The sequence below is a fragment of the Mytilus trossulus genome, chromosome 3 (genome assembly GCF_036588685.1).
Source record: "Mytilus trossulus isolate FHL-02 chromosome 3, PNRI_Mtr1.1.1.hap1, whole genome shotgun sequence".
Taxonomy (NCBI): Eukaryota; Metazoa; Mollusca; class Bivalvia; order Mytilida; family Mytilidae; genus Mytilus; species Mytilus trossulus.
In genome coordinates, this window is record NC_086375.1 from 52306542 (window position 1) to 52372192 (window position 65651).

Below are 65651 nucleotides of genomic sequence, written 5' to 3' on the forward strand. Positions count from 1 at the left end.
GTCTTTTCTCCTTAAAGACCGTATGTTGAGATGTCTTTCCTCCTTAAAGACCATATGTTGAGATGTCTTTCCTCCTTAAAGACCATATGTTGAGATGCCCTTTCTCCTTAAAGACCATATGTTGAGATGTCTTTCATCCTTAAAGACCATATGTTGAGATGCCCTTTCTCCTTAAAGACCATATGTTGAGATGTCTTTCCTCCTTAAAGACCATATGTTGAGATGCCCTTTCTCCTTAAAGACCATATGTTGAGATGTCTTTTCTCCTTAAAGACCGTATGTTGAGATGTCTTTCCTCCTTAAAGACCATATGTTGAGATGTCTTTCCTCCTTAAAGACCATATGTTGAGATGTCTTACCTCCTTAAAGACCATATGTTGAGATGCCCTTTCTCCTTAAAGACCATATGTTGAGATGCCCTTTCAACTGAAAGACCATATGTTGAGATGTCTTTCCTCCTTAAAGACCATATGTTGAGATGCCCTTTCTCCTTAAAGACCATATGTTGAGATGTCTTTCCTCCTTAAAGACTATATGTTGAGATGCCCTTTCTCCTTAAAGACCATATGTTGAGATGTCTTTCCTCCTTAAAGACCATATGTTGAGATGCCCTTTCCTCCTTAAAGACCATATGTTGAGATGTCTTTCCTCCTTAAAGACCATATGTTGAGATGCCCTTTCTCATTAAAGACCATATGTTGAGATGTCTTTCCTCCTTAAAGACCATATGTTGAGATCTCTTTCCTCCTTAAAGACCATATGTTGAGATGTCTTTCCTCCTTAAAGACCGTATGTTGAGATGCCCTTTCTCCCTAAATGAACGTATACTGAGATGCCTTTCCTCCTTAAAGACTGTAAAATGGGATGCCCTTTCTCAATAAAGACCGTATGTTGAGAGGCCTTTCCTCCTTAAAGACCATATGTTGAGATGCCCTTTCTCCTTAAAGACCGTATGTTGAGATGTCTTTCCTCCTTAAAGACCATATGTTGAGATGCCCTTTCTCCTTAAAGACCATATGTTGAGATGTCCTTTCCTCCTTAAAGACCATATGTTGAGATGTCTTTCCTCCTTAAAGACCATATGTTGAGATGCCCTTTCTCCTTAAAGACCATATGTTGAGATGTCTTTCCTCCTTAAAGACCATATGTTGAGATGTCTTTCCTCCTTAAAGACCATATGTTGAGATGCCCTTTCTCCTTAAAGACCATATGTTGAGATATCTTTCCTCCTTAAAGACCATATGTTGAGATGCCCTTTCTCCTTAAAGACCATATGTTGAGATGTCTTTCCTCCTTAAAGACCGTATGTTGAGATGTCTTTCCTCCTTAAAGACCATATGTTGAGATGCCCTTTCTCCTTAAAGACCATATGTTGAGATGCCCTTTCTCCTTAAAGACCATATGTTGAGATGTCTTTCCTCCTTAAAGACCATATGTTGAGATGCCCTTTCTCCTTAAAGACCATATGTTGAGATGTCTTTCCTCCTTAAAGACCATATGTTGAGATGCCCTTTCTCCTTAAAGACCATATGTTGAGATGTCTTTCCTCCTTAAAGACCGTATGTTGAGATGTCTTTTCTTCTTAAAGACCATATGTTGAGATGTCTTTCCTCCTTAAAGACCGTATGTTGAGATGTCTTTTCTTCTTAAAGACCATATGTTGAGATGTCTCTCCTCCTTAAAGACCATATGTTGAGATGTCTTTCCTCCTTAAAGACCGTATGTTGAGATGCCCTTTCTCCTTAAAGACCGTATGTTGAGATGCCCTTTCTCCTTAAAGACCATATGTTGAGATGTCTTTCCTCCTTAAAGACCATATGTTGAGATGTCTTTCCTCCTTAAAGACCGTTTGTTGATATGCCCTTTCTCATTAAAGACCGTAGTCTGAGATACCTTTCCTCCTTATAGACCGTATGCTGAGATGTGTATTGTAATTTGTTTTATATTCGTTAAGGTTTATTTGTGTCTTTTAAGAAGCTGTCTCATATATCTTTTTGAAAATTTATGTTTTCTTATTTATTTCAAATATATAAAGTCGTACGATCTTAACTGTATTAATATGAAGTTGAGATTGTTTTCACCGATAAAGATCTTACTGTGCATTCTTTACTTTATTTTCCATAGTTATTACTTTATTGTACTATTGTGCGAGGTTTTCAATTTTTTATATTGATCGCCATAGCTCCACAAAGAGCGTAGAAAAGAATTTGTAATATCTCGCACAAAAAGTACGATTAAAATTAGATATACTTCTATCATTTTTGTTTTTCAAGTATGTATCAACAGATTGGTCCATTCATTGAAGATATAGCTTAAAGAAGAATAATTGCGTTCACAATTTATAAAAAGATTAAAAAAATATATCTTTCTGAAGAATCATATTCGGAAAAAAATTCCTATGGATGAATAAAGTGTATTATATATAGTTTTAGCGCAGGCCCGTGTATAATGATGAATACTTGTATAGTTATTTTGTATTCGCATTAAAATTTATATGTGAACAACTTCTTTTCTCTTATAATACTACAAATAAGCAGATGACCCGATTGTAATTTTCATTCATGACTTCCTTATACGTTATTTAAAATGTATCTCGTGCTGTTGGTATTGATAAGGGGTTTTGTCTGATGATTGGTCTGTTTCTGTGTGTGTTGCGTTTCGGTGTTGTGTCGTTGTTCTCCTCTTATATTTAATGCGTTTCGCTCGGTTTTGGTTTGTTACCCCGATTTTATTTTTTGTCCATGGATTTATGAGTTTTGAACAGCGGTATACTACTGTTGCCTTTATTTACATGGTCAATTATCAGTTACTGTTAATTAATTACTTGTCTTTAGTTTTCTATGTTGTGTCTTGTGTACTATTATTTGACTGGTTTTATTTTGAATTTGTAGCCATGGCGTTGTCAGTTAATTTTCAATCTATGAGTTTGACTCTCCCTCTGGTATCTTTTCGACCCCATTGGAGACGAAATCTTAAAAGGCGAAATCGCATACTTCAAATTGTCTAACACACTATGTGTATAGTATATGAATTTATAATATGTATGTTGTCAAAGTAACGTGATGGTAACCAAAAGATTGATCTTCGTTATTTGAGTATCACAAATATAGCCTAAAGTATAAAAAAAGGATACAGACACAAGTTTTTGAACACAACAAGTGATATCTGTTTTCTTCGATTTTTTAAATGAAATTATTTCCTTGAAAAAGGAGGGAAGGAGTCATATTTTTGTATTGTGTCGTGTAATGTAACTACGTTACAAAAATGTTTTCTGTTTAATATCTTATTACCACTCACATAAGTAATATAACACATTTATTTATTAGCTATGTCGTTTCTCATTATAACTTTTCATTTCACGCTACGGAGTTTTGACTTTAAATATTAAAATATGTAAATAATATGCAACACATTTTACTGTAGTTGGTCATATGTAGATGATAGTAAATTTTAACTGCTATTAAATTAGTCATAAACATAATTTTACTTCTACCTTAAAATTTACACTCAAATGAGTATATATCAAGTTTTTCTATACATAAAATTTAAGAAAAAAGGTTTTACAGGGAAATATCGTATCATACGGATGCCACTTGTGGAGCAGGATCTGCTCACCCTTCCGGAGCACCTGAGATCACCCCTAGTTTTTGATGGGGTTCGTGTTGTTTATTCTTTGGTTTTCTATGTTGTGTCATGTGTACTATTGTTTGTCTGTTTGTCCTTTTCATTTTTAGACATGGGGTTGTCAGTTTGTTTTAGATATATGAGTTTGACTGTCCCTTTGGTATCTTTCGTCCCTCTTTTATCCTATGCCTCTGTTATAATTCACGTTGTCATTGCTGTTATTTTCACATTAGAGTGTTTGTGATCGTCGTGGTGTACTAGTAAGTCAATGAAGGAACTATAAACCAAGACATTTAGCTCTAAGAAAATTGGCAGGAAAAACCCCGAAGTCGAAAAAGGAAAAATAATACCAGTCCCAACAAGGAGAAAATCAGAAGAAATAACCAACCAGATTTCACGGAATGCCGCTCAGAAAATGAGAAATCTACCATGATTTCCGTGAAGGTAGATTGAGGTAGAACGTATCTTCATGTGTGCATGAGTCACGTATGTCATCAGAATGAACAAAGTTCACCTTCGATTGATTTGGTAAATTTGTTAAGTCCTATTTGGTAATAAAGCTGCAAAATTGTTTATGTCTTGTACATTTGTGATAAATAGTTTTGTTTGAGCGTAACTGATAACGAAAATGCATTTTATTCTTAAAATGGGTTGTACCAAGTCAGAAAAATTAAAGTTGTTATCTTATATAGATATAGGAAGATGTGGTGTGAGTGCCAATGAGACAACTCTCCATCTAAATAACTATTTAAAAAGTAAACCATTATAAGTTGAAGTTCGGACTTCAACATGTAGCCTTGGCTCACACCGAACAACAAGCTATAAAGGGCCCAAAAATTACTAGTGTAAAACCATTCAAACGGGAAAACCAACGGTCTAATCTATATAAACAAAACGAGAAACGAGAAACACGTATATATTACATAAACAAACGACAACTACTGTACATCAGATTCCTGACTTAGGACAGGTGCAAACATTTGCAGCGGGATTAAACGTTTTAATGGATCCAAACCTTCTCCCTTTTCTTTTTTTATAGTTCGTTTCTGAATGTGTTACACTGTTGTTTAATTTATGTTGCACTTAGTGTTTCTGCTGTTTTATTTGTTTTCCCCTAATAGGTGTTGTGTTTCCCTCGATTTAAGTTTGTAATCCAGATTTGTTTTTATCGCAATAGATTGATGACTTTCAAACACCGGTATACTACTGTTGTTTTTATTTCGGACACCAACACAGAACAAAGTGATATTTTTTATTTTGTATCACGCAAGCAATGATGATAACAACAAACACAATGGAACATATATCTTCATTATAAATTTGTGTATAAATACTATAATAAGAAAAACACAAAGTTTATAATATTCCCCTATTAAAGATGTACTTGAAGAAACAAAAGTGCATTTCAAGTGATTGTGGCACTAAAAGACGCCGATTTATTCACTGCTAAAAGAATTGTTACATCTTTTGTTAATCGGCTGTCATTATGAATAGAGTATCATAGAATTTTTATTTCGGCAAGTTTTTGTTGATGGATAGAAACATAGACATTCGGGAGCAAATTCCCTACATTCTTCGATGATCAGCTAACATGTGCATGAACTCAAAAGTTACATTCTAATTCGAATAATAGCTTTAATAAAAGTTATAAATACAACATTTAATACGACCACCAGATCTGCGGTATTCAATTATTTATCGTCTAAAGCGCGATAACAAAAACAAAATAGGGAATATTTTTTTGACACAGAGTTACTACTCTTGGATAATATTTTATAATAGCAACATACGGGTTATATGGTACCACGAAATTCATATACAAGTTATGTCAAATTCATATAATAACTTATGATAAATAAAATAAAAATAATGAAATTAACATGAATAACAGTGGCTTCGTTTCTGTATCCCGTAATATATGTTTCATGCTATATGGTATGAAAACATACAAATTGCTTCCCTATATTTATAAGCACCATCTCCATTACGGGTTCCAAATGTCGGTATACACTATTTATACCGCTTTCCAAGAAACGTCAATTATTACGATTGGAAAACAGTCAGGTATAATACACATTGTCTATAGGTATCATAATAAGAGTTCATTAGCTTTTGATTTACAAATATTTTGACTTAAACATCACTAAAATGTTCTTTATTTTCTAAATGCACATTTGATGTATAAAAAAATGGTTCCATCTATGGTCTTGATTAAGAATGAATTCTTCTTTCTTAAATCCTGAATTATAAATGATTTTAAATCGTATAAATAAAGGCAACAGTAGTATACCGCTGTTCAAAACTCATAAATCCATGGCCAAAAAACACAGAGTTACTACTCTTGGAAAATGTTTTATAATAGCAACATACCGGTTATATGGTACCACGAAATTCATATACCAGTTATGTTAAATTCATATAATAACTTATGATAAATAAAATTAAAATAATGAAATCAACATGAATAACAGTGGCTTCGTTTCTGTATCCCGTAACATATGTTTCAGGTTATATGATATAAAAACATTTACATTGCTTCCCTATATTTATAAGCACCATCTCCATTACGGGTTCCAAATGTCGGTATACACTATTTATACCGCTTTCTAAGAAACGTCAATTATTACGATTGGAAAACAGCAGGTATAATACACATTGTCTATAGGTTTCATAATAAGAGTTAATTAGCTTTTGATTTACAAATATTTTGACTTAAAAATCACTAGAGAGTTATTTATTTTTTAAATGCGCATCTGATGCACAAAAATTGGTTCCATCTATGGTCTTGATTAAGAATGAATTCTTCTTTCTTAAATCCCGAATTATAAATGATTTTAAATCGTATCATTGCAAATGTTGTATAAAAGCAACTCATTCACGCGGCTGGCGTATACTAAATTTAGTCCTGGTATCTATGATGAGTTTATTTAGATATGTTGACTACTTATTTGAACGTTACATACTTCAGATAATGTATCAATGGTATACAAGTATATGAACAGTAAACGAATTTATTATCATATTGTAGTATCGTGATACATATACATGTCCCTGGACGTTAAGTAAAAGACAATTATCAATAACTCCTGATTTTAGTTTTATTTACGAATATTAGTACAAGCATTAATTATAATGATATTTGTTTGTCAATGCGTATAATTTTTGCAACGTTTCATTCAAATATTTTTGAAAACAGTAAAGTATTAACCAACTATAAAATTTAGAATGGAAATGGGGAATGTGTCAAAGAGACAACAACCCGACCATAGAAAAAAAACAAAAGCAGAAGGTCACCAACAGGTCTTCAATGTAGCGAGAAATTCCCGCACCCGGAGTCGTCCTTCAGCTGGCCCCTAAACAAATATATACTAGTTCAGTGATAATGAACGCCATGCTAATTTCCAAATTGTACACAAGAAACTAAAATTAAAATAATTACAAGACTAACAAAGGCCAGAGACTCCTGACTTGGGACAGGCGCAAAAATGTGGCGGGGTTAAACATGATTGTGAGATCTCAATCCTCCCCCTATACCTCTAGCCAATGTAGAAAAGTAAACGAATAACAATACATACATTAAAATTCAGTTCAAAAGAAGTCCGAGTCTGATGTCAGAAGATGAAACCAAAGAAAATAAACAAAATGACAATAATACATAAATAACAACAGACTACTAGCAGTTAACTGACATGCCAGCTCCAGACTTCAATTAAACTGACTGAAAGATTATGATTTCATCATATGTACATCAGGCACAATCCTTCCCGTTAGGGATTTAGTATCATACCATCATAACATATATGAGAAGAACATAACCCGTGTCATGACAACAACTGTTTTTTGAATAAATGTTTTTTATACTATGCATTCGTCAGAACTACAGAAATAGAAAACACATTAAATGCCTAAATCCGATGAAAACGTGTTTTCACGAAGAATATTTTAAATAAACTCATTTCATAATTACTCACACTGACAATAACATCCAGCATGGTTTAGTGTACTTTTAAATTTATTGTTGACACAATAACCATTGATTCTACATAAATTGTACTGTACATTTTATTACTGGAAATAAACCTTAAATGATGACTAACAATGTAATTGTCCAATAGTCTTTAACTTTAAAACAAAACCAAATTGAAATATAATGGAAGTTTTGTGTGTTTGTTTTAAGCTTACAGTCGATATAAATAATAGAAAATACAAAAACAATATTTTTGCTACTATCCTGTTGCAGTTCAAACAAAACCAACAAATCTATGGTAAATTTTTATTTTGCTGACACTACAACGGTATTGTTAAAATGAAATTTGAAGGTCTAAGTTACCCTGGTCATTCGACAAAGGATACAACAGATCCATTTAAGTGTGTCTTATGCCTTGACTCATACATAAAAATTGAAAATAAAGGTCAGCTGAAAATATTACTTTACTAACTGTGAACTTTCAATTTCGGCATGTATGTAATGACGTTGAGACGCTTGCATAAGGAGTTTATAATAACAAGTTATAAGATGTTCCATAACTTTGTTTTCGTGTCATAATTTCCTTGGTAGAGAGTGTTGCTTACCGGGTAGCTTCTACATCAAGAGTTCACAGGGACAAAACTTAAATAATATTTTCTAAAATTTTACAGTCGAAATCAACGACTGGTTGACTGTTATAGAATATATGTTTTGAAGAAGACGAATTAAATGTTCCAATACCGTCCTCTTTTTATATACTTTCCGAAAAGTCACTTTTTGTACATACCTGAGAAATACTACAGATGCCACATCCGGAGAAAGATCTTTCTATGTTGTGTTTGTTTGCTGAAATTTGTCTTTTGATCATGTTTTGGTTTTGACAAGTTATTGCCAGTTCGTTTTTGATTTGTGATTATGCCTTTGATTATTTTCGCTTTTCGTTCAGAGAAATGGAGCAATATTATCCTGATTGATTTAAAATTTAGGTGTACCATTACCATCGCAGAAAGAATTCCATCAGTTCAGAAAACAAAAGGTTATATGAATATGCAACCATCTTTGACCTGGACCGACACACAGAGCAAGTTAGTTTATAGTTTTTTTTTATTCAAGATGTCTGCCCAATCTTTTGTGTGTATTCTTGTTAATAAAGGCAATGAAATAGATCAAGATCGTGTCAGTAGGATATATGTATTTTAAAAGACATGTATATATGTTTGTAAAAGTCGTACACCATTTAAATCATACATGTATATACTACATTTGGGGTATCGACTAAAACAGAGAGATTTTATATGCAGAAAGAGAGTGTCAATGTTCAACTTATTACCCACTCTATAGCCCTTACAATTTAATTATTAATCCGTTTTGTACTTTGCTTATCGTACACATGTCCTGATTATTTCTGTATTAATCTTTTAAAAGAAGGAAACAGTTGGAACCTACGATAGATGACATGATGTCAAAGCAGTTTGAATACAATCTTCATTTTTTTTATTGTACCCTACAACTTGACAATATCAGCGTTGTTGTTTATCATAACTCTTCATCGTATTCATTATGTCTTACTTACTGGTCTGATTTCAAAGCCATGGATGTATCTCATGAAGACGCATTGCACGTCTGGTATATCAATGTTTCGCCTTCTTTGTTTGACGAGTTTCAATGCTAGAATTGTGAAACCAAACTAAGGCTAGAAATAAAAAAGAAACCTGATCGAAACAAAATGGATGATTTGGTAATATGCTGACTCATCATCTTGCTGTACTACCAATTGTGAAAAGGTGTGTTAGGAACTTTTGCAGGCCTGAACCGTATGTTATTTGAGTATACCAAAATTTTTAGGGTCCAAGTGGTAATTTTGAAGAAGGTGATAAAAACATTGTGTTTCTTTTTATCTCAATTTCCAACAAGGAGCAGGATCTGAACACACAACTTCAGAGATGAAAGACGAGTGATCACTGTAAATACTAATACATACACTATTCGACCGAACAAAACGTAGAAGATGGACGAGATAGCGAACGGTTTATGGAGAAATATGGACACATTTGAAGACTAAATTCAATAAAAACTCATCAAAGACACCAGGCATTGCGGTCATAAAACTTTCCTCAGTATTTGGAGTACAAGATATGTTCTCCAAATTCAAATTCACGGTAATTGTGTACTCCACATTTCATGCGGTCATAAAACTTTGAAGTACGATAATCGTGCTTAAGACTGCTAAGTTTAATAAAAAAAAAAAGAGAGTTGCAAGCACCTATCTCAAATCTTTTGTAATTGCGCCAGACGCGCGTTTCGTCTACAAAAGACTCATCAGTGACGCTCGAATAAAAAAAATTAAAAGAATAAAGAACACACTTGTATATCTCCCTCATGCAAAGCCCTGATTCCTTTCACGGATTTGGCTATACTTTTTGAACCTTTTAGATTATAGCTTATATTTTATACAAGCTTTGGATTTTAAATATTTTAGCCACGAGCATCACCGAAGAGACTTGCATTGTCGGAATGCGTATCTGGTGAAAGAAAATTGGCCCGTTAATGTGATTACTATCACTGGGTTGATGCCTCTGCTGGTGGACTGTTATTCCCCGAGGGTATCACACGCCCAGTAGCCAGTACTTCTGTACTGGTATGAAAATAAGGATTTTTTTTGTGTTATTTACATTTGCTGTTACCAAATGTTAGAAATTATTATGAATTAAGGAATATGTCTCCCTCATGCAAAGCTCTTATTCCTTTCACGGATTTGGCTATACTTTTTTGACCTTTTGGATTATAGCTGTTCATCTTTTATATAAACTTTGGATTTCAAATATTTTTGCCATGAGCATTAATAAAGAGACATTTATTGTCGAAATGCGCATCTGGTTCAGGATAATTGGTACCGTTAATGTTATAACTACCACTGGGTCGATGCCTCTGCTGGTGGACTGTTATTCCCCGAGGGTATCACCATCCCAGTTACCACTAATGCCGTACTGGCATAAAAATACGAGTTTTTATGTTATTTAAATTTGCTGTTACCAAATGTTAGAAATTATTATAGATTAAGGAATGTACCTCCCTAATGCAAAGCTATGATTCCTTTCACAGATTTGGCTATACTTTTTGGACTTTTTGGTACTGACTTCTGGGCTGGGGATACCATAGGAAAATAAATACACCACCAGCAGTGGTTGAAAATAAACTCATCATAAATACCAGGATTGAAATTTTAAATTAACTCACATTTATCTTTTCAAACTAATTATAACTATTCGTAATGTGAATGTGAAACAGCTGACTGTCCATAAAATTGACACATACACAAAACATTTTACGGTTCTTAAGGAAGCGAGGACGAGGTATGTATACTTCTACATCCAATTAACAAACCACAGGGAACTCTTTTTTGTCTGCTCAATTTTTGAGAATTGGTCTGAATCGAAGAATTTTACTCTTGATTCAAAAGATTTTTTTTAACATTTATATTCATCTGTTTTGTGAAAACACAGGCCTTGACATATTTTCACAAAGGATTGCTTTCGATATGATCAATGTTCCAACAGTTTTTATGATAACCTCTACGGATAAACAACTTGTCTAAAATCCTCTTGACTCGACCCAATTGAGACCTTGCGTTATCGTATAGAGAAATATCTTTTGTTGAAAGCCTTGCCCTAACCTCATGTATCTCAAAGTTGATGCGGTTTTCTAAGAACTTTTTTTTTTTTATCATAATAGAATGCTCCTGATTATCATGAGACTATGGAAACGATTATGATGTACCCACTCTCCTCCTCTCGGTGCATCTATTATATTGATGAATTGTTTGTCCTACCGCTTTGCGTAAAATGATCGTAGTGAGAACATCAAATTATTCAGGAAGACCTCTGGTTTTGAAGTGTCTTTGTAGATCTAGAGAGCTACAACATCTGAATGGTAAATGTCATTGATTAGAATGATTGTTGGAAACGTTGTGTAACAGGCCTCACCAAGGACCTTAAAAAAAAATCAATAAGAAGAATTTATATCTCATACATGTGTATATAGACTAATGTTTTTCGTCATGACTACAACTAAGTCATTGTGCTTATTAAAGGATCTAACAGATTGCAGGATAAATCCTTAGTATTCAATTTTGAAATATAAGATCATGGTACCACATTTTAGTCTTTTCTGACAATTTGGAGGGTTCAGATGTCAATACTTTTTGTTTGTGATATAATATGATTAATTTGTTTTGTATAAAACGACACGTAACATCCACGTATTCCAACATCAATCCGAATTCCGATAGCAAGCAATCTAGTTCAGAAGACTCCGTATACATATTATAAGTACTTTACTGTAATTATACTACAAAATATTGATAAAATACTAATGCTGCTAGTATTACTAGACTTGCAATTGCTTAACATCAATCCGACACATATATATAGTGTTTCGGCGGTTTTTGTATTATAATTACATTATAATTATTGTATAACATTTATGAAAGGATTTAAGCATTTTAGGCCCGCCATCATCAGGGATTTACCTTTATCAATTTATTCTAATTTTGTCGTTGTCAATAGATCTGCTATATTTTTAGGCTTTTTATATGCTATTATTGGTTTGCTCGAAAATATTTCGTTTCAAACTGCATCCTGTTTTAATAGATCCCAATGTTTACTAATGCATTGTTTTAATTTATGAATGCATGGATTATATTTCGTTCTCAATACTTAATTGAAGTTGAAATCATCCCTTCGTAAATTTTATGGACGCCATCACGAGTTGGTTGACCGTTATGGAATAACCGTTTCAAAAATGATATCGGATATGTTCCTTACGTCGTAACTACAATCCCCTTCCCTTTCATGAATGTGACCTACCGAATTAGACTATTTACCGGATTTGTTATCACATAAGCAACACGACGGATGCCTCATGTGGAACAGGATCTGCTTATCATTCCGGAGCACCTGAGATCAACCCTAGTTTTTGGTGTTGTTCGTGTTGTTTATTCTACAGTTTTTTATATTGTGTCATGTGTAATATTATTTGTCTTTTTGTCTTTTTCATTTTTAGCCATGGCGTTGTCAGTTTGTTTTAAATTTATGAGTTTGGCTGTCCCTCTGGTATCTTTTGACCCTCTTTTAAGGAATTTCCTTCGTGTTTAGTTTGGCATTTTTCTGATTAAATCAGGTCTATTACATGATAGTGCCTCAGTTATGTACTTCTCGGTTTCAATCTCCTTATATCCTCTCTTTATAAATTTCATTCTGAACTGTTACAAAATATATTGTAAATTAACATCATTATTTGTTGTTTTTATGTATCTGATTACTTCGTCCTTGATAAACTCTGCAAACACATGTCTACTGTGACAGCTCTTACGATTTAAATTAGACCTTCATACCAGACTCGATCGAAAGCACAACTTATATACATAAAAAAAAGACCACACGAATCTCTTTTTTTCTGGGTCAAGAGCTTTGCCAAATAAATCTGTTACGTGTACAAAATGTTCAAGGCATGAAACCTGACTTTGCACTTGCTATCATATTATATTTTTATTATAACACAACGTTCTATACTTTTACCAATGATAGACAAAAGTGATATCTGTCAATAGTACAAGCGGCTAACTAGTACATTGTAATATACAATGAAGTCCATATATAACTTCAATCAAAATTTAAAGCAATACAATAACCAATAGTACAGGTACCTAATAAAAATATTGTGAACAAATCTAGCTAAATCTTTATATTCATCAATATATGTCCATACTTTATGGTACACAGACATTGCTATTGATCCACAACATTTTTACATGTATGTGTTCATACTATATGGTATATAGACAATGCTTGTGCTCCTCCACAAATATAAGCATTGTCACCATTACAGGCGACGTTACATCCATTCACTGAATCCTGCAAAAAGCCAGATATATCCGATCCACACGTACACTCGTGACCAATCTAAAATATTAAAAACCGAAAGATCAATATATTCTGCACAAATTTTTAAAATTCATGTGCACAGTTTTACAATTACTCTAATAATTCTAAAATCATATACAACTACTTTCATAATTCTACAATCATATACAATTACTTTCCTTATTCTTGTATTACTTAATCCACGTACACAATTTTATATTTATTTTCATATTTCTGCCAAGATCCAAGTCACGTTTACAGTTTTAAATTTAATTGCATAATTTTGCAATGATTTCTTTTAAGTTCACAGTTTTAAAGCTATATGCATATTTTTGCAATTATTTGAACATTTATGCAACAATTTACGTACGTCGAATGCACAGTATTCATATAATTCTGAAAGTAAGACATATCAAATATTTTAGCACAATTTTACAAAATCATTTTTTTTTTAATTAACACCATTGATTGGAAATTCCAATTATTTATATTAAATCTACAAAACTGATAAAGTATTTCAACCTCAAATTGAGGACGAAAATTTTGCAAACCATATAGTAAAGTAAAACTGGTTTAGGTTTATGCATGTCTTTCCGAGCAATTTCAATCGATTTTTAAGTTTGAAACGTATCCAAGTCATATAGAAACCAGATGAACAGATAATGTTTTTGCATTTACGAATTTTCAAAGAAAACTTATATTAAGACGGTTTGTTTAAACGTTTTCCCATTTATATACAAAAATGCTATATATACAGGCATGCAAATAGATAAGTATATCAAATCACAGTACTCATTACCCGAAGTGCAGCGTATTCATAAGACTCTTTGATGCATGCGTCCACACAAATCAGTGGAGTGATGGAAGGGAAGTTAAGTTCAACGGAGAAATGTCCCCAGTAACATCCACTAAATGAATACGCTTCTGTAAACAATAAATGTATATATATACGATAAATTTAGTAACATTTATGATGGTGTATAAATTACGGAAACCTTTTACTTTATATTTATATTTTTTTTAAATGAACAACGGTTTATTGTTAACACTTATATGTAACGTTATAAACACTAGCATTGGAATTTTCGTCCGGTCATTTAATAGAATGATGCAAGGTGTATATACATGTAGACCATGTGATGCTTTTCGTCATGATGCTTTGGTAAAGAAATGTCTTTTCTGGGTTCCTGTATCTCGTTATAACCTAATATTGATCGCAAACACTAGTAAACTTTGTATTCCTCGTCCAAATATAATATAATGTATACATGTATTGGTAAAAAAGCGTTGAGTCGTCATAGTTTACCACACATTATTATGACACATACCTGGATTATTCCCTAAAATTTGAAATAAGATCGACGCATATTGAGTGTTGCACTAGTCAAACCATTACATTTATAAAAGTATCAATATGGATGTTCAAAATACCGGATTCATAAGTATATGACGATATCAAATTCGGAGAAATAAATGAAAATTTCCCTGTTCCTTGCTTGTATTCAAATAATTGACTAAAATCACAATGGACCGACCCTATTTCACAATGGACGATGACAGAAAGCAATAAGATGATTTTTCAATAGGCGCAAAGGATACTTTGAGTCTTTGAAATGAAGTGGCGCAGAAGTACCATTGGCCTAAATGAGTTCATTTTTGGCGCAAAAAAATATGCCCGTAAAACGTATATAAAAACAAATAAGTATAACGCATATCTTAAATTATTCTCACTCGAATGCAAATGAAAATTGGATATTCAACTCACTACGAGTCTTATAATAACAAACACGATATACCTTTTATTTTATTTATGAATTAAAAATACATGTTTATGTACAGGCATTTTCTATATATAGGCATTTTCTTGAAAAACAAAAATTTTAACACATTTTCTAAAATAGTTGCCTATGCAATTAAGACATTTTAAAATTTGACGTTTTTTTATGGCAATCTAAAAAGACCTGAAATCTTTTAAAGGCTAATACTATACAACATGACTGAAAATATAGAAAAAAAAAATGAAATGTACAAACAATATAAAACAAATGGAAAAAACAAACAGATCAGTTAATTTTATAAGGGAATAGCATGCAAATGTTAACAGATAAAGTTATTTAAATTGAATTTATGAGTTTAAAACACAATAACTGAGATAAAATTTGGTGCAAAAAAAATAAATCATCTCAATGCATTACCGATTGATTGTGTCACGCTACACGTCAAGTCACAAGTATTTTATGAATATATTTAGTACGGTCTATACGGGGACATAACAAACGATTCGCTATGCAAGATTATACAAAAGTTGTAAAGTAATTTGTTATGTGTAATCATATCATTTATTTGATTTCACCTTTTCTACACCTTCTTATTCGGTGTGCATTGACATATATCGTTAACACAGCCGCCATGATACTTACTCTGACATGCAATAATCTCTAGCATAGTTCGGAGTACAGTGACATTTATCGTTAACAAGGTCGCCATGATACTTACTCTGACAATAATCTCCAGCATAGTTCGGTGTACATTGACGTATATCGTTAACACAGTCGCCATGATACTTACTCTGACAATAATCTCCAGCATAGTTAGGTGTACATTGACATATATTGTTAACACAGTCGCCATTATACTTACTCTGACAATAATCTCCAGCATAGTTCGGTGTACATTGACATATATCGTTAACACAGTTGCCATGATACTTACTCGGACAATAATCTCCAGCTTAGTTCGGTGTACATTGACATATATCGTTAACACAGTCGCCATGATACTTACTCTGACAATAATCTCCAGCATAGTTCGTTGTACATTGACATATATCGTTAACACAGTCGCCATGATACTTACTCTGACAATAATCTCCAGCATAGTTCGGTGTACATTGACATATATTGTTAACACAGTCGATATGATACTTACTCTGACAATAATCTCTAGCATAGTTCGGTGTACATTGACATATATCGTTAACACAGTACCCATGATACTTACTCTGACAATAATCTCAAGCATAGTTCGGTGTGCATTGACATATATCGTTAACACAGTCGCCATGATACTTACTCTGACAATAATCTCCAGCATAGTTCGGTGTACATTGACATATATTGTTAACACAGTTGCCATGATACTTACTCTGAAAATAATCTCCAGCATGGTTCGGTGTACATTGACATATATCGTTAACACAGCCGCCATTATACTTACTCTGACAATAATCTCTAGCATAGTTCGGTGTACATTGGCATATATCGTTAACACAGTCGCCATGATACTTACTCTGACAATAATCTCTAGCATAATTCGGTGTACATTGACATATATCGTTAACACAGTCGCCATGATACTTACTCTGACAATACTCTCCAGCATAGTTCGGTGTGCATTGACATATATCGTTAACACAGTCGCCATGATACTTACTCTGACAATAATCTCCAGCATAGTTCGGTGTACATTGACATATATCGTTTACACAGTCGCCATGATACTTACTCTGACAATGATCTCTAGCATAATTCGGTGTACATTGACATATATCGTTAACACAGTCGCCATGATACTTACTCTGACAATAATCTCCAGCATGGTTCGTTGTACATTGACATATATCGTTAACACAGTCGCCATGATACTTACTCCGACAATAATCTCCAACATAGTTCGGTGTACATTGACATATCTCGTTAACACAGTCGCCATGATACTTACTCTGACAATAATCTCCAGCATAGTTCGGTGTACATTGACATATATCGTTAACACAGTTGCCATGATACTTACTCTGACAATAATTTCCAGCATAGTTCGGTGTACATTGACATATATCGTTAACACAGTCGCCATGATACTTACTCTGACAATAATCTCCAGCATAGTTCGGTGTACATTGACATATATCGTTAACACAGTCGCCATGATACTTACTCTGACAATAATCTCCAGCATAGTTCGGTGTACATTGACAAATATCGTTAACACAGTCGCCATGATACTTACTCTGACAATAATCTCCAGCATAGTTCGGTGTACATTGACATATATCGTTAACACAGTCACCATGATACTTACTCTGACAATAATTTCCAGCATAGTTCGGTGTACATTGACATATATCGTTAACACAGTCGCCATGATACTTACTCTGACAATAATCTCCAGCATAGTTCGGTGTACATTGACATATATCGTTAACACAGTCGCCATGATACTTACTCTGACAATAATCTCCAGCATAGTTCGGTGTACATTGACAAATATCGTTAACACAGTCGCCATGATACTTACTCTGACAATAATCTCCAGCATAGTTCGGTGTACATTGACATATATCGTTAACACAGTCGCCATGATACTTACTCTGACAATAATCTCCAGCATGGTTCGGTGTACATTGACATATATTTTTAACACAGTCGCCATGATACTTACTCTGACAATAATCTCTAGCATAGTTCGGTGTACATTGACATATATCGTTAACACAGTCGTCATGATACTTACTCTGACAATAATCACCAGCATAGTTCGGTGTACATTGACATATATCGTAAACACAGTCGCCACGATACTTACTCTGACAATAATCTCCAGCATGGTTCGGTGTACATTGACATATATCGTTAACACAGTTGCCATGATTTTGGCATGACTTGATAAGACACGACAATGCTGAAAATAAATAAAGATATGATGACTAACGACGTACAATATTAAACTTTATTCTTAAACAAAACCTAATTGAACAGGGTTAGTAAGTGTTATTAACTCTCAAACAATATGTAAAAACAGTAGAGAATAACAAGTTATTAAAACAATTATAGTCAGGAGTTTGCTGTTCAGTGGTTATCATTACAGGTTAAATCCTATGCCACAATGAAACTGTATATAACGCCACATGCGGGGTGTCAGCTCTGTTTGACACGGGGTGGCGTTTTGGAAGCGAAGAAAAACTGTCAAAGTAAGTTCAAGTATCAACATTTCTTTATTTAGAATTCTTAGTACGATATAATGTACTGTATGGAAGGAACTAGCACACAATCTATCTCCTGCAAGCAAACTGAGAAAACAAATTGCCACCCCGTGTCAAACATAGCCGACACCCCGCATATGGCGTTCTACACGGTGAATGATATAAAAAAGGATTAAGGCCCTGATGGCTTATTTAAAGATCCTGTTTATCTTATCAATTTTAATTGTTTACGTTTTTTAAGATCATAAACAACTCCAGAATGTAATATATTGGTCACAATCCAAGGCCAATAACTTTGATATGAGTTGGCTAGTGATTTCGGTTGTGTCGACAAATTTGAAAATCTTGTATTTTTGACCAATTTTGGTCATTAAGGTGGTACCCAACACTTTTACTTAAGTTAATTTGACTCGTTTAATTTTCATAACATTTTGTCAAAGTAGTAACTTTGACCTTTTAACAAAAATATAAAAATTTCAAAAACTTTCAACCAACCGTTTTGTCAGAGAAATTACACTGGTTATTATATAATATAGCAGTTTGACAAACACCAATTTTGATCATTGAGAAGTTTGATATTCCCTTTACAACACAATGTAATTAAAACGTTTAGCTGATTTTACAGAGTTATCTCCCTGTAGTGTTACAGTAGGTACCACCTTAATTAAATATTATTAAGGCGAAATGAGAATAAGCCTCTCTTACTATTTTTTTCCCTACATTATGTGTAAAACTAATATAAGGAAGAGAATCAACACCACAGGACAATGCCTTCAATAGTAGATCGAATATTCTTATATGACAACCTATTATCGTCAACCAGTATGATCACGATTTATCTACCTTCAGCTCAAACGCAGTAATACACAAAAAACGGCCAACTTATTAAAACTGCCAGATATTCTCAATTTTCGACATCAAAATCCCCAGTTTACGAAGGCTAAGATTCAGATACAACATATTTGACTCTATAGCAAAATATACAAATCAAGCCATTTCAATTTATTATTCATGGTACTTGTCTTGGCATGGCAACAAAACAAGGTAACATTACAAATATGTTTCCGTAATCAAAAAATGTAAGTACCAGGCGTTTTAATACTTCTTGTTAGCATCATAACAAATCAAATTACATTGAAGGAAAATATATGATTAAAAAATGCGATTAAAAAAAATGAAATATATAATATTAGTTATCTAATCAAAATTTGGTAAAACGGAACAGCCAAAACAGTATCGTATATATAAGGCTTTTACGGTTAACAAAATAACCGAATTGTCCCATTAGTATCGAAATATTCATGGCAGCCGTAGATTTATTTTCATTTAACCATGGGTTGGGCATTTATATTCGATTATTTCACCCTTAAACGATTTGGGGCATTTGTCATGTTTGTGGACCGTGTCTTTCTGATCATTTATTGTATTCATAAATTCAATCTATATATAAAACTTTAAGCATTAAAAGCAAACATTTCAAAAACTGGGAAAACTGGGGTCATCAGAAGGTCACCAAGGTTGTGACAGGATTTTGGTTATCGTGACTTATTTTTATATATATTATAATACCGATCGTTTGTGATTGATTCTGTTTCAAACCATTTTTAAGTTCAACTTTTGATATATTTGTGAGGGGGAGGACAGGGGGGTAACCTTCTCTCTTCCCGCACCCCTCTTCTCCTTATTTTATTATTTTTAATTTACCGGAAAAAAGAGATATTTTATTTTTTCATATTTTATTTTTTTCTCCTAATTTTTCTCCTTTCTCCCAGCCTTCCTCTCCTTTCTCCTACCCCCTTTCTCCCTGTCTCCCTTACCCCTGTCCTCCCCCTCATTTGTCGTGAAGGCCAGTTTTCATTAGTGAAAGCAGCCTGACTGACAGGAGAAAATCATCTGGACCTTTGATATGAAGCCTGAAAATCCTATTCAATTAAGATTAAAGTCAAGTGCAACCGCATGATCGGGGTCGACAGTAGTAGAACTACTTAACCCACTTGGCCATCGAGGTCCCTGACTGTTTGTGACAGTTGCCGTCTATCTAATATTTATTTCAAAATATAAAGAAAATGGAGAAACACTAAAACTTGTCGTTTCAAGGCAATAACTATTATAAGAAAGTAAAATCACAAATAATACAGAACACTGATAAACTATAAACTGACATTTTTTATGTCAATAATCAAAAGGTATACTATTTCACCACTCCTAACATTTTAGCCTCTGTCTAATTTCCAGTATCTAAAGAGGTTTCAAAATAGAAGACAAAAAAAAACACATTTTACCCCATGTGTTCTACTTACGTGTTCGGCCATGTTTGTTGGTAGACGAGGTCATCAGTCACATTTTAAATTAGATTCTGTATTGATGATTGTAACCAAATTAGAATTCAAGTATGACAAAAATACGTTCAAACCTTCTGGTAAATAAAAAAAAGTAAATAAAGACTGATGAAAAAACGTCATCAACAATAGAACGAGTAACACAACAGTTATTTCTTGACTTGGTACATGCATTTTCAGAAGAAAATGACCCAAGAACTATAGGGTTATAACCAAGCATTTCACAAATTTAACGAACTTTAACTATATACGCGTGCACATATTTCGTTAGTTGAATTCAATTTTCCCATTTATTAGAACACGAGCGTGTACTTTAATTACGTTAACGCGGTAAAACTGAAAATTTATAATGCACGTTTACTCTGTGCCCGTTCAGTCATCAATAAACGATTGTTTACTACAAATTGCACAAGTGTATTTTTACGTGCACTTGAAAAAAAACGCACGTTTAAATTTTATAAAAACAGAAGACGCTCCCTTTTTTCACGGTAACGCGGAAGTAAACGCGAAAGCAAAAGTCCGTTTACTCTTCACAAAATTAGAAGACATGCCAAGCCGTTTTCGTGTTGACGAGGAAGTAAATGATCAAGTAGACTCATGTGTACTCTTTATATCCATTAACTTTTTAGATTTAATGCACCGTTAAAATAAAGCACACGAGTAAACTTGGCATTAACTTTGTCCGCCCGTTTTCATCTAAATCTAGGTCTGCACCCAGCAACTGTAGTGGTAAATGTTAAAGGAAAACGAACGACAAAAGACGGCAAGAATAGCCATTCCGGCCATGAGAACCAAAACAAAATGTACACTAAGTACAAACTTTACTTCAGTACCTGCAGTAGGAGTTACGCCAGGGATCATTGTTGTTATTTGGTTTGTAATTGTTTGTCCTGAAAGTAAATAAAATAAATCTTCAAAGTATATATCACATTCGATCAATTGTGAAAAGGACAACATTTTATTTTTTGTTGGTCAAATCTGTATGATAAAGCATATACAACCATGTCTTGCTGTACACTATATTTCATTATCGCATTGTTCGATACTCCCCTAGTTATGTTAATAGTATGCGTGTTGGGTTTTTTTTATCCTGTGAATTGGTTCTCAATATTATGATAACTGTAGGTTTTATATTAAAAAAAAACAGTGTATTATATTGCAAATGTTTTTAAAGCTTTTAAAATGATAATCCTGACAAAATGTGAATCGAGCAAAAGTTTTTATAGTTATCAAAGGTACCAGGATTATAATTTAGTACGCCAGACGCGCGTTTCGTCTACACAAGACTCATCAGGGACGCTCAAATCCAAAATATTTATAAAACCAAACAAGTACAAAGTGGGAGAGCAGTGATGATCCAAATTTCCAAAAAGTTGTGCCAAATACGGCTAAGGTAATCTATGCCTGGAATAAGAAAATCCTTAGTTTTTCAAAAAGTTCAAAGTTTTGTAAACAATTTATAAAAAATGACCACATTATTGATATTCATGTCAACACCGAAGTGTTGACTACTGGGCTGGTGATACCCTCGGGCACGAAACGTCCACCAGCAGTGGCATCGACCCAGTGGTGTAAATAGTTGTCAAAGTTACCAGGATTATAATTTAGTACGCCAGACGTTAAAACACTCAATGGTGATTATAGGTCCCGAAACTAAAAAAAATCTTCGGAAATATATACTATCTGAATAAAGACAACAGAGTTATGTTAGATAAAAAAAAACCCAGACATATTAGGCAAAATGACAAAAAAAGTGGATACAGTAGCCAACATTTTTTTTATAAATATCTCACCCAATATAAAGTATGTTAACTTAGAAAAGGGAAATGGCATATAGATAAAACATATAAGAAAACATAAAGTACAAAAAAAATTAAAAAAATACAATAGCACAATAGCGTAATAACAAGTTTTACAACTGAACCGCGCCATAAAACATGGTAAAAAATTGAGTACACAATAAAGGTTTAAGAAAAGTCGCACGATACTGGTTATTAATTATCAACGACAAATGAATGAAAGATACATAACAAACAACGCCAGTACATAAAATGTATACATGAAAACTATCATGACGATTGTGTTATTTGTCTTTTTCGATGAATGTATAAGCTCTGTTTAATTTGTAGCCAGAGCAGCCATGTTTGTTGAAAGATAAAACATTCGGATACAATTCATAAACTAAAAAACATACATTTAAGGGTTAGAAGTATTATGTACAACAGTTTCAGAACAGAATATTTTTAAATGTTAGCAAACTTGAACACATTGTGTAAAATTGTCTTAAACTGGCAATAACTCATTAAGGTAGCACTAAAGTCAGAATTTTCTGACTCCATCCAATTGTTTTTAAAGATTAATTTCTCCCAAACTACTTTATGGATTTTTAAAATCTTTAACTTATGATAAAGCTGAGATATTAATTCTCTTTTATCTGTAGATAAACTTATTTTTGGTATGATTAATCTCAAAGGATAGTAAAACATTGTGTTCATCACTTTAAACAACCATACACTATATACAAAACGTTGTCTCAGATTTTTTTAGGTATGCCTTCAGTAAAAGATATGTTGATTTATCTGCTGTGTGCCAAACCTCATTTCACCTTTCATCTTTTGACACCTATAAACTTACTTAGAAACACATTATCCAAAAAGTGGGACACGATATTGTAGAAAATACTCCTTTTAATCACATATTTCAAGGTCAAACCAGAAGGAGTACACATGAAATTTCTATTTTCCTTTTTTGCTAACTATTCTCATGACAAATTGTTCTGAGAAATGACATAAAAACTAAAGTTCCCCCTTGGAACCCATATAAATAAACTCATCATAGATATCAGGACTAAATTAGGTATATACACGAGTTTCGTCTACAAAAGACTCATCAGTGACGCTCGAATCCAAAAAAGGTAAAAAGGCCAAATAAAGTACGAAGTTGAAGAGCATTGAGGACCAACTCACTATAAAAAATGATTTTCATTTGTATTTTGAAATATACAATGGACTGTAGTGCTACCTTATGGGGTCAAATTACAATTTTGGCCATATTGTTTGTTGTTGAAGATCTTACGTTGCTGAACATTACTGCTGTTTATGTAACTCGTTGGATACAATTAAAAGCCTAGATACCCTATGGAACATATATTAATATCTTGAGGGTATTTTGCCCAGTAGTTTCAGGCGAGAAAATTTTGAAAACAACTGCAAAATATCCTTAAAACTACTAATTTAGGGGCAGAAACCCAACAGGGCTGAAAGATCTTGACTAATTGTAAACTTTTACCCCCATATTAGATTTGCTCTTAAAGCTTTAGTTTTTGAGATATATGCAAAAAACTGCATTTGACCACTATGATCTATTTTTTGTCATGGCCACCAAGTTGGTTAATGGATAATAACTTTGGATACAATTTATAAACTATATACCGGTACCATAAGGAACATTTGGTTAAAGTTTGAAGGTATATAAAATTAATCATTTACGGGGAATAAATATAGCAACAGTTAACGGATCATTTTAGTCATAATGACATTTTTGTAGATCTGATCCTGGTGAACATTGTTTTTCTTTTTTAAAGAATGTTCTATCATTAATTATAGTTTTCAAGATAATAAGTAAAAACGCAAACATATTATAAATTATCATAATAGGGCAATAATTCCAATAATGAGATAAATGAGGATTAAGGCCATAATGATTTATTTAAGGTGGTACATATCACTACAGGGAGTATTAGGGCAATAACCTTGAAAAGGAGTCGACCAAAGATTTGGGTTGTGTCCACTGATTTCAAAATCTTGTCTTGTGGATTATTTTTGGTTATACATGTTTTACTGATGAGTCTTTAGTTATGTAGACGAAACGCGTGTCTGAAGTATCAAATTATAATTCTGGTACTTTTGATAACTATTATCTCTCTTTTAAGTTTACACAAATTATTTGTATATCTTATATTACTGATCGTTTGTGATTGATTGTTGGTGTTTAAAACCACTTGTAAGTTCCACTTTTGAGCTTTTTTGTGGCGGCCAGATTTCATTAGTGAGGGAAGCCGGAGTGACTAGGGAAGATCACCCGAACCTTCGATAGGAAGCCTGACAATCCTAATCAATTAAGATTGATGTCGAGCGCAACTCGAAAGCGGGGTTCGAACTTACAACCTCGGTGTTGAAAAACAGAAGAACTACTTAGACCACTTGGCCATCGAGGCACCTGATTTTTGTGAAAGTTTCCAACTATCTAATATTCGCAGATAAACTTTAAAAATAACATTCTTATAAAAAATCATATTTTGTTTTACAGCTATTGTTAATGACAGTAGACGGGTTTGTCTTAAGATAAAAGTCAAACAAACAAAAATTGGATTCTGTATTGATGATTGTAACCAAATTAGTATAAAAGTATGAAAAAATACATTTAAATCTCTTAGTAAGTTTTAAAAAGTCAATAAAAGACTGACAAAAAAACAACATCATTAGCAAATGGAAAGAGTAAAACAACAGTCACTTCTTGAGTTGGTACATGCATTTTCAGAAGAAAATGACCAAGTACAGTTTAGCGCTAACCAAGCATTACACAAATTTAACGAACTTCAACTACGCGTGCAAATATTTCGTTAGTTGAATTCAATTTTCGCGTTTATTGGAAAACGAGCGTGTACTTAAATTACGTTAACGCGGTAAAAATTGAAATTTAATCTGTGCCTATTTAGTCAGCAATAAACGGTTGTTGACTACAAGTTGAACAAGTGAACTTTTACGTGCACTTGAAAATAACGCGCGTTTAATTTTTATAAAAATAAAAGACGCGTCCTTTGCTTCACGGTAACGTGGAAGTAAATACAAAAGGAACCACCCGTTTACATACAAGATTAGCAGACGTGTCGTTTTCACGTTGACGGGGAAGTGAACGCGAAAGTAACCTGTTTACTTTGGTTTAGATTTAACGCATTGTTTACATACAGCGCAGGAGTAAACACCGCTTTAACTTTGTCCGCCCGTTTTCATTTAATACTAGGTCTGCACCTAATTGTACGTAGTGGTAATGAAGACGGATTTATATAAATTTTCCTGTTTCCGAATCCCAGTATTTTTATTATATAATTATATAATTATTAACGTACGAAAAATAATTATATAATAAAAATACTGGGATTTTTGGTCTTTTGAAAAATGTTGTTTGTGCTGTTTTGAGACAAACCAAATTTCGTTGTAGAAGGGTCTAAAAACAGCTCAATATAATTTACCCTCATTTTTAGATGTTAAGAGTCAATATAGGATGAACGGATCATATAAACCGGAGGGAAAATATGATATATATTGTATATATATGATTGAGCCATTATTAGTACCTTTAGGGTTTTCGATGTGAAATTTTAGTCCTGCTAAATTAATATCAAGTTTACTTTTGTCACTATCACAAATATTGTAATGTTTACAAATAAAGGAATGTGTTCGAAATATGGCAGGGAACTTATTCATCCCCAAAACAAATAACATATTTGTACAATATACATTTCTTTCATTGCAAACTGATCTTTTTCAATCAAAGACATGGAGGATTTTACTTAGGAATATTAATGGCATGGACCCAAAATCCCAGAACAAAAGTCTATGTGCATAAACTTCATTAATTGATTGATGCATTTTAGACTAAAACATTAATGAGCACACATCAAACATCCAATGGATTTAGTAAAGACGCCATTAACAGTTAGCGAAAAACATGACCGTGCGCAATGTCAAACTACAGGTATCAAAAGATTGTAGAGCCACGAATGTGCATATAGATATAAGAACAATATTTAGTTTTTAATTTTAATTTACTGATAATAAAATCAATATTAATATCGATAAAACGATATTTAGAGATATAATTAGACTGCTGAATTGTAACCTTTTCGAATAAGTTTGTTCGAAGGAACGATAAGTTAAACCGGATCGAAGCTAAATTATAGGGATCGGGGGAAACAACATGTCAGTAAAATTTAGGAAATGCTATTCCGCTTAAAATACGTTTTCTATAAGAACAACAAAATTTCAAAGCCAAATCTTTTTATCCATATTTATAAAGGTTTAAAGTGATTAGTGGTAACGAAATTATTGACTTTATAAATTACCCGGAATACATACTAGATTGCGTTCATTAAAATTCAAAATGTCACAACAGACACGGGCATAACTAACAATTTATAATATATATATAACGATAGTACCAACGGAGCATCACTGTAAAAAAAGGAGTAGAGTTTTAAGTCTAAAACTGAAATATCTCAATCTAGGAAAGGACAGTTATAGTTGTTCATATATAGGCCATATTCAAAAACATCTTGATTATTTAACGATAAGTGTTGTTGCTTTTATCAATTAAATGTAATGCATACGGGTCTTGACTGAGATTGGATATAAACAGTGATTAATAACGGTACAGGAACAGGTCTGTTATCAATAGAAACAGCTTTGTTTAAATCCATTGTAAGGTCCTGGAGTTGAAATGCGGCTAATTTAACCTCGGAATATTTTAGATATAGTAATGACCTTACGCATACTTACATAATAATAAGTAGTGATCTTTCTCTCATATGTGATCATACATCAGAGAAACCTTTCATTTTTTTGAAACTTAAGCATTTGCTGTATAGTATGTAAACTTCAAATTACGCACAGCAGGATGTCAGGTATACAAATGTTAGATCATAGCGTCTTCGAAGCTTTGGGTATTGAAACCTCGTGGCTACTTTTATGTTTCTCGGTCATGTGCGGTCGGAAGATATTAATTTAAGAGGGTTTCATCAACTCACGAACAGTATTCAGTGCTTCAGTTCTGACAAGAGTTTTATGTAATGATGTCATTTTGATATTATATTTAACACATAATTTTTTCATAAAAAGTCCTGTACCAAGTCAGGAAACTTGTGTAGGTAGTTGAAGGAAAGTGTTTCAGACACAGTATTTTAATTACAATATAGTTCCATGTTGTGCGTGTTACTATAAGACAACTCTATGTGTTTTAATACACAGTATACGTAATGACAATGAAACGGAATTGTGAAAATATAATAGGCTATAAGTCAATCTTGCCCTTCCATATTCTTAGATATAGTCACCTCTTACATAATTCCGTTGCGAACTACAGGAAATAAGAGTGTTAATTATAACTTACCTGGCACTGTAGTTTGTGCAGAATCTATTGCTTGAACAGTAGACCCTGCTAAAGTAGAAATATATATAATGATTATAGTAGTTAGTCGTGTATAACATCTAAATGGTTTTTATTTTAAAGACAAGTTTAAGGGAAAAATCGATTAAAACGTCATCAACTTGAAGAAAAAGTAAAAACACAAAAATACTGAACTCAGAAACTGAAATAAAGAAGAATAAATGTGAGAAAATATAATCAAAGTACGGGAGTACAACTCTACGGAAACACATTATATATATATATACTGCGGCTTTGCTATTTGAGCAGTCAAATTGCATTTACCATATATTAATATGTGATATACAGTCACTGACCGTATATCACCTGACCGTATATCACCTTGTTTATGACGTTGACAATGTGTTTCCGTAGAGTTTTATTTATGACGTCAATAAAACATACATGTTCGCGGAAATTTAACGTCTACCGCTTCAAATTAAGATACTTCATTTAGAGCAGTTTTAAGAGTTGCAGTATATAAAGAATAACCATACATTCTCTCGAAATATCAATCTGTTATTTGTACTCGGCTCGAAACAGGTAGAAATGCTCGACACAGCCTCGCTTTCTACCTGTTTCTAAGCCTTGTACAAATAATATTTCGAAACAATGTCTGGTTATTCTATATATATATCTCACTAGAAAAATTTTCATATTATTTCTCTTGATGAAATTACTATGTAACAAGTGAGAAGGAATGCAATTTTTTATTCGATACTATCCGCGTAATTATACGAAATACGTTCGGTTATCCGTCAAAAACGCAAGTCACGTACATATAGGTAGAAATGACTGTGGCAAAATGACAATGAAATACCATCACTGTCAACTGCTGTAAAAGTTATAATACACAATTGAAACGCAAACACAGTATCAATTCTTTTGAGGTTTTCAAAAGAACTAAATAACGTTCATTCAACTCGAAATGATTTGATTCATACTAGTAATTTTAAAAACGAACAACTACTTTATGACATTTTGGAATGTATAACTGCGCATATTATGCGCCAATACTATAATGAGTTTTGTTTTGCTTTATGAGGTGCATGATTTAATTGAGTTTTAAATTAAAGTTTAAAAGAGGGACGAAAGATACCAAAGGGACAGTCAAACTCATTAATCTAAAACAAACTGACAACGCCATGGCTAAAAAAGACAAAGACAAACAGAAAAACAATAGTACATATGACACAACATAGAAAACTAAAGAATAAACCCCACAAACCCCACCAAAAACTGGGGGTGATCTCAGGTGCTCCGGAAGGGTAAGCAGATCCTGCTCCACATGTGGCACCCGTCGTGTTGCTTATGTGAATACAAATCCGGTAAATAGTCTAATTCGGTAGGTCACATTCATGAAAGGGAAGGGGTAGTAGTTACGACGTAAGGAACATATCCGATATAATTTGTGTAACGGTTATTCCATAGCGGAAAACCAACTCGTGATGGCGTCCGTAAAATTTACAAAGGGATGATTTCAACTTCACCATTTGGAACTCTTGGTTTAATAGCTTCCTTGTGTACCTGCGAGTAAATTCACAGAAACATCTTGTTCGTACATGTATACTACTAACTTATATCAGTATCGCTGCACCGTGTTATATACGGTATTATAATACATTTATGAAAGAGCCGTTTTAGACTCTGTTCTGATAAAATATCAGATCCTAGTTAGCAAAATTTGTACTTGTTTTGCTTTATAACTATTTTGATCGGAGCGTCTGGTACCTTTGATAACTTTTAATCAGATTGGGTTGATGGTAGACATGTCGTCTCAAACAATTTGAAACATGACACTGAATATCTTGGATCCTTTACAACAATCAGTAAAGCAAATAACTCAAAGTAAATGAAAATTGATTGAATGTACCAGCTCCAATTATTCAAATGTTTTAATGCTAGACGTTATGTCAAAAAACATTAAGTATTCTAAACAGTTAGAATGATCGTGTGCATTGCTATGTATTCAAGATTCGACAATTGATTATGATCTTTGAAAATAAATGTTAACAACTTTGTTTTATTGACGGTAATTTAATTATCTTTTCAAAAACACCTGGTTTTTTTTTCTTCATTCATCATTTTCTACAAATAAAATGCCTGTATCAGGTCAAGTATATGACAGATGTTATCCACTTAATTGATTTTTTCATCTTGTGTTTTTGCCATTTGTCTATGAACTTTCCTTTTATAATTTTCTTCGTATATTTGTTGTTTAACTTATTTCTTACTGTTTTATATTTTTTTCGTTTGTTATTAATTGTCTTATTAACTTCATATTTTAGCATACCGGGGCTTTTATATCTTACTGTCTTACTATATGATATTGGCACATCGTACTCTTATAGTTATTAATGTCCTCGCCCATCGTATAACGTGTCTAGAACATTATGTGTACTTGGTCAATAAATAAAACTAACAGTTGTATACCGCGGTTTAAAACTCGTAAATCTATGGACAAAAAACAAAATCGGGGTAACAAACTAAAACTGAGGGAAACGAATGAAACATAAGAGGAGAAAACATTAAATTGTAGCACACACAGATACGGACTTATTGTTAGACAAAATCCGATAAGAATAACAAATATAATATGAAAACCAAATACATGAATTTGGGATAGAAAAGTGCCGTGACACGTCTTATAGTAATGTAAATTCATACTCAAATATAAGAGAAAACAAACGACACAACGGAAACGCAACGTTAAAATGTTGTCAATAACTAACCTTTTTCGTAGTACCTAACTCCCGGTTTACTTATACCTCCCGATGTATATCTGACTGAGTTGAGTAGACAGGATTGATCTGATGATGAGTAAAACATTGAATGACACGATGTGTATTGTGAACATTGTCTTACACAGTCTATTGATGTTAAGGTGTTGACTGAAGCCAAAACATTGTCAGTAGAGTAGAAGTCATCCAGTATACTATTTACAGTGAATAATACCGGATCTGAAAATATAATATAAATAAGGCTAAAGAGTTTATATATTAAAGATTTCTACACATTAGTATACGGCTGCCGAAATACACAAATTAATTTAGGATAAAAACAAATCAGGGCTACAAACTAAAACTGAGGAAAACACATCAAATATAAGAGAAAAACGCCACAACAGTAAAATACAACACATACAGAAACGAACTTTAATACAACGAACGACAATCATTGAATTTCATGATCCTAACATCATTCAGAATGTGGCGGGGATATAATGTTTCCTAGCTCTAAATCCTATTCTTAACCGGGGATAGTGGTGTAGGAACATACGAAGAAAGTTTTAACTATCTTGAAAGGGCTTAACCCGTAATTTAACCACCAACAACATTTATTATTTCAATTTTATTATTCAACATTAACCATCAACTACATACATTTTCGGTCATAATAAATGAAAATTAAACAAATTTAGTCTGTTCATCAATCTTTTTTAGGGAGGGGAGTGTGGAAGAGGGGGGTTGGTACAGAACAGTTCTTCCGGCATAAGATATTCAAATAGTTTGATTAAATCGCAAGTGCCATGTTCCTTATCTAAAACAGTGATTGTCAAACAAGTTTAATTTTGATACCTCCAAATTATTTTGGAGATCATCTAGATGAACGGGAAATAAATCGATAGTTTTTGTTTTGTCGAGCACTGATTTCGCATGGTCATGTTTATGAGATATACGCGTTATACTTGCGTATGTTCTGAATAATTAGATATTTTCTTCAATTGCTATTATTCAACGCTCGTAACCACTTCTAGTGTATGGCCGTCAGTCAAAACCAACCGGCAATTTCCAGGGGCCATTATACTTTTATTTACTTGATTGTATGCGTATTTGGAATATTTCTCTAATGCATCTACCTCTCATAGTATCAATAAACGCTTAGCAAGAAAAATGTTATAAGATAATTTTTTGACATACATGTGCGTTTATCATGTTCTGCAAATTAGTAAGTAGACTATATAATGACAAATAGATTTACATACCTCCAAGAATGAAGCCAATGAGTTTGGCAAAAATTACAATCTGTGATAGGTCCGACATCTTTGAACCACTTTTAAGGAAAAAGGCATTACCTCACATTTCAAAAGTTTTTATATCGAAATCAACATTAATTTGAGTAAATATAAAAGCATTAAAAGGTCACCTTGTGATTATTGTAATGTTGTTATTAAAATGTAAATCTTGTTTTATACTGATGATATTGAAATCAATTGTGATGACAGGAAATTGGAATCTATTGTCGATGCTTAAATGCTTAATGGATACCATGAAATAAGCAAAAATTGATTGGTGTTAGATAAACATTTGGTAAATACATCGAATGATTTTACTAAAGTAATAATCAACATAAAAATAAATAAGCGGAAATAAATAGAAAGGTAACCATGCATAATCAGTTCATAAATACTAAAAACAATAACGCTTAAGAAAGAGTAATAATTATAGGTCATTAATGCCATTAGTATGTTATTGTAAAACTTATCAAAGATACCGCGATTCAAATTTTGTTCGCAAAACGCACGTTTCCCTTTAAAAAAGATTCAAAAGTGATGCTCGTACATTTTTTTTTATAGACGAACCAAACAAATTATGAAGTTTATATAGCATTGTAGAATCAAAAATCCGAAAAGTTTTGCCTACACCACAGCTACGGTAATAAGTTGGGTAGGAAGTTCTTACTGCATCAGTTCTGTCGCTTTCCGTTCGGGGAAACCTGCTAATGTGATTTCTTCTTTCTGTTTTTAAGATCTTTCGGGGTCTTCTGGTATTGTATTATTATAATAAACATTTTCAGAATTTCAAAAGCTGAAATTGCATTGGCCTATGTAATTCATAAACCAGGTAAACCCTGAAAAGTACATGTTTCAGCTTTCTACATGCCAATTTTCAGCCTACCTTTAAAGCCTTCTAAGAAAAAAACTGAAAAAAGTACACCTGGTTTTCACGGTACTTGTCTATCCCAAATTCATGTATTTGGTTTTGATATTATATTTGTTATTCTCGTGGTGTTTTGTCTGTTGCTTGGTCCGTTTCTGTGTGTGTTGCGTTTCGGTGTTGTGTCGTTGTTCTCCTTTTTATTTAATGCGTTTTCCCTCGGTTTTAGTTTGTTACCCCGATTTTGTTTTTTGTCTATGGATTTATGAGTTTTTAATAAGTATAGTTTTACATTGGAGCGCATTGATCCTCATATTTTACTGCTTACTCATAGAATAGTGAATTTTGGCTCGAAATGATCTACATATATTTCTCTTTCATCAAAAGTTTCATTTTTGCAAGTTTGTTGATTAGTTCAAGTTAAAAGGGACATTAATAGCAATATTTTGTGTTGGAGTAGGGCTACTTTAACATGCGTTCTAAATTGGAGGGAATAATTGGTGGTGTGGCACCTTTCAGCTAAACGTTGACAGAGTTTAAATAACTGCTTTTGTCAATTCAAGCCCCACAATACAAATTTAAACGTCAGACACGCGAAGCAATGAACGTGTTTGAAGATAGATGCTTTTGTTTTCTGCTAAATTGTTCCTTAAAAAAAAATTACACGATGATGACTGCTGTACCCATATTTTGACTATTTTATTTATTATGTCTTTTAAGTTCACGCATCATTGTAAATACAACAGAATTCGATGAGACTGTCAACAAAGTGAGAGGTTTAGCGATATAAAACTAAGTTTAATCAACCATTTTCGACGTTTGAAAATGTATGTACCAAGTCAGGAATATGACAGTTTTTGTCCATTGGTTTTTGATGTGTTTTGTCATTTGATTTTGTCACGTGATTATGTTCTTTCCAAATTGATTTTCCTCTGCGTTCAGTAGTTTTGTGATTTTACTTTTTAACTCGTACATAATTATTTTGATTAATGCCTTTTATTGGTTTATACATATTCGAGAATTAAATAAACATATTGTTCATATATAGAGGAAACGACTAAATGAGTCAATATAACTGGTATCATTAAATAACTACATCGAGCTTATACAACCAATTTATTGACACGAGTGAGAATTTTAGAAAGGCATGTATCAACATTGACCAGATTAAACATATGTGTACCATTATCCTTTTCTTTCGTTTATTGTAGTCTTAGAATTTTATGAAAGACTGTATCCAAATTTTTCATGGCATACACAATTGAACATTTCAACAAATTCAGTATTGGCAAAACGTGTATTACGACATATTTGTCAGGTAATGGCATTTAGTAAGACTTTTCATTGAATATATGCAAAGATCACCCGGTGTAAGGCTATCCGATAGAGTCTAAGACCAATTGTGATGAGAAAGCACAAAGGCTCTAATTTTATGAATAAAGACATGCATTCATAAAATTAAGTTGTACTCGTGTATGTACGATTTGTTGTTTCTTGTAAACGAATTGTTTGTAATAACTAATTTTAGAAAACTACCAGTTTCCTCATTTTAAAAAAGTGGATCAGTAGGGGTATTCCTACACCTCTGCTTATTCTACAATCAAAATTTTGAGCTAATCTCCTCCAAAGTGTTTGTATATACGTCCTTGTTTTCTTGTAGACTGTACATGATCAACACGGCGGGTACCAAATACAGAGTTAGACATTATAATTCTTTTAGAGAATATGTGTTCATAAGAGAGCGGATTAGCTAGCTATAAAACCAGGTTTATTCCATCACTTCCTACACAAGAAAATACCTGTATGAAGTCGGGATATGACAGTTGTTATAAAACGCTTCATGTGTTTGAGCTTTTGATTTTGCCATTGGATTGATAGACTTCCCATTTTTAAAAACCTCGGAGTTCATCATTTTGTTTTTTTTGTACTTTTTCCACTCAGTCCTGACAGTCTGTTTACCTTTGGTCTTGGAGATTTCTAAATTTCTTTTATAAACAATGCTTAATTTTCTGCTTTGTAATTTTTTTTATTCAATTTCGATTTTATTATAGTTTGTTGTTTATTATGTTATACTCACTGAGGTGTCTGATTTCATGACTCCCTTTTTACTTGGTATATGCTCATATATATTTTTTATAAAAACTAAGCCAAAGATTTGAATTTTCTTGCAAATGAAAATATATTAGTATTATGAGGACACATTGTATTAAATTTTGTTTATGTTATGAAATAATTTAAATACCAAATTTCGCCGATGTCAACAATGCATTTGTTATAACAAAGTGCTATACCAAAGGTTTAATCGTGACAGTCTATTGAAATATTTTTTGATAAATGTTCGGGAATTATAGATTTGCTATCGGAAATCTGATAATAAGAATAATAAAAAAATATATAAAAGTTTTCTCTTTGTTTTAAGTTTGTTTAGTGTATACTTTGTTTGATTTTGAGGTTTTTTATTTAGATTTTTCATTTTAATGGTTTCGCAATTGCTGCCTCTGCCACGTTCCATACATCGTATCCGTATGTAACGTAGGAATGACTTTTATTAAAGGGGCTAATAATTCATCTTTTAGTTTGAAATCTTCATTCTTTTATGCAAATTATATTTACCTTAATAGTAAGTCTAATGTTTGCACAACGTACACCTACCCGTCCTTTCTTAATATTTTGGTGAAACGCTTTCTCATTAAATGTTGAGCATTTACAGGATATGAATATCAATAAACTAAAAACTGTCAAATTCATTATTATTTGAGACTGAACAGTATTTCATCTCTTAATTGATTTATAACATAGATCATGGAAGTATTATATTATAATACTCCCATGCATAGATCAACGAACACAGATTTTTCGATGACGTCAGATTGATGTATTATACAGTTTTGCATTCAGTCTTGTGGTGAGTGGTGAATTTGACTTCAAACAGTTTCTTTCTGATATCAACATTCTGAAATAGAAAATAATTGTTGGTGTTGTTAATATTGTTAAAGCTTTGATCGGAGTACGTTTTGTATTTTTTAAAAATGTGCGCACGGTCCACGCTTTTACAACCCTATGAAGGTACAAAAAGAAGCATTCACAACTTACATTTTTTAGCTAGGACCTATAAAAACACGATTTTTATAACATTTTTATTGAATTTACCTGTGGGCTTTATTGCAGGACATCATGTCATCATGAATGATAAATTTTATTGTTTAATGAAGTTGATTAAGGGTAACGCATGACCGGTGCTTTGCTTTTGCGCCAATTGGCATTTCATTTGCGCCAAAAAAATCTTTCCTTTGCGCCACAAACTATATTTCATTTGCGCCAATAATTAAACCTTTCATTTGCGCCAATATTACAGATAAATACGCATGATACAGATTAATACAGGTATTAATTAGAGAAAAGAAAAAAACCCACTTTTGATAAAATTCTTATTAGTCGAAACATATTCCTCAGAAATAAGTCATCATAAAACCATAAGTAAACTTTTCAATAAGTTTTTGAGATTATACTTTCTGCTGGTTTACCCAATGGTTGCGATTGTTCAAAATTTTGATAATTGTTTTGTGTTCCATATCAGTTGTTATTCTGCCTTTACACGTACAAGTTATTCAAGTTTTTTGGGACACCTAAATGACTTTTCACTATTTTTCAGAACATCTGAATTGACAATGTCCATATTGATACATGGACATCTAAAATGTGAACACTATATAGATCTAAACCTAAGTGACTTTCAGTTTTGTATTTAGAAATCAGTATGACTGAACTGAATCAATTATCCAGGGGTAATACTCTGAGACTACTATTATTGTATTCTCAGTAATACTGTCGAAACAAACTTAAATATTCATGATAGAGCGATGATTATTTCTTTCCTGTTATACATAACCTGTATTACCTGTCAAATGGCGTAAATGAAGTTGTTATTTTTTGGCGCAAATGAAATATAACCTTGTGGGGCAAATGAAAGATTGGATCTTTCAAAAATTGGCGCAAATGCAATGCGCCCCACATGACTGCATTGTAGCTAATCAGAACAACGTAGTATAATGAAACATACATTTTATGTGATTATTATAGAGTAATATATGACCTTATTTTTCCTGTATCATCTCTGTTATTATCCAGAGATTTTCGTATATATTATATCAATATTTATGTTGATATGTGTAAATTTTGTTGTTTTCTTTATTCACGACCGAATGTTAAAGTTAGAAACGAATACAAATGCTTCACAAGGTCAATCAATTTGCAGATACAAAGTCAATATACTTTGAAAATAAAACATCACAAATAATTCATAAATCTTTCTACAATGAGTTAAGGAAACATAGTTAATACTTTTTAGTGAATATGTAAATGATAAAAATGACACAGCATGTAAATTTAATATCAGAAGAAATAATACCAATACTAATGAACGATGGAATATTCCAACGGAATTGTATATAGAAATAAATTTATGTCCACATGTTTCAAATATTTGATATTCTAAAAAATAAAAGCACAACAATACTGAATTCCGTGGGAAATTCAAAAAGAAAAATCCCGAAACAAATGGAAAAATCAAAAGCAAATGGTTAACATAATAATAAGTATTACTGACTTGGTACATACATTTTCTTATGTTTAAAATGGTGGGTTAAACCTAACAGGGGTACAGCAGTCAACATTGTGTTTTAATCATAATCACTATAAAAACAAACAAATATGTAACAAAGAAGCATAGAATTGCATATAGACCAAGCATAGTAGCAAAGATTAAAGACTACACAAGTTCACTATAGTACAATAACACAATGACGGGATGTATAAGTACAGAGCCACGTCATATAAAAAAACCATGTATACTCTAAGCGCTCCCTTAACCGGCTGTGTAAAACAATTGCATCCAATGGCAAAACATGTACTTATATCCTACCTGGCTAAATTTTGATGTTTCTTGTCATCTGATTTAAGTGCAGCATGGATAATAAATAAATTGAAAACATCTCTCTAAAAAATAAATATTTGTGAATGTCACAGTCATTTCTTGTTGACTGCACATGAACATTTCTCATGGGTAATTGGTTCCATTACCTTTCTAATGTTTTGTTTAATATTATGCTTGATTCTTTGTTGTCTGATAACATCTGATGAAAAAGAGGTTTTACTGCCTTATTCTTCTGTGTTCTAAAGGTTGTTTTTTAATCTATCTTCTATCATTTTTTACTTACAAAAAAAAAATTGTGTCTGACACGCAAATACATAGAAATGTGTATGCGTCAGACAAATGTAATTGAAATTTGCATTCTGGATATTCATGTCACATTTTTTATTAGATGTAAATCGTCCCTTATGCAACTACGAATATTCATCTGTATTTCAATTAAATATAAAGCTGCGGTCACACTTTACAAAATGTACCGGAAAGCTCAAACGGACGCCGAGCGGATGATAAAAAATGTTCCGTTGACAAAATGTTTACATATAACGAAATTGATTTCCTGTACTTTAAATTAATATACCAGTAGTTAATTTTGTCTACAAAGATATCAAATGTACTAATGTTTTAGAAAGTATTAATATTTAATTTTACCTATGCATTACTTCCCCCTAGTTTGACTATTAATATTTAATTTTACCTGTGCATTACTTCCCCCTAGTTTGACTATTTGATATCGTTTAGGATAAATGATGTTAACAGCATCACTGAACTGTTGATTCTCGTAAGCTGTAAACGCTTCACACAGATCTAGACCAACGGTGTTCATGGCATCACGTGTGTCACCATTTCCGCATCTGTAAACACAAATAGTTATGGTTCAAAATTAATCTACTAAATGATTAGTAATCTGGCACTTTGTTTCTTATACTTTAAAATCAGTTATATTTTATGTTTCACTCAAAGTTTGTGTCTCTTGTTTACACTCAAAGTTTGTGTCTCTAGCTTGCTTACACTATAGATGGATTAACTAGTAAGGAACATCAGTTAACTGTTTTCGCATCTAGTTTATGGATGGATTTGAAGGTCACCAATAATTTATTTGAAAGGCAAAGCCGAACGCTAGCATTTTGTTTTGATACACAACTGCATGGCAAAGAACAAAACATAAAAACACATTTCAATGCATGTAATACCGGTAAACTTTCAGCAACTTCGTACTCAAATGATGATAATTGTGTTTAGGGTTTTTAAGTTTATTATTTTATTCTATTTTTGATAATAAAATTTAATGTTTGATACGAACGTCTCAGTTTATAAGAACGATGAGGATAATGATGATAAAAGCTGCTTGAGGTACAGTGCAGTAGTAAATTAATATGCATATTCACGAACAGTAGATTTTAATGCAAAATGACTATTAACCCTTTTTTGTACTCTATAAAAGTTAAACCATCATGCAGAGCCGGATTTTAAACGTCTTAGTTCAAATGGGAACAGACCACAAACAAATGTCACTTTACCCTGACACATTATTTTGACTCCGAGCCGACCAGTCTTTGTTCTGATTCCCTAATGCCGTGTGATTAGAGCAGAAGCAACAACTAACAGTTTAAAAGTCTCTGGATTGACCCAGTTGAATTCGAACTCACGACATCTTGCCCCGAAGCAAACACGCTACTTGTATCACAAGACACCCGAGGTGGTTAAATATAAATGTCTATTCAACGAATGATTTAAAACTAGAACTTAATCAAACACAGTATTACTCCTTCTTACTCTGTGCATAGCGATAGATAGATACGTTTGAGTTCTTTAAACCGGTCGCATTTGTATGTCTGTCCCAAGTCAGGAGCATCTGGCCTTTGTTAGTCTTGAATTTGTTTTTAGTTCTTTTTTTTTCTCTCAGTGTTAAAAGACTCATTGGTGGCGTTGGACTGTTATCTGCTCCTTAGTCTGGACGTTGTCTCTTCGACATATTCCCAATTTCCATTCTCAATTTAATGCTTTTTGATAATATGTATTCAAACAGGATGGATTTGAGATGTATGAAACTTGGTTCTTAAGGTGCATTTATTGCGTACTAGAATGTTTTGTTCATCATGACATGTACATTGTGATCAAAAAGAGATGTATATATTCAATCATTTAGATGAACCATCAAAACAAAATACAAATGGTTTGTAGAGGGCAACATTCATATGCAAATGTGCTATCTTGCCATTGGAAAGATTAATCGTCCTTTCTATTAAATTACCTTATAAATTCTTTAATTGAATCTTTAAAATTCCTGGCAGATTTTGCATCATCAACTCCGAGACAAGCCATCATATAATGCACATCGTTGAAACCCAATACGTGGTCATCTAAATGGTTTTTACAAACTTCATAGAAGTCATACAGCTTTTCCTTTACTGGTACTCCTGTATGAAATGAATACATTGACTTGGCAAATTTATATTTTTGTATATTGTGTCAAAAAACATTTTAAACAACTAAGCACTAAAAACCCGGTTTTTTTTAAAAGATATAAAAGATAAAAAAGGAATATATTATTAAAAAAAAAGCCGCTATTTCAATGAATTCAATGCTTTTTTGTGTGTATATTTTTAGTCTATCGGTGAAGACCGTTTTCCCATATTTAGTATAAAGTTTTTTCTTCGTATGACGCATAGATTATGTATTTACACTGTTAAGAATACAGAAATAGAAACTTTGACGGATCACCTAGCTCCCACTCCCTTGTCAAAAGTTAAACGAAAAAAAAACCCAAATCTTCAACAAGAAAAGGCAAAAGAAAACTTATGTGTACTAATATGAAAACTGAAAAATCATTTTACCTTCGAATTTGATTCTGTACAAAAATGACACGGAATTAACAATTTCCATTGTTGACTTGGACTGGAGGGATCTTTTGCCTATCTGTATAAATTGATAAAAATTACAGTTTGTCTTTTTGTATACTGGTGATATAAGAATAAGAAATGTTGTATGAATGCTAATGAAACAACTCTCCACCAGAAATCTAAAAGCAACTGCTTAAACAATAATCCGCAGTATAATTCATCAACTTGACATACATAAACATTTCAAAATGTCATCATCATCATTGTTTTTAATCCTTTAAAATGAATGTATATTTCCCACTTACATTAAAGAAAACCTTACAGTAATCTGTTCGTGACAATATAGTATTGCTCAGAACATGTATTTACGTTATTTAGGCAATTTGAGAATACTTTGTTAGCTCGCCTATTTGTAATATTTACCTCTTTTTCGAAAAGTCGAAAAGCATCTTCAAAGTTGCCCTAGAAATAAAATAATTAAGCTTTATTGAAACATAAGATTACAAAAAGTAATCAACATAATTAGTTACACTTGACTATTAACCTTACATTAAATAAAGTTAAAATTTGATGCTCAGTAGTTGTCGTTTGTTGATGTAGTTCACAAATGTGTCCGTATCTCATTTTTGATATAGACTAGACTGTTGGTTTTTCCTGTTTAAATAGTTTTACACTAGTAATATTTTGAGGCTCTTTATAGCTTGCTGTTCGGTGTGAGCCAATGCTCCGTGTTGAAAGCCGTACTTTGACCTTAAATGGTTTACTTTTATAAATTGTGACTTGGATGGAGAGTTGTCTCATTGACACTCATACCTCATATGTCTATATCTATAGATATATGGGATAAGTGCTCTAGAGTGTAAAATATAATATTTAATATATTACCGATGAATAATATACAGCTTTAGTGCTTCCCAATCATAGATAGTGGTTGGTATATATATTATTTGAGTATGCTTCCAATTCAGAAAATAGTGCTAGTATATATGCTATGTTAATGTGCTAAATAATCAGCAAAAGTGCAAGGGGTATTTGCTATTTGGATGTGCTTCCTTATCAGAGGCAGTGCTAGGGGTTACGTATATGTTATTTGAGTATGCTTCATAATCAGCAAAAGTGTCAGGGGTATACGTTAATTGAGTATGCTTCCCAATCAGAGAAAGTGCTTTTCAATGAGCTTATGTAATTTGAGTATGCTGCACAAAAGAAAGTGCTAGGGGTATCTGCTATATGATTTTGCTGCCAAATCGTAAAAAGTGCTAGGGATATATGATATATGAGTATGCTACCTAATCAGAGACGGCGCTATTGGTAAACGTTATTTGTGTGTGCTGCCCAATCAGAGAAAGTGTTTTGGGTATATGCTATTTGTGTGTGCTTCCCAACCAGAGAAAATGCTAGGGGTGTATGTTATTTGAGTATGCTCCCTAATCAGAGACGGCGCTATTGGTATATTTTTCGAAGTATGCCTCCCAATTAGAGACGGCGCTATGGGTATATATTTGGAAGTATCCTTCCCAATCAGAGACGACGCTATAGGTATATTATTTTGAGTATGCTTCCTAATTTGAGAAAGTGCTAGAGGTATTTATTACTTCAGGGTGCTTCCTAATCAAAGAAATTCCTAGGTATGCTAGGTATTCAGAGAAAATGCAAAGGGTATCTGTTATTTGAGAGTGCTGCCCAGCTAGAGAAAATGCTAGGAGTATATGTTACTGGTGTGTGCTTTCCAACCAGAGAAAGTGCTAGGGGTATATGCTATTTTAGTATGCTGCCCAATCAGAGAAAGTGCTAGGAATATATGTTGTTGGAGTGTGTTTTTCAACCAGAAAAGGGCTAGGGGTATATGTTATTAGAGTGTGTTTTCCAACCAGAGAAAGTGCTAGGGGTATATGTTATTGGAATGTGCTTTTCAACCAGAGAAAGTGCTAGGAGCATATGTTAGTTGAGTATGCTGCCCAGTCAGAGAAGGGGCTAGGGGTATACGTTATTTGAGTGTTCTTCACAATCATAGAAAGGGCTAGCAGTATATGTTGTTTTGGTATGTTTCCTAACCAGAGAAAGTGCTAGGGTATATGTTATTGGAGTGTGTTTTCCAACCAGATAAAGTGCTAGGGGTATACGTTATTTGAGTTTGCTGCCCAATCAGAGAAAGTGCTAGGAGTATATATTATATGAGTGATATGTATATCTTTCCTCTGTTGCTTACATGTCAGACAGAAAATGCCCCTTAAATTTGTTTTTCGTGTACAAATAAACCATATCACTTTGTTTCCGATTCATAAAAAATTAAAATCAAAAAGTCAATAAAATAGATATTTTCGGCAGTCCGCGTTGACAAAAAAAGTAATTATTTAAAAACCCTGCATTTTTAAAGTATAAAAAGATTTATTTAGGGGTAACAAGTAAAATATTAAATTGAGTATATTCAAATATTAATACATTCATGTGCTTTGTTGTCCAATCAAAACAATTTTATTCTAAAAATCTGTTCAACTAATAACAGTCAACAATCAAGTCTTAGAATCTAAACTTGCACATTATATATTATACGTTTCATAAGTTCTCCCTGTAGTATAAGTAAAGTTTATTTCCTACCAATGTCTCCCCATATTTCAACACTTAGATGTTACAAAACTGCGTACCTGTTCGATATGATAAAGTCCATAGTGCCAGTAGTTATGACAAGCAGTCAATCCACAAACCTATCAAGTATTGGAAGAATAATTTCGATAAACCACAATTTTCACAACTGTGCATCTGAGTATTAAGTTAAATTTGTAATTTGAGATATTAAACTTAATTTGCTATGTGTAACTAGAAGGTCCCTGTTCAAATAAATGTTCACATTATATGATGTTAATCCTAAAGAACTTAATTTGAAAAATTAATAGATTTATGTAATAACATCATGTTTTTTCATTCTATGTTTTATATGACGATAAAGCACGGAATCATGTTGTTTAGATATCCTACATCAAAAACATATAAATTTTTAGATCTAATAGTTTAAATTTGAGACAAGCTATAAGAACGTTAATTTTTATGCTACGTCTTTTTTATTCAGTTGATATAATTTTTTTTATTCAATTGATATTTTATTGTGTGTCTTTCTATGTTGCGATGTTACACTATTGTTTCAGATAAGGATGAAATGTTTAAACCCACTACAATTGTTTGCACCTGTCCTAAGTCTAGAATCTTATGTTCAGTAGTTGTCGTTTGTTGATGTGGTTCATAAGTGTTTCTCGTTTTTCTATATATAGATTAGACCGTTGGTTTTCCCGTTTGAATGGTTTTACACTTGTAATTGTTTGGTGTCCTTTATAGCTTTCTGTTCGGTGTAAGACAAATCTCCGTGTTGAAAACATTATCTTGACCTACAATGTATAATGGTTTATTTTTATAAATTATGACTTGGATGAAGAGCTGTCTCATTGGCACTCATACCACATCTGCCTATATCTATATTATATTTATGTATGCGGAAAAGGAAAAAAATGCATAACCTTGCATGTTTTTCCTTTGTCCTTTTACATTTGTAACAAATAGCTTGTTCTATTATATAACATATTTGTTATCTTTACGAATGCCTACCTTCCAGTCATTTTCAGTACTTGACATGAATTCTAATCCTTTAACATGCTGTCCTGTCATTTCATACACGTGTGACAAAGCATGAGTGGCCCAACCATCATGTTTATTTATTTCTAAAGCCTATGATAGAAACAATAGGCGATAAGTGTATCATATAAGTATTTAAATTCATTTTTAACATGCTTATTTAATCAGTATTTTAAAACGCAATGTAACAAAGTAAAGCAGAATAACTTTATTCAAATGTCAAATCTTACATACCCAAACCATTGTACAAACCGGATGTTACCAGATCCAAGATATTTTCCATAATAGTGTCCTTATATATTTAAATGGTACACTATTGTCTCAGGTTATGGTGTAGGTAGGTGCCTATTAAAACGTTTAAACCTGTTTCCTTTTTATGTATCTGATCTAAGTCAGGAGCCTGTTTTTCAATGGTTGTGACAGTCGTTTTATGGAGTGGTTTATATGTGCTTTTCGTTTCTCCTTTTTGGTATTTTCCACCTTTTCTAATTTTTTAACCGTGAGCAATATCTTCCATCATACGATCTCAAAGCATACTCAGTAGCTAGTGTCCAAGCCAGTTGTCAGTATATCACACTAACAGAAGTTGATTTGAAGATTTTCCCGTGTATACCTTATTTTAGGTACTATTGAGTTCCCCGTGTATACCTCATTTTAGATACTATTGATTTTCTCCGTGTATATCTCATTTGAGGTACTAATGATTTCCCCCGTGTATACCTCATTTTAGGTACTATTGATTTTCCCCGTGTATACTTCATTTTAGGTACTATTCATTTCCCCGTGCATACCTCATTTTAGGTATATTCATTTTCCCCGTGTATATCTCATTTTAGGACTCAAATAAATGTTCTTGTTTGTCGTGTCTGCTTTTTTATGCTTTAAATGTGTTGTATAGATTCTGTTTATATTTCCAAATTGAAAATTAGGAGATGTGGTATAATTGTCAACCCCACACGTTTCACCAGACCTCATGGCGTACAACCCTCCAATGACTTTGGAAACTGGTGTAACATCACAACCCAAGAACAACTATAAGTCTGTCAGTAAAGTCTGTCGATAAGTCGCTCAATCTGAAGTACTAGTAACAGTTTTTGACTAGATACTAGTCCATCTGATCACGAACCCCAAAGTTTTACGTACTTCAACACTGGAGGATTTTCTCTACAATCCTTTTTATTATGTATCAAACAAATAATTGACACATATAATCTGAATGCTATTTCTTATAATCATATCATGATACATTAAACTAAAAGAGATAACTTGACAAACCTTTTTAGCCTGCTTTTCAGCTTCATCATACAGATGTGTTTCCTCAAGACCGAAAGCATGCATTCCTAAGAGATATCTAGAATGAATCATTTGCAAATGTTATATAAATTTCTGTAAAGCACATGTTCTGTGCGATCAGATACATTTATTCTTTTAAAACGCGAAAATGAGAATGAAAATTTCTTCCTATTTTTTATCATTTTCGCGGTCAGTCGTACCAGTAAGTTAATCGAACAGGCAATTTTGTCTATATACATTGTGAGAACAGAAAATGCATTTGGTTCTTTTAAATTAGACTTGTTTTGATTTGGGTTTTCGTCTTGGTTTGTTTTAAATACGACTCGTTTTGATATTTTTAAAAAACATTGTCCAATCAAAGTTGTGTTTTTAATTTTAATTTTCTCATTTTCCAAAGCTCATTTTAACAGGATTTATTCTGCAATCAGTAATTGAAGTCTTTAAAAGGACCGACACAGTAAGATTGACTTATATTGAACTACTTTATTTTTTACATATTAATGTAAGTGCAAATGGAGTATACTTCATTGAAATGACAAAAACAAACAAAACAAAAACAAACAAACCCATCGAAAAACCAAAAAAAAATGTATATATTAAGAAGATTTCAATGTACCAGTATTTATATATCGTAGTATTTACCCGTTTAAAGGTAGTGAAATTTTCCAGAAAGGTAGCAGTATTATTTCTAGTGTAGTATTTACCCCTATAAAGGTAGTGAAGTTTTCCAGAAAGGTAGCAGTATTATTTCTAGTGTAGTATGTACCCGTATAAAGGTAGTGAAGTTTTTCAGAAAGGTAGCAGTATTATTTCTAGTGTAGTATTTACCCGTATAAAGGAAGCGAAGTTTTCCAGAAAGGTAAGACACGTGCCACAGAGTCTCTCATTTGTTGATGGGACGACAAACAGAAATAACAATCATGAGCAAATTTCAGCGCCAACATATCAGTAGGTGTCTCAATCAATATGTCCTCCCAGATTTCACATGCCTGTGTTAGTTTTCTGAAAATGATTTAGAGAACACATGAATTTGAAAAAAAAGGTATGGATTTAGTATTCATATCAAAAACAATATAAAAAAGTAATTATCGTTATAATATAAAGTCCGTAATGATGTAGATCGGATGCAAATAACACTAAATTAATGTGACTTTATAAAATAATGTGAAGTTGTATTATTGTGACAACTATCCAACAGACTCCAAATGAAGCGGAATTAAGCAACTACGTTTTTTACTGTTTATTTTGTTGGTCATAAGCACAGATGTAAAAGTTATTCGAAGTTTGAAACTTGCATCAAGGTAATGTTTATTGATATAGTGTTGTTAGTGTAAACAACTTGTTGTTTTTTGATTGGCTGAATTATCTTTGTTTACTTCATTTTCAGTACACGCAATGAGTGAGTATAGTCGTAGAGCTCCACCACAAACATATAGAATCATATTCAAAACAGTGTGGTCCTGGCCATTGATTGACGACCTAAATTATCCCATTGACTGGGACAGATTAGGTGAACGTTTGTCGGTAACAATCACTGCTCACTATGTACTTGTTAAAGACACTGAATATGTGGGGTCACCAAAGGTTCTCAACACCTAAATAAAGCAATTTGAAAAACGAATCCGGAATAATACGATGTGCTGATTTATATCAACAATATAAATTAAAACATAAAGGTTATTCCTGAATAATTTTTCGAATTATTTTATGATTAAAGGCGTTAAGAACCTTTGGTGACCCCACAGTTTAAATTCTATCATAAGTAAGAAGTGACCAATGGTCGTTACAGACAAACGTTCAACTAATCTGTCCCAGTCAATGGGATAATTTAGGTCGTCAATCAATGGCCAGGACCACACTGTTTTGAATATGATTCTAAATAGCATATGATATTGTTGTTTGAAAACCTTTTAGATAAATTATGGACAAAGAGCCTATCTAACAATCAAAACAAAAGACATGAACAACACCAACTAAATACTTTTAGGAGCTATTTTCTGTACATGAATTCTAAATTCACTATTTGATTAATATTTCTAAATATCTTGCATCATATATCTAATAGGAGAAATAATACCTATGAGACAATATTTGTTGACTGGTAAAGATACATTTATTTAGATTATATTCAAATACCCTTCTGCCCATAAAGCTACAGCAGACACGTGTTTCTTTTCCCTGTCTGAAATTGCTTGCGTCTTTGCTATTTCCAGCATGTAGTTAATTGTCTCTCTGAATTCCAAATTTACTTCCATATTTGTTGAAAGGCCTGATAATTTAATACCGTTTTTCACAACGTGACCTAGAACTGCAAATATATACATTTCTTTATAAGAAACAGTTACATATTTGGATATGAGTTAATGTTTATATCAATCATAATTCCTTATATAAGTAAGGAGATGCACGTGCTTGTGGTTTTATTTTGTATACTGGAATCAACTGTTTTATTTATATGAAATAGACGTTACAAATCGTTTATCATTATTTCATGATTAAAAAAAAATCCTTTGATTATATATCCTTCAAAAAGGAATATATAGTTTACACGGAATTAACTTTTTTATTTATTTTTTTGTTTTCCCCAAAGTCAAACAAACTTTTAGGGAAAACTTCTGTCACAGATGACCACGGATATATATGACACCATCCAGTCTTCCTGACCCAGTTCATGACTCCCAGTAAAGGCTTGTAGATTCTAACTTTTTGCCACGTTGCTATTTGCTTATCTTAGACATAACAGTTCCTTTCGCATCTTCTTTCTTTTGTTCTTTCTTTATGGCATTTTTGTTTTGGCTACTACTGGCACTAGTTATGGTGGTGCAGGAATTGCTTACTCTTCCAAAAAATCTGATTGTCATCTCCGCTTTTTGTTTGAAATAGATTGTATTTTTTGTGTTGTTTTTATTTGTTTTATTATATTTTATAGTCTTGTTTTTTATCCTTTGGCTACGAATTTGATTGGCTCTTTGTATAATTTTACTTTCTTTGTAAAAAAAAATACACAACTATATTTTTGTGGTTCCCAAATAAAGCAAAAGTGATGAAATAGTTTTGATAACTTATTAATACATAAGTCATATAGCTTTTATGATAAACACTAGTCTTGTTGAAAGAAATGATTTTATTTTAGTTAAGAATGATTTTTAAAATCAACGCAAATTGAATTCTGATCGAACGAAGCATGCGTTATGTTGTCTATTCTACACCTTGAACGGGGTTTAGTGTCGTAAGTGCTATATCAAAGCATATTAAACACAACCATATAATCCTTTACCAAAGTCTTGATCTGCATCAACCATTTTATTTATACTATTTTCTATTCCTCCTAGTGAACTGTCTTCGTACCACCCCACGTACTGAAAGTGAACAATGTTACGAATATATATAGAAAACTTATGCTGCTAATAAACTTTCGAGTTTTGGTGTCTTCGTTTATTGATCGTGACATTAATCTACAACAAACACAGTATTTAATAGCACTTTCTTACCAGTTGGAAGGTAGAACAATGGTTAAGTTGATGGGTTTTTTTTCTTGTTTCCATTCGGTTCCATTTTTATAATAAAACTTTGTCATAAATGTTTTTGCAGTCAGAATGAATTAATACTTTACTTTGGTTAAACGTTCGTTTACTTTTTTTTCCATCAAAGTATCCCCCTTTGAGCTTGTGATATGCAATTGTCTAATGCAAAACCAAGACGAATGCGCAGTCAGCTAAATTAGTTTCGAAATGACAAATGTAAATCAGTTCAGACGAGTAAATTATGACAGTTTTATCTAAACCTGTAATATATTGGAAAGGATTTTAGAGAAAACATTTGTATCCAATATAAAGAATAAAGATTTTGAAGTTAATGTTAGCTTCTCTTACTTGAGATAAAACTGCATCGTACATTTTACTTGCTTCATTACTTGTAGTCGTAATTGGAACTCCTTCATTGGCCCATTCCTTTGAATAAATTATACACGTACATTGTACATTAGTGCATTAAGTTAATTGCAATAAAGATTTCTCCTCACTCATCTTAAAAGGTATTTAACATACCCATTGATATATGTTAAATGATTCCGTCATAAAGCAAAGCGACAATTTGTGATTGTCCACTTGTCTCAGCTTACAGCTTTAATGTAAACATAAGCAACATAAGGGGTACCACATGTGCCTCAGGACCTGCTTACCCTTTCGGAGCACATGCGATCCAACCGGGTTTTGTTTGGGTTCGTATTGTTCAGTATTTAATTTTCTGTATAGTCTTTTATCGACAGGTTTATGTCGATTTTATTTTTGGTCATTGTCTGTTTTTTTCAACTTTATAATTTTGATTGTCCCTTTTGTATCTTTGTAATCATAATATAATCTACCACTTTTATAATGTATTTTTAAATTGTCCAAAAATATACTGGCTTTCATCAAAATAAATATTACTCAAGAAGCTAGGAAAATTATTTCAAGTGGCAGTCTTCTGCATATTCAACCTTCTTTTTCTCCCAACAGAATGGTGTTGGGTTTTTAAAACAGCAAACAGTTTTACAGAGAATTTTGTAAAAAGAAGGCGGGTGAGACTAAAGGAAGATTCAAAACACAACAGTCGATGACAGTTCACACAATCCTGGTAATAACGAAAAAAGAAACAAAAAGAAACTAAATCTGCCAAAAATATAATATAAGAAAAACCAACGAATACTGCACAAAACAAACCCCACCAAACACAGGGAGTGACATCAATCTAGCAATTCTTATCGCTAAATTGTTTTGGTCATCCGCATATGCCACGCTCCTGAAACCGCTTTATTAATTTGGTTAAGCTTTATAGGAAAATCTTCAGGTGCATATGCTTTAAACCAACCTTTTTTCGCGAATGATTTAGTTTCGAACCTTTCGCAATAGAATAAATTACACGAATATAAATCGTCGAAAACTATAAAACTGTGTTCTTCCCTGTTACAAATAGTTCACTAGAATATGTAGATTCCTAAAATAAATTTGCTGCAAAGTCGGCTACAAAGGGCAAAACGAAAAATAAAGTATATGCAGAAATAAGTATGTTTACACTCTTGTGCCTAATTATATAATAAATGAAAGGACGATGTTATAAATGGTATAAGACCATGTATTCCTAAACTGCTTCTTCATACGTAATCAAACCGAATGTCATTTTAAACACGTGTTTCCAGATCTTTTAAAAAAAAATAGGTTACAGCAGAATTTCAATCCTATAAAAAAAACACGTTTTAATTACATTCATAATAATCATATCGTTTTAAAATAAATAAGATAAAATAAATGTTTTAGTATTATTTATGCATGTAATAACTGTTTTAAACTGGAAATGTTTAACGCTGCAGATAATTTGATGAGAACGGAAAGATAACAAAAAAAGGATAACAATTGATTTAATTTCTTGATTTGGAAATGAATAGACTTTGCCATAATTTGCATCATTGAAGAGACATAAATTGTCGAAATGTGCATCTCGTGCAATTAAACTGATATTGATTATGTTATTGTAATGGGACATATATAAACAGGATATCTGATTGTGAAAAGATAACTTGCAATTAACACATTGTTTATATGCTTTCTTAAGGATGGAGAGATATATAAATGGGAAGGTAATAGAAAGATGGGGAAAGATATATATAAAGATAAAAAAAAATGAGGCGGAAACATATACATGTAGGGTTAAGTTACACTTGGATATTTAAGGAAACGATTGGAACTTGAGCTTTTGTAGATTTTTTAGATACATAATTTGGGAGTTAGATGAATTAAAATGTTAAAATTTAAGAAATGAAAGCGTATATTATACATGGCGAATAACACATCCTGTGTTTTGTGTATTGAAGCAATTTACAAAATCTTTTCAGTTAAATTAAAACCTGTCCTTTGTGATGACTTTTCCTGTGACGAACATTGAGGAAATAAGATATATGTTTTACTTTCCTGAATATGTCCACCATATGGTATGCAACGGTATGATAGAAAGCCTCGATGAAACAGGAAATCAACAACACTAGTAGCTACGGAGATACAACAACGTGCTTGAACCAACTCGATCTACATCACAAATTAAGCTTCGATTATCTTGATTCCTCCACTAATAAAAACTGAGCACAATTTTTAAAAAGTGAAAGTGACGTTAAACACCAATCAATTAAAATTATCTTGGTCTAGACACGTTTTGATAACTTATAGACCACAAAATACCTAACAAAACACTAAATTTTGATGAGACACAAATTTAAGATATAGTGACAAGTTCTTCAAATACATCACTCGATTTTTTTTTTATATATTTTTACCTGTAAATCAATCAAATGAAATTATTTTTAATCTGTTTAACATTATAATTGTTGAACGAGGACACTAATTTGGCGGGAAATTGATGATAAATCACGATAAGGAACTAATAAAATAAAAGTAACTGTAAATCCTCAATTGGAATTATAAGTTCTAAAAATCTCAACTGCCACCAACAACATGTATTGCTGCTGGTTTGCTTATACTAATGCTTGTTAGCTGAAAAAAGCTAAATTGATCAAGAATAGGTAAACAAGTATAGAAAGAAAAAAAATATTTCAAATCGTTTGCGATTTGAGTGAACCCACATGCAATTTGTTTCGAATCAATAATCTTGAATTTCATTGATATAAACATAACAGTGGCAATAACATTAATAAATTTGCCTCTCTAAATTTTGTAGTATTTTGTGTATATCTTTTGGACACACCATATTAATTAATATAACAACAGAACTAACCTGACAGCCACGCCAATTTGTTCTCATCATCATTAATATTTTCAATTATGTTTGACTTGGAAACAATGAGAATTATATTCTTCTACCGCCGTAACGTTAAAATGTTTTTAATATATCTGCTTGATATGTATTTAATCAAACTAAAACCCGCCTAAACGCTGTCTATCAGATATATTATGTTTAACAAATTGTATGCGTCACAAGACGCAATAAACCACAATATGTTAATGCGCATGACAGAAGATTTCATAAGATCATGATCAAAAGTGCAAACCGTAGGAAATTTTGAAGTCATTTTTATGATCCAGGATCTATTCGTGTGTAGGTTGTTCCACGAATTACAGCCTTACTTACATTACAGATTGAGTAAGTACTGTAAGTTGTAATTAAAACGTGTTTTATAATATATATATCTATATGCAAAGATGTGATATAATTAAGAAGAGAATGACTTTGTATGTAGGAATAGTTACATGTCTGATGATTTTTTTTAAACTGCACACGAATTATGTTCAGCTTTATTGGTTCAACAACTGATAAAAAAAATCTACACATTCAATTAACTGGCTTATCTAATCGTAAAAGTTACAATTTAATGTTGACCACCAAATGTATTAACGTAATTTAATTAATATGTTGTATCATTCGGAAATACTTTCAGATATTAAGTTTTTATCTCAACTAAACATCCTGGTTCCTTTTCAACTGAATTTTATAGGTTTTTTTTTCCATTGTTTAGTACATGAATAAGGCTGTTAGTTTTTCTCGTGTTTAAAAGTTTGCTGAAATTGCGTTATGAGTTTTGCTTATTGTTGAAAACGTTGCGGTAACCTATAGTTGTTAACTTCTATGTCAGTTTGTCTCTGGTGGAGAGTTGTATGATCATTCACAATCATACTACATCTCACATATGATAACTAATTCTAACATGTACATTTCAGTCAAAATTGCAAAACAAAATTTTGTTAGCAAACCAAAGAGTAACTTTAGTTTGTATTATTAAAGTCCTTAACAGCAATTTGACGATTTTTTACCAGACGACGGTACAGACACAGCTGTAATAAAAACAATATCAACAGTCATATTCATTTTCTTCTACGGATACAAATAGGAACACGTTTTATTTTCTATTTCCGAAATCGATATAGTAGAGCACTAATTTACATCCGAGATCTAGATGTAGTAATTCCGGCTCGGATCTCGATTTGACTTCCGAGATCTCGATTTGTTTGTCATTAATTTTGATTCGTTATCGAGATTTCCGAAAAAAAGTTAATTGAAGTGTTTCCCTTCAGAGCTTCCGTGAAACTTTATGTTGTTTCTGTAAGTTAATATACTGATGTTTTTATGTCTATCGCACGAAAAGTTAATTCAAAAATAAAAATAATTTTTTAAATTATTTATTTGATAGAAATTTATAATTCTCCAATGACCTTGACAGTATAATGTCCACCCATTCTTCCCTCTCATAATTTTCGGAGAGGACACGAGACCTTGTGGTAGGATTCGCCTCCGGTTATTAATTTCATATCATAGTGTGTAAATAAGAACCGAACACGTAGCAATACTACAATTAGATTAACACTTTACAAAATGTATATCAGCATATTCATACATAAGCAGACGACTGCTATGATTGGCGTATCTTTTGCCTTTATCATATATTTGAAAGACAAAAGTAAGTATCACTTTAAAGTTTTTCTAAATGTTTTTGCAAAGAAAAGGATTTCTAAATAGTAAGGTATTTTATAGATAAGTATTTATGATTGTTCAAAGGAAACTTCCATGCAGCCTGGTCTGAAAAAAAAACCCACCGATGGATGTTGTAGAGGAATTAAAACGAGGCTTAAATGGTTCCAAAAAGTTTGTACCTTTTTGGTATAAATTTGACGAAACTGGATGCAATTATTACAATGAAAATATTCAGCATAATGAGTACTACTATCTGCATAAATCTGAGAAACAGCTGATCGGTGAAAATGTTTTGGTAAGTAGTATTTTGTACTATGCAAGCTTATCTCAACAATTAATTCAATTTTATAACGCTATAACTTCGGCCTTGACATTGGACATCTCAGAAAAACGGAATACATTTCTTGAAGTTGACATATTCGAATTAGGGAAGTTCATTTTTAGGTAGAGAAACATTGTCACCAGGTGCCAGTTAAAAAAAAACCAACCATAATGGTGTTTAATTAAACTCCCGTACGTTTCGCTTTATCATAGTCCTGTTTAGAGCTCTATAAAATATTTAAAGTATTTTTTCATAAATTTATCAAGTATTTCACCTCACTCTCCAAAACCTCTATTATTGTATATGTAATATTGGTTATAACTCCATTTTTTTAAATTTAATCAAAATCTTTTCTTTTTAAATGAATAAAGATGTTGTCTACATAGTCATCTTACTTATTTTAGGATTTAATGAATACGGTAACACAACCATTTTTACTAGCTGACTTGGGCTGTGGAACTGCAGAGAAAACCAAATACTTTATCGATGAATATTTAACAAAAGAGTCAACACTGACGTACATGCCGGTGGATATATGTAAAGGTTTGTCGTCAAAATTATCGATACAATTGTTTTAAAGACGCCTACATTTTTTTGTACATATTGAAATATTTAGAAGTGGAGTGGCATTTGAATTTGAGATATAGTTCAATAAGAAAGCAATATATTTCTAGATATATTTGTTACTATTCAAGTTACTTCTATTTTGTTTTGTAAATGGTACCAACATATTTTTAGGGTAAACTCTTTTCATTAGACAATCTGAATGCAATCAACAGTATTTTACCGGTGCACCTATATCATATATTGATAAAAAAAAATGAAGATAATGATGGATGACGACAACAGCAGCAAAACAAATGCACATTTAGGACGAGAACATGTTAATCTAATTTTATTAGTATTACTCTCTTCTAGACTGACACGCTGAGTTTTATTCTCAACGTGCTAGTTCAAATGGTTAAAGTCCGTAGGAAGACTTTTCACTCTACCCGAACGCATAATTCCGAATCAAAACTGACCAGTTTGTCTCTTACTCCTAAATGCTGCGTTCTTTGCGAAGAAGCAGAGAAAATAAAAACAATTTTAAAGTATTTTTTCCCCTTATAATTGCAAATTACACTAGGAAACTTGACATTTCGCAGTCGATATATTGAGTTGTCTCAGTGGTGCAATGTGATTTACGTACCACCGTGTATTATGTTATTTATCTTAAATCATTTGTCTTACCCTAATGTGCAGAAACATAAACAATTCACACAACAAAAATCCATATTAACACTATAGAAGCTTACGTAGCAATTACATAACGTTAACCAATTTGAATAAGTTCCTTGTTTTATTTTAGATTCTGTCGAAACGACGAGCAGAACTCTGTCTGAGACCTATGGCAATCGGTTGATCATTGATGGAATAGCAGAAGATTACCATACAGTCATTCCAAAAGTATTGTGCGTATTAACAAAAATATATCGTGCACCAAAACACGTACTTTCCACAGGCACATTTCTCATTTTGTTCTGAGACAAGTGCCTGTGATACTAAGGAACAACAATTGAAGGGGTGTTGGTGTTATGTTTCTTTTTATTAAAACCTATTCTGATCCCATATTTGATGAAAACATATAATCTGACCAAGCAGAAGACTAAACGAATGAGTCAATATATCCCCCATAACGTATTGTTTTGAAAAACTAAAAACAAACATACCCCTTGGAATTAAATGGTTTCTCTCAAACACTTATCTTGTTCACATTGTCTTATTCGTCAGTACACAAGATGGAAGGAGGTAAATATGTTATCATAATAAAAAATAGCCTTGATACAAATATCCATTAAAAACAATCATTCTTTTGTTGACTAAAAGATGGATTTAACTACATATTACAAAGAACATTAAAATGCTTTAAACTTTTCTTCAGAAATTACCCTGGACAAAAGTTGATAGTTTGGTTGAGTGGTTTATTTAACCTCCCTTATTCAGAGCAAATCGCGCTGCTTTTATTGGCCTCACAGCGTCTTAATGGTAAGTTTTGTAGGTATAAACTGATAATTTTGTCACCTGATGACAATGTTCAAACCAAGATAATGCAAAGTGAAAATCTTCCGAAGTATCACTAGATAAAGTAGAACCTCGGGAATTTATGTATATATGTATGTCGTGTACAAGTTGCGATTTTGTACAGGTTATAAAATGTACAAACATGTTGTACATGTTATAACTTCAAGTTGTATAATGCAAAAATACAAGTTATAACAAGTACAAAAGTACCTCATACATGTTATAACCTGTACAAAATATTGCATAAAATGGTTTTAACTTGTACAAAATTTAAGATTAATCTTAATGAAGTCAAAAATACATTTAAATTCACCAATACATAAAGAACCATGAATAGGCCAGAACGTGTCTTTTTCTGTAGAGGACAATGATCACAAAATTTCAGAAATATATGTTTCATGACTTATGTTGGCAAAATGTGTTTTTATGTAATTGTATGTTTTATGCGTTCCATCATGGCTTAAATAAGTGTGACACTATTTACTAAAAGCTTGCATTTTCTCAATGACAATTACATTATATACTAGCAATTAAATTCATCCAAAAAATTTAGGACAATGCCTTATAACTTTGGGTAATACTCCTCCCTCTCGTTTTATAGCATGCAAAGACTTCCCGTTTGAATGGTTTTACACTAGTAATTTTGGGGCCCTTCATAGCTTGTTGTTCGGTGTGAGCCAAGGCTCCGTGTTGAAGGCCGTACTTTAACCTATAATGGTTTACTTTTTAAATTGTTATTTGGATGGAGAGTTGTCTCATTGGCACTCACACCACATCTTCCTATATCTATAAAACAATTTCTAATATGCTTACTCTGTAAAAGCAAGAGAAAGCTGACATAGTTTCATTGGACCACGCTTCATTGTCAATATCTTTGGATCTACTCTTCAACATTTTTGACCTTCAGCATACTTATGTAAATTTGTAACTCAATTTTTATTTTATAAACTATAGATCATTGCATTAGGCGAATGTCATTTTAATGCTTTAGATATATAATCCTCTACTTTGAAAGCATTTATTTGTGGCCTTTTGATGTTGTCTGTTCCATAGGCGGGTTGTTGTTTTTTAGACACATACCCCATTTCCATTCTCAATTTTATTTGTGAACACATCTATCCTGGCTATCCTCTTATGTCTTTTAGTGTCAACTAGAATGAAAGTATTTTACTATTGCCTTCAAAGTGGACGCTCACAATTATAATTCATAAAATAAATATATGTCCATAGATAGTCATAATTTTATACTCAATTTTTATTTTATAAACTATAGATCATTCCATAGATAGTCATAAGAGGATCATAAGACATGTCCTAAGATATATACAAAAATATTATTGTGTATTGTTTGTAGGCTACGACATTTTGAATATTTTCACTTATATAATGGTGATGATCAACGAAACAAGACTGAGCAGAAAAAAATTAGTTTTGTGTATTGTTTGTTTGCTGTGACATTTTGAATATTTTCCCTTAGATAATGGTAATGATCAACGAATCAAAACTGAGCAGAAAGATAGTATTGTGTATTGTTTGTTGGCTATGACATTTTGAATATTTTCCCTTAGATAATGGTGATGATCAACGAATCAAAACTGAGCAGAAAAATAGTATTGTGTATTGGTTGTTGGCTATGACATTTTGAATATTTTCCCTTAGATAATGGTAATGATCAACGAATCAAAACTGAGCAGAAAAAATAGTATTGTGTATTGTTTGTTGGCTATGACATTTTAATATTTTCCCTTAGATAATGGTAATGATCAACGAATCAAAACTGAGCAGAAAAATAGTATTGTGTATTGGTTGTTGGCTATGACATTTTGAATATTTTCCCTCAGATAATGGTGATGATCAACGAATCAAAACTGAGCAGAAAAAAATAGTATTGTGTATTGTTTGTTGGCTATGACATTTTGAATATTTTCCCTTAGATAATGACAGATTACTGGTGACATTTGATATAACACAGGAGAAAGAAACCATAGAAAATGCTTATATCGATCCATCAGGTTTGTAATGTGTTGATATACATTTAAGAGGCAAATCCTATGATATGGGTGGCACCACATAATTATTTTCCCACTGCATTTCTGGTTCCAATACAATGTTTATATCATACAAAGGATATATATGTCAAAGATATTTTTGAATCAGCAGTGGATGGCTCAGAAAATGATTTAAAAGTTCACTAACAATGCAACAAAATTTTGTACAAAATGAAGAGTTATCTCCCATTTGCCATGAATTTTCAGTGCTTTCTATGTATTTTTTCCCCTTTATTTGTTGCAGATAATAAAGAGACAAAATTTAACTTTGAGAAAGAATGTATTTGTGATATGAAATAGATGAAAAAGTTTTGAAAACAAAATATGTCATGTGCCATCCACTGCCTGGTTTTTCCATGGACACCCTCTAAATTTGTTAAAAAAAACCAATAAGACAAGATTCTTAATAAGGCACACGGAGTGTTTATTAAACACCCATGTAACATATACTCATCTATCCAGGTTTTTTCCCCTATGCACCATTCGTAGTTTATGATTTAATATGGAGCTCATTGATGTTACTAATAGGACTTGTATAATATTATTCTTTATGGAAGTTCCCTGCTCAGTTTAAAAATAAATAGCTTTCCATACCACTAGTATGTATTGATTGGGGATTAATCGAGAAATCAAAAAAGCAAAAAAATATATGGGTCAATGTGCTTGGTTTCGAGATATTAGCCATTGGAATTTAGGCAGAAAAATGTTCTCTCTTGATTTTTCATAGCTCTATCATTACCAGTTAAAGTTCTCAAAAACTATTGAAAAATAAATAGGATGTTATAGGATTTTTACAAATGACTTATTATTATACAGGTAAAAGTTTTATAAAAAGAAAAATGGGGGTCCATGGGCAATTTTTTTTAAGGCAATCAAATGGATAAAGCATGAGGATTTCAAAAATCTGAAAGAAATCCAAAACATGACAAGCAAACATCCTTGATAGTGTTTTGCTTTGAAAAAAATAAATAAAAGACATGTATCGAAAGATAAAATTGCGTATCGTTTGTTTGTAACTCGATTTTATCAAATGAAGTCTTTGCATTCACAGGATTTCTTGCAAAAGTCAATTTGAACGTTTTACACAGACTAAACAAAGAGATGGGTGCAAATTTTGACGTTTCGCAATATAGATACGAAGGAGAATTTATACTGGACAAAGACCATACCAAACCAGGAAATATGCATAGATGGTTAAGGTCACTTTGTAAACAAACATGTTCGATAGGTTAGGATTTATAATTAAATTTAATATGTACAATGTTTAAGGCTATTAATTAAGACATTGACAATTATGTCTAAAAATACGAAGAAACATGGCTCGAGTAACGTAATACACTTGCACATAATAGCAAGTTGTATCTTGCTAGATATGCATACTTTAAAAGTGGTTTACCGTTTATACTATACTTTACAACTTAATGCCTTAACACTCAGTGATGAATGGTGTTTATGATTATCTTCATCCCTTAACTTTTACCTTGTAAGTAAAAGAATTGACTGTATGGTCTTAAGAATACTATTCTCATTTCTCTTATTTCTTTTATGGTCTTCAATTGATGGTTAATTACTTGGCGATAAAACAACTCGTACTTTTTAAAAGAAGTAATGTATCACAAATCAAAAATATAGCAGGCATTATGCCTAATCCAGTCTACTTAGTTAACATGCCTGTGCAAATAACTGTTTTACTGTTTTCATGTACCATAATAAACAACATAAATTTTAATGTTGACGTGTTTATTCATTTTAATCTTAGTCTCTTATGTTATATTACAGATGGTCTAAACATGAAAGTTGAGTTTGAAAAGGGAGAAAAACTTCAGCTGAGTGAGGAAGGTGGAACAAGTTATAAATATACAGAGAATCAATTAAACATTTTATTTGAAAGATCTAATTTGAAAATAGTCAAGCTTTGGAAAAATAAACACTGCGCCATGGTTTTGTTAAAAAGCTCATGATGACCTCTGATGTACAGTAGGCGGTCGAATGCTGAACTGCCAATGACAAAATCCTTTAATAGTCAGATTTATGTTTAAATCATTAACGGTGGAGTAATGCATAATAACTCACTTCATCTTTTGTCCGTTGTTGTGAGGCATTTTTCAATGAATAATATATTTATATTTCAAAATAAAAGTAATGCCACACAGTGTAGTTTAATGAATTATTGTTCAAATATAAAACAGCTTGAAATGGATCAGTTATTTACTATTATTGCCATATCCTGGTTAGTTTGAATGTTCGTTTTGGATCTTTCGCCTCTCTTTAAGATTCTGGAGCTTCTTGGCTAATCCTATTTTGAAAGGTTATTTTTTTGGTTTCTCAATTTTGTGACTGATTGTAGACTTGGTTTTTTTTCATTTCATCATTTGTTCAACTATTTTGTCTGTTTTTTTTAGCAGCTTTTTTGTCCCATTGATATGTTCCATCTCTGTTTCTCTTTCTCAATCTGATATATTATATCATTCTTTATGCGGGTTATTTACATTCTGGTTACACAAACATGTCAGTTTCATTTAGGCATTCTGCTATACATTTATATATACCCAAGTATTTATATGCCCCTCGCTATCAATTATATCTGTTTGAACATTACTGTTTTTGGTGGGGTTCGTGTTGCTAAAAATCTAATCTCTATGTTGTGTTTTGATTGCTATTGTTTTTTATGTGGGTCTTTTCAATTTTAGTTATGGCTTTGTCATTTCATTTTCTTTTTATGAATTTGAATGCCCCTCTGTAAACTCTCGTCCCTCATTCACTGAAGAAGATGAATCCAGAAAAAATGACAAGGACGTGAGGAATTTAAAACGTGTAATTATCATTTATCTTTAAGGTATAAGGTATATGAAACGACTTATGTTATGACCATTACTCTACAATTATTACAAAGAATACACAATGAATACAATTGTGTTGTATTTTACAGTTGGCAATCATAATGTCAGTTCAGACATACTATACAAAGACATCAAGTATCGGAATATAATAATGGTTCCATGCTACAATGAATCTATGATGACTTTTTATTACTATACTATATATAAAAATATTTTTCTGGGAATAAAAACAATAGAAGTTAAAGCAAACGTACACATCTTAAATTTCTAAAAAAAAAAACATTTATATACATATTCACTTGCTATAAAAATAAGTAGATGTTATATGATAACCAATTAGAAAACTCTCTACAAGAGACCAAATGACACAGAAATTAATACTTTTAGGTCATCGTATGACTTTCAACAATAAAAAAAACCGCTACTTCAAAGTAAGCTATATAATGTCCTGAAATTACAAAGGCAAAACAATTCAAACGAGAAAAAAAACAGACTTATTCAAGACATGTACAAATAATGAACAAATAACAAATATAGGCTTGGTCAACAACATCACCGCAAAATTAACGATGCGTATTCAGTTTAAAGCCAATTTTTCTCCGGGTATACACAAACTTGCAAACCGAATATTTGTATCTATGGAAGAATTTCATAACGATTGAAGTATCTTGTGGTAAGTAAACCACTGACTTTAGGATAAAATAGTACGGATGGTCTATTTGTCCGGCCATTGCAATGCGCATGTCATTTAATATGTGCGTTCGGAAGTGTGTGTAATATTATCGCCTGTCGCACCAGGGGGTTGCTTGTAATCCGCGATCACTGCTTTTCAATTTAAAGATCATGGCTGAAAACAGTGATATCAATAATTGTGATAAATTTTGCAGTTTTCGGATTTTACAATAGAATACGATAGAATGAACTTCAAAGAATGATATAAATTGAATACTCGCTACAGATGTATAAATGTTGGAAAAGATTTTCAAAGCAAGAGTAGTCTAGAAATGGCATGTCAAACTGATTAAATTTAATGATATTTCGCAAATGAATCTTGCAAGTAGACCTCGAAATTGGATATAGTTGGGTGAGGTGATTAGGGGAACTGTGTTACCAAAAGTGTGGTTGTTGGATACAGAATTATAAAAAGTAGGGTAATAAAATATGTGGGATAACAAATTAAAGGTGGGATCTGGAAAAAAAAGAAAAGAGGAATTTATGGAAAGGAGTACACCGTGCCATCGGTCGGATGACACGGTGTACTCCTTTCCACAAATTCCTCTTTTCTTTTTTCCAGGCCCTCACGTAAATTAAATAAAATCACACCTGGAATTTCTGAGTAAGATTTAAACAGTGCTTTTTCCTTTTCTTTTTCTTTTTTTTTGGGGGGGGGGGGGGTTTAGAAAAAATCTCCAACCTCTCACTCAAAATATGGATAACTTCATTTCAAGGTGTCTATAATTCTCTTTGACAGCTACAGACAACATTTTTTAACCTAGACAAAATCCTGTATGTTAACTTAAAATGCATGAATCAAACACGACCCGAATTTGTTTTACATGTAATATCTTTTCTCTTCTTAAAATGGAAATAGGTAGGATTTTGTTTTCAAATGGTTCATTATCAACTTAGGACTATATACTACTAGTGTAAAGAAAACAACAATTACAATTACTAGTAACAAAATGGTCCCTAACAATAAAGATTATAAAAATATGCTACCCCCCTGGTGCTACTGAAGATAATATTACACGCTTACACAAAAAGTGACATGCGCATTGTATTGGCCGGACAGATAGTTCTGGTACTATTCCTCTGGCTAGCCGGACAAATAGCAACTGCCTAAATAGTAATACAGATTCTAAAACGTCAAGACACAGGCATAGCGAACGAACTGGGATATATAATCTTTGAGGTAAATTTCAGCAGCACATTTAAAGAATTCTTGTTTAAGTAACAAACCTAGATCATCAATATAACAGTTTAAGACTATATTGCCAAAATGTATAAACTGTTGTAAAGGAGAACATGAACGGCTTAAATCCTTTCGAACAGCAAGTTACTATCTAGATTATTCAAAAGTTGATTAAACTCCTTTTTTTAGTTTATTTCCCTATTTGAATATATTTTGTTACAAAAAGTTATGATGTAGGGTTCTTTGTTTATTTTTCAGGAAACAGTTAGTCGTTTTCCCTATAAGAGTTAACCAAGTATGATTATTTCGACTAATTCCTGCATTTTGAATATAAATTCAAATCGCACTTGTCCTACAATCCCCTTTCCCTTTTCACGAATGTGACCTACCGAATTATACTTATATTACGGATTTGTAATAACATAAGCAACACGACGGGTGCCACATGTGGAGCAGGATCTGCTTACCCTTATGCCCGCGTCACACTGTCCCGATTTTTACGCCAATGGCAAAACGATTATGGAAGTTTTCAAAATCGGGACTGGTCGTATAAGATCGGGCTATTCATAGTGCCATCTTTAACCATCGTGGAACCATCGGCCACTTCTTCTATTCTTCGGGGAAAACTTCGGGAAGGGTTCTAAATTTTTTAACATGTTAAAAAATCCCCGAAGGTGCGTCCGATGTTGAGGGTTCGTATTAAGTTCGTATCACCATCCTCACCATCGTAATGTCACCGGAAATGCATCTTTGAACATCGTATTGCATTCGTGTTTCCATCGTTTCCATCGGGCAGTTTTGACATTACGATGTCTACACGAATGAATCACGAAGCTACCCGAAGGTCTTACGATGGCAACACGACTTCGTGAAGACCTCGTAATCCCGTCGTGTTGCCATCGAATAAAAGTACGAAGGCGACAAGATGGAACTACGACGGCAATAAATCCAGCTAAACGTAAGTTAATTTTCGCGCTAAAATACATTTAAAGTGCCATGCGCGATATGCACTGGTCAGTCTAATACGACAGTTAAGAAAGACGTTCACAAAACATGGAGCTCATATCATATGATTCTATGAGAACACGAAAGGCGACAGCTTTGTTTTTATTAAGTCAAATGGAACAAGAAGAGCAGCTATTACAGGCTCAGGATTTACGTTTACAAGTAAATATTATTTTTTGTTAATTTTTCATATCAAGTAACATAGCGAAAATCATAAACGCGCCTCGTACACCAACACTACAGGTACACGTATATTATAGGGAAACCAACTTTTTCTTCATTATTCTGATTTTTTAAGTATCGTCTGAGTTGTTGTCACACGAATGTTTACTCCATAACTATTTTGTTTTCTATATGTCAGATTTTGCCGCATTTGTTGCTTTCCCCACATCCTTCCTTTTGTTTATATTATTCTGATATGCTCCTAGAAAGAGCTCTTTTTGTATAAAAAGGATCAACGAACCCATTACCTTACCTTTAAGATAGATCAGTAAACATGGGCATAAGTATGGGTGATTATTCAGACTAGTGCACACATTTTACAGTTCAAACAAGGCAATACCGAGCGTGGCATCCCCTCGCATGTAACATATTGGGGACAAATATGGACACTATATTTGTATATGACACATGGAGAAAATGGTAATTTGAATATGCATATTTGATACATAAACTATTTTTTTAGAAATCAACCAAAACTTATTCAGTAACTGGAAATACCTTTAATATTGTCTTTAGAACCAGTGTATTATGCTATTTCAAAGAGAAAAAAAACACATTTAATTTCTTTTAGACATCGTATGGCCATCTCGCCATCATCGTAATCCATCGATTAGCCTTCGTAATCCATAGTGTAGCCTTCGTGATCCATCATGTAGGCTTCGGCTGAGATATGAAGCTTAAATACCCGTCTTCGGTTAACTTTCGTATGTCCATCTTTTGCTATCGTATATAATATCGGCACCATCGTATAGACTTCGTTATTCATCGTACTTGCTTCAGTCACTTTTTTGTATTTTTACGAGATCGGGAACAACTTCGTACGAACTTACAATTTTCGCATTCGGGTGTCCATCGTATATAAAAATCGGGACAGTGTGACGCGGGCATTACGGAGCACCCCAGTTTTTTGTGGGATTTGTGTTGCTTAGTGTTTAGTTTTCTATGTTGTGTCTTTTGTACTCTTACTTGTCTGTTTATCTTTTTATTTTTAGCCATGGCGTTGTCAGTTTATTTTCTATCTATGAGTTTAACTCTCCCTCTGGTCTCTTTAGTCCCTCTTTTAGACCTACTCTCATGACATATATGTAGTTTTCCTCAAGGGAAATCCCCGAACAACCCCGTTCTAATCATTCTTTGTAGAACCTACTTACAAACAAACAAACAAACAAATTTCCGAGACTGACATTT

At 32.4% G+C, this 65651-nt stretch overlaps 3 protein-coding genes across 7 annotated transcripts; 1 reads left to right on the plus strand and 2 right to left on the minus strand.

Moving 5' to 3' along the window:
• Window positions 1-13228: 13228 nt before the first annotated feature.
• On the minus strand, window positions 13229-32184 carry LOC134711797 (uncharacterized). Of its 2 annotated transcripts, none has more exons than XM_063572682.1 (7): window positions 32021-32184; window positions 30768-30995; window positions 28000-28044; window positions 21666-21722; window positions 18097-18192; window positions 14312-14436; window positions 13229-13551 (listed from the first exon to the last, which is right to left on the minus strand). In XM_063572682.1, exons 1-7 carry the CDS (start codon window positions 32076-32078, stop codon window positions 13411-13413), a joined length of 750 nt encoding a protein of 249 aa, XP_063428752.1. In that variant the 5' UTR covers window positions 32079-32184; the 3' UTR covers window positions 13229-13410. The 2 variants fall into 2 exon arrangements, with proteins under 2 accessions (XP_063428752.1, XP_063428751.1); XM_063572681.1 differs by having other exon boundaries at window positions 28000-28047.
• Window positions 32185-35441: 3257 nt separating this feature from the next.
• Window positions 35442-52543, minus strand: LOC134711798 (tetratricopeptide repeat protein 38-like). 2 transcript variants are annotated; one of them, XM_063572684.1, is made up of 14 exons: window positions 52362-52543; window positions 49472-49549; window positions 48877-48958; window positions 47796-47907; window positions 46428-46601; window positions 45582-45657; window positions 44280-44399; window positions 43328-43387; window positions 41106-41144; window positions 40677-40758; window positions 40094-40259; window positions 38537-38693; window positions 37834-37907; window positions 35442-35865 (listed from the first exon to the last, which is right to left on the minus strand). In XM_063572684.1, the coding sequence occupies exons 1-14, from the start codon at window positions 52392-52394 to the stop codon at window positions 35778-35780; spliced, it is 1341 nt and encodes a 446-aa protein (XP_063428754.1). In that variant the 5' UTR covers window positions 52395-52543; the 3' UTR covers window positions 35442-35777. The 2 variants fall into 2 exon arrangements, with proteins under 2 accessions (XP_063428754.1, XP_063428753.1); XM_063572683.1 differs by having other exon boundaries at window positions 47736-47907.
• Window positions 52544-52571: 28 nt separating this feature from the next.
• On the plus strand, window positions 52572-60684 carry LOC134711800 (histidine N-alpha-methyltransferase-like). Of its 3 annotated transcripts, none has more exons than XM_063572685.1 (8): window positions 52572-52727; window positions 54138-54348; window positions 54780-54918; window positions 55724-55826; window positions 56297-56400; window positions 58371-58448; window positions 59536-59712; window positions 60264-60684. In XM_063572685.1, the coding sequence occupies exons 2-8, from the start codon at window positions 54178-54180 to the stop codon at window positions 60443-60445; spliced, it is 954 nt and encodes a 317-aa protein (XP_063428755.1). In that variant the 5' UTR covers window positions 52572-52727; window positions 54138-54177; the 3' UTR covers window positions 60446-60684. The 3 variants fall into 3 exon arrangements, with proteins under 3 accessions (XP_063428755.1, XP_063428756.1, XP_063428757.1); XM_063572686.1 differs by having other exon boundaries at window positions 52594-52736; XM_063572687.1 differs by having other exon boundaries at window positions 52598-52727; window positions 54114-54348.
• Window positions 60685-65651: the final 4967 nt, after the last annotated feature.

What these genes read in the sequence shown, in the direction of transcription:
- LOC134711797 (XM_063572681.1), bottom strand. Translation starts at nt 32,078, where the DNA reads ATGTCGGACCTATCACAGATTGTAATTTTTGCCAAACTCATTGGCTTC. An exon ending in AGTTAGGTACTACGAAAAAG is followed by an intron (nt 28,048 to 30,767) that starts GTTAGTTATTGA and finishes TTTCTACTTTAG; the next exon opens with CAGGGTCTACTGTTCAAGCA. An exon ending in TGCACAAACTACAGTGCCAG is followed by an intron (nt 21,723 to 27,999) that starts GTAAGTTATAAT and finishes ATTTACTTTCAG; the next exon opens with GACAAACAATTACAAACCAA.
- LOC134711798 (XM_063572683.1), bottom strand. Translation starts at nt 52,394, where the DNA reads ATGATGATGAGAACAAATTGGCGTGGCTGTCAG. An exon ending in CAAATTGGCGTGGCTGTCAG is followed by an intron (nt 49,550 to 52,361) that starts GTTAGTTCTGTT and finishes ATTTATTCAAAG; the next exon opens with GAATGGGCCAATGAAGGAGT. An exon ending in ACTTCGCTTCCTTTATACGG is followed by an intron (nt 45,658 to 46,427) that starts GTAAATACTACA and finishes GATTCATTCTAG; the next exon opens with ATATCTCTTAGGAATGCATG.
- LOC134711800 (XM_063572685.1), top strand. Translation starts at nt 54,178, where the DNA reads ATGGATGTTGTAGAGGAATTAAAACGAGGCTTAAATGGTTCCAAAAAG. An exon ending in TGATCGGTGAAAATGTTTTG is followed by an intron (nt 54,349 to 54,779) that starts GTAAGTAGTATT and finishes TACTTATTTTAG; the next exon opens with GATTTAATGAATACGGTAAC. An exon ending in GGCCTCACAGCGTCTTAATG is followed by an intron (nt 56,401 to 58,370) that starts GTAAGTTTTGTA and finishes ATTTTCCCTTAG; the next exon opens with ATAATGACAGATTACTGGTG.